The 72,089-nt window shown below is 36.2% G+C and overlaps 1 protein-coding gene across 1 annotated transcript; it reads left to right on the top strand.

Moving 5' to 3' along the window:
• The first annotated feature begins 18,354 nt into the window (after window positions 1-18,354).
• LOC114892567 (glutamate decarboxylase 1-like) lies at window positions 18,355-59,130 on the top strand. The gene is given in 18 exon segments (XM_029217667.1): window positions 18,355-18,539; window positions 22,683-22,807; window positions 36,975-37,091; window positions 37,506-37,621; window positions 37,623-37,673; window positions 37,675-37,750; window positions 39,820-39,910; window positions 42,728-42,840; window positions 43,159-43,274; window positions 44,873-44,952; window positions 46,962-47,016; window positions 47,752-47,790; window positions 47,792-47,872; window positions 48,870-48,934; window positions 49,037-49,115; window positions 55,071-55,178; window positions 57,949-58,074; window positions 58,957-59,130. Coding segments are annotated over 18 exon segments (1,797 nt in total).
• The last annotated feature ends 12,959 nt before the right edge of the window (window positions 59,131-72,089 follow it).

Here is a 72,089-nt window from a genome sequence, read left to right as displayed (position 1 = left end):
ATATGTGTGACTGTTCACTGTATTAGTCAGGGATCTCCAGATAAACAAAAGCAATAGGGTGTGTGTGTTATTTTTACATACATGTATATATATAATATACTGAATATATAATACATATAAAATGATGAGTAGACACATAAGATGATATGGAAGCTGTGAAATCCCATGATCTGCCGTCTGTAATCTGAAGACCCAGAAAAGCCAGTGGTGTAATTCAGCTCAAGTCCAAAGTCCTGAGAACCAGGGGAGCCTATAGCATAAATCCCAGACCAAGGGCAAGAAGAGAAGAGATATGTTCTCGCTCATGCACTGAGGCATGAATAAAGTCCAAATTCCTCCTTCCTCTGTCTTTTTTCCAGGCCTTCAACAGATTAGATGATACCCACCCACACAGGGCAGGGCAATCGACTTTACAGAGTGCACCAATTCAAATGCTGATCTCATCCATAAACACCCTCGCAGACGCCTAGAAATAATGTTTAATCTGGGCACCACTTGCCCAGTCAAGTTAACTCATAAAATTAATAATCACATTTACCCAATGGAAAAGTCATGAAATTGAAAAGTCAAAAATATCTGATTGAAATTTTGATACATGTGTGGCATGAAGTTAAGGAGGTTTACAGCCTGCCTTAATATATAGATGATACATATAAAATTTTCTTCTTCAAAATATCTTAAAGCTAATATGTAGGACATAAGAAAAAAGCACAAAAGAGAAAACACAAATGCAAAGAAATTTATGAAAACATATTTAACTGATCTCGGATGGCCTTGGCCTGCAGTGGCTTGAAGTAGGAATTCAGTTCCTGGCCAGAGATTGAAGTCAGCCCACGGCAGTGAGAGCGCTGAATCCTAGCCACTAGACCAGTGGCCAGTGACAAGGCCCTGGCCCATCAGCTGGGTAGAAATGAATTTCCACAGAGAGACGGAAAGCAGTGAAACAATTATAGTGTTTATCAGGAGGGAAAAGAGTACGTGTGGATAGACATATGGGTGGGCTCAGAGGGAGAGTCGCGCCCCCATTGTAGTTTGAATCACTTTAATGGGGCATTTCTTCTGGGTTTCCTTTGGCCGTCATCTTGCTTTGCCTAGTTCTGAGTTCATATTTGATGTATCTCAGGGTCCTCCAGTGTGTGCACGAATCTCTCAGCCAAGCTGGATTCTAGCAAAGAGGCCTATGGGTAGGTTGACTTCACCTACTGTGTGGTGGCGTCCCATCCCTTTTTGACATTCAAGGAGCCTTTCTGCACATGTGTAGTCAGGAAGGTCTCCTTGACCTCGAGAATGAGAAATGTGTGGTCTCTTATTTGGGCAGGGCTCAGCTTCCCTTCCCTCCTGCTATTTTGGAGTATCTGTCCACAGGGGACGAACTCCAGCTGCTCGGCCTGGGGCCCATCTATCTCCTGCCCCATAACCACTCTAAAAATCAATGAAATGTACTTTCAACCAGTGTTTTGCTGACTGTTTTGTTTATCAAAATGGCAAATATGACTGATATGGTTTCAATCAATACCATCAAGGGTATTGATTAAAACCATCGGCCCCCTCATGTTCCTCCCATGGAAATGTAAATTGGTCCAATCTTTCTGGAAAGCAATTTGCAAGATTACCAAGACACTTTAAAGTGTCTTTAGACTTTGTTTTCCTCTTTTGTACATTTTGTCTGAGGAGATGAGTTTATGATAAATCATAATTTATGTGTAAAAATGTTCACAGCAGTGTGATTTGGAACACCCCTAAACTTGATAAACTGCTAATTGAGAAAATAGCTTAGTGCGTTACTGTATGTTCACATGATAGGATATTGTGAAGCTACTGAATCTGATTTACTCAAATAAAATTTGCACAAGAGGGTAATGAATTAAGTGAGGAAAAAACAGGATAAATTTATGACAGCATCTGCTAAGCGTTAACCAAAACCCACTTTATCCTCTTCTCTGGTAACACAGCTAGAATATATTTGTAGTTAGGAAGGTTCAGGTAACTAAGTTCTAATGGAATATTTGCAAAAATTATTTTCTTATCCCAAAAGACCCCCCAAGAAGGATGATCTGTGCTTTTTCCCCTTCCACTGAGTAGACAGAGGTGACCATGGTGACTTTAGAATGGACTAGCTGATGATGGAGAAATGTGCCCCTGAATGACCACTCTTCCTACACCCAAAACACACATGCAGTCACTCAGGACTCTGAGCAAAAAAATATATTTTACAGCTGTTGTTACAGACTTATGTTTTGCTTTTTTAGGTGGCACGGGTTTTTCTAAAACTTACCAAGGGTACAGATGGGGAGATAACATTAAGAGCAATAACACAATTCTCCTGTATTCTTTCCATATTTGCTTATGGAAAGGAGAATGCTGCTCATGGATTTTTTGAAGTCCCCTGGAGTTGTCTTCACCAGTGTCCTGTATGTAAGCTGTTGCTTCAGCTATAGTGGCATCATCCGTTTAGGCCCTTTTTGGAGCTCTGGGCATCTCCAAAGTGCATTGCCATGGCTACCAGGTACCCTCATCTCTCTTAGAGCATCTTTGAGGTTCAAGAGAGTGAGGAAAACTGAAGTGATATTCAGGTACAATCTTTTTATTTTATTCTTTCAGCCATAGCACTGCAAATAAACCAAAACATTGTTTACTGTTTCAAAGATGGTATCTTCTTTGGTATACTGAGATGTTTCTTTATTAAGGATTTAATTTTGCCAGACAATTATTTTAATCAAATTAGCTGCTCAGTTAATATAGTGTGGTGATTTTATTGAAACATATCCAAGCTTTCATTATTTCTACTTGGAATTAAAATGATTATTTAAAAAAATAGCAGTACTAAACGTCTTTTTAATGAAGTGGAGTGAGAAAATTTTATTGTGCCCATTTTATTCTTCACATAATTAACATCTATGTTTTATTATGTTTTATCACATTTGATCTTTATAATCAAATTTGGCTATATTGCAATATGAATTTCACACTATTCCTAATGATAATCTGTATAATACTTTTTAGAATTTATCATTTTTATTATAACCTGAATAATCGTATTCTTAGGCAGCACAATTATTCTTAGGGTGCACATTTTATAGAGAACTGAGGTCAAATAATTTTTTCTCAACCAAGCCTATGTAATTTTGGTAAAGTCAAGCTATGATCTGTATTAAGCTGGCTCCCAAGAGGAAGCAGTCAGCATACTTGGAATAGGGTAATTCACAGAGAGGTTAATTATTAAAGAGGCTTTTTACAAAGACACGGGCATAGATAGTGCAGGAACTGGAACTGTTACTTCCTCTAGACCTGGAGGGGTAAGAAGAGGGTTCCAGTTACTGGAGCCCGGAAGGAGAGATTCCTGAGGAGTGAGCTGCCTTGAGAGAATCAGTAACCTTCAGAGAAGGGAACCTGTCTGCTCTCAGAGGGAAGGTGATGGGAAATAAATACACGAACCTCATCTTCTCCCTCCGTCTGATCTCCTGCCAAGTTCGTCTTTGACCAAACCCAACCAAAAGCCAAGGGAAACTTTCATATGGTTCATATAATTCAGCCCACTGAGGTGGGAGGGGCAGGGCATCTGCTACCAGACCTCAGGCTCCATCTGACCAGAAGCTGGTCCTCCTCCCTTCACAGCAGAGAAGATCTTGTCCTGTTGGCTATCGAGGCTTAAGTGATGATTCAGAAAGTCTCTGTTTCGGTCCTTCCCCCCTCAGGTCTTATTGCATAGCCATTGGTAGAAGAGGAGATGAAGACTAAACTACTGGTTCCTGAGGATTCTGCTGGATCCAGTGTTACAAGTAATACTAAGTAACCAGAGACTGAAAAGAACTTTGTACTGTGTATTTGTTATTTTTTGGCAGCTCAGCTTCTAAATATCCTTGCTATACACACGGTCTAAGTCAAATATATGCTTCCACCAGACTTCACATCTGGAGAAGGATACACACACACACACACACACACACACACACAGTCATAGGAGAAATTACTTGAAGCCACAGCAGTGGAGTCAAGAGTCCTACCGCAGTTGCCGTGGCTATGAAATGATGTTCACTGCCGGTGGATGACCGGTGGGGACAGCACAGCAGCTGTACCTTAACCAGACAGTTGCAATGGCATGACCTTGACTTTCCTCTCTGCTACCCAGAGGACTCCCTTAATTTCTGTTACTTCTTTGCTGATTCCGTGTGATATCTGGTATCCTGTTCATAAATTCATTTTCTACTTAAATTAGCAAAATTATCTTTCTGTTATTTTCAACAAAAACTCCAGTGGGAAAAAACCCTCTCAATGCAAGCATTATTCTTCAAACTGCAGGTCGAAACCAGTCGTGAAATAATAGGTAGGCAGCAACAGTTAAAAAAAGAATTAGAATGTAATAGATGAGAAAATATAATGCATCACTTCTATTAAATTTAAGTATTTTTTCATTAGAACTTTGGGGGTTTTGTATGTGTTTGTTACTGTCTGTATATATGTGCTGAACTAAATGTAATATCAATTTTTTAACATGGGAAATGGTCAAAGAAGTTTGAAAATCATTATTCTAGAGTATATTACAAGATTCTGGCTGTCCTTTTTTTTTCAGCCATGGTAGGTGAAGGAATTCATGGCCTCACTACAATGTAAACAGAACATTAATCGTTTTTGAATTAGTGTTCACCACGAGCCAAATTGAAGTCTTAGATTGTGTGCTTTAAAAAAAAATTGTATCCTATGCTTTTATATGGCATGGTAAATTTGTCTCCAGCATCAAAAGCTTTGAAAGTAGGGCTTCACTGGTGGCACAGTGGTTGAGAGTCCGCCTGCCGATGCAGGGGACGCGGGTTCGTGCCCCGGTCCGGGACGATCCCACATGCCGCGGAGCGGCTGAGCCCGTGAGCCATGGCCACTGACCTTGCGCGTCCGGAGCCTGTGCTCCGCAACGGGAGAGGCCACAGCAGTGAGAGGCCCACGTACCGCAAAAAAAAAAAAAAAACAACAAAACAAAAAACCAAAAAAAGAGTGGATGGTGGTAAAGAGCAGGAGTTTTTCTTTTTTTCGTAAAAAGATCATAGAGAATTATCTGCTTTATAAGAGAGTTGTAGTGATTTATCTTGCAATTCAAAGAAAAGAAAAAACATAGATCCTGTCTTCTGATCTTGAGACCCAAGTGTATGACTTCACCAAATTTCAGGGGATACTGTGCTCTCAGGTGCAATTAAGACAAGCCAGTACAGTAAGTACTCTCTGAAAGATGAGGATGTTTGTGGAGTTTGCTGATAATGGATCTATATTGGCCAAGGCACAGTAAAAAACTTTCCGAAGGGGTGGTTGAGTCAGAGGCAAGAATATACAGAACTTATTGGGAACAGAGGTGTGGATAAGATCTAATGACCAGGGATTATGATGTAGGTGTTAATGGATAAAATTAGTGAGGCTGCTGTGGAGTAGTTTCAACAGCTCACTTGAAAGAGTGAGCCCCAGGCCTTGACCAGGGTTAAGTAAAAATAGGTATAAAATTTAAGGAGTATCTTTCTGTCAGGTTCATGCACATATGGAGTTGGCACTTGCACTGCCCTGAGAGTGAGTGCTTCCTTAAATTTTATGCTCTAGATTCCAACTCTTTCTTCACCCTAGTCTTTGTCAAGGTGACTTCAGAAGAATTATCGCACTTGACCTGCAACTGGGGCACTGTTTGTCACAGTGGTTACAGTCTTTGCACACAAATGTTAGCTACATTATGAACAAGTACAACAATCTGTGTATTTATTGTCTGTTTTGTGCCACTGATCTTTTTGTGTGTGCTAGTATTCCACTCTTTTGGCTTCTATAGATTCATGGGGTGGTGCAAGTGATTTCCTGTCATTATTCTTCAAAACTGTTTGTGGCTAGGCTGATTCTTCTCAATCCCAATTATCTTTCAAATGGTTTTGCCGAGTCCTAAGTGCCATACCACTGAGGGTATTGACTGGGATCACAATGAATTTGTAAACAATTTCATAGAAAATGTTTACCTTGCCAAGCCTGCCCATCAAACATGACTTCCCAAAAACATGGAAAATGGTTTTCCATTTATTTAGGTGGGTGTTTTTTGCCTTTAGTAAAGTTTGGTAATATGCTTCATATGGGTCCTGAACATTTCTAGTTGAATTGATTTATAGACATTTTATGTATTTTATTGCTCCTAAGATGGAATAATTTTTTGATCATATTTTGAACATTTTTGGCTTCTATATAATAATAAGCATTATTCCTGCTTAATTTTACCACTTCCCATTACTGAACCGCGTTATCCATATTAATAATGCGTCAATAGATTTTCTTGTAATTTCTCCACAGACAATAACATATATATATATATATAGGATAATAATTATTGTCTCTTTCCAATATTTGTACCAATGATTCAATTTCATTTTCTTTGTGCCCTGGACAAAATATCTAGTAAGATGCTACATAGTAATGGCAATATAATGCATTCTGCCTTTCTCTTGATTTTATGTGAATACTTCTATTTATCTAAGTTATGTATCTCTGTGTCTTAATTTCCTCATCTGTAAAATGAAGGTAATAGTACCAATACACAAAGTTAAAGGAAGATTAAGTGAGATAATTATAAATTATTATTATTTATACATAAATTGCTAAGAGTGTGTCTTGGCCTCTTTGGAATTCAAATAGTAGAGATATCTAAAAGTGCAGAACAAAGTTTCAAAGAAATGGAAACTATGTTGGAACAGATCATAGCTTTGGAGAATAGATTTAGGAGACCTGGAGGAAAATCCAAGGCAGGTATGGGTGAGTTCTTCTTCTTCTTTTTTTTTTTTTTTTTTAAACTTTACATGTTTCATTAAAAGAAGTTTTAATATGAAACATTTAAAATATATTGAGAAGTAGAGAGAATAGCAATGAACTTCTATGTTCCTATATCACCCAATGCCTACTGTTATTAACATCTTTCCATTCTTAGCACAGTATTGTAAATGAATTGTACTTCAATTTTAAAAAATACATAAAACTGAAAAGCAGAAAAAAACCCAACAAACCAAACAGCTTTCCATTCTTGAGAAACAGTCACATCTTTATCTTCAGAGATATAGAGAATTTGTCATGAAGCAAAAGCTGATTTTTTTTTTCCACCTAGTGAAATTTTAGTTAAATTTGGCTTCTGTGTCTAGGCTCAGAAATCAATTGAGCTGGTTTTCAAGGAGGTTAATTTTAGACAAGTCTAGTGTTTCATTTTCTAGTCACTAACTCACTGACTCAAGCTGAGTTTTCTGCTTTTCCTCCTTGTCTGCACAGGGGCCCGGTGCAGATGTAGCAACTTTTTTCCCTCAGTGTCCTTCTCTATGAAATGGTTGTAGTAGAACTTGGCTCTAAGGCCAGCTAGGTAACATTCTCCTGCCTCAGGACTCCTCAGAGACCGTTATATATAATCACCAAGTGTCACAGGCATGACATGAATGATTATGCAAAGCTCTATGCCCAATTTCCAAGTGGCTCCATGATTTGATAAAATGATGTGGCCATTTGTGAAATGCAAGCAAATGAGAGGAAATGGAGGGTATAGGATTTCAGAAGTGACAGAGTTGTTCTTTACCGAGTATCTAGTGTGTGTTAGATAGTGTTTCTGAACAACAAGACCATATCCCTGTCCTCCTGCAGCTGACAGTCAAACTGGTAAGTAACACTCAAAAACTTTCTGTTCTCTATTTCTATGCTTAACTGTAATACACTACAAGCAGGAATTAATTTCATCACTGGACATATTTGGGCACAGTAAAAGTGAATTCTCAAGACTTATAAGCTATATTAAATAGAGATATAAATACAAAAGTATTTCATTCATAGAAAGATATAATTCTTGTCTCTGTGTTAACACTTTCCTTTTTAATAGTCAAATTCAGGGCAAATGAAAGGAAGTATAACTTTGTATAGCTAGGAGAAATTTGAATACCAAACCTATTAAAAACTGAAAATAATAATAATATGTCTAAAAAGATTTTAATAAATTCACTGATATTTGTTCCTAATAACTTCAGGAATATATTTTAGTATACCTTTTTTTTATTTTAATTTTAGAAAAGCAATTTTTGTTGTACTTTAAATGTTTTTAGGTGATTCTAAATCTAAGATGAAAAATGATGATGAAAGATAAAGGAACTACCAGCCATGTTTACATTCTTAGAATGGTTTTCTTGTACATAGGTGTTTTTAATTTCTGAGAATAATTCCCTTGAAATCATGTAGAAAAGATACATTTAACACTTTTTATTTCATATAGGTCATTATGCAAAAATCTGTTTATCAGAGAGGCCAGTTTTAGTGAGTCAAGAACATGTGAATATATAACCAGCTATTGAAACTTTTAAATTGATGTTTAAATTACTAAAGTATTCTAAATAGTATTTTAAAATAAAACGTATATTATAATATGCAGACATAACTCTTAAAGCTAAAGCTACTCTTTTTTCCCTAGAGATAACTTCTATTTTAAGTATGGCATTCCAGAATTTTTTCCATGCATTTATACTACATGAATTTACACATAGAAATATTTTGTGTATATATGTTGCATATGCTTTACATAAATGATGGCGTATTTTAGATGTTATTCAGCAACTTCCTTTTGCTTTTTACTGAAATATATCCTAGTGCTCTTTCCCAGTCGGTATCTAGAGAATCAACTCATTTTTAAAATTACAGCATCATACTCTATGATGTGGAAATGCTAAGTCTAGAATCTTTGTTCTTTCTAGATCCTTTAAAGCTTATGTAGCTACTGATGATAATTTAGGGTAGAGCCATCTTAAAAAAGAAAAAAACTTCCCTTAGCACTGCATATTGATTTTTCTCTTCCATGGTTGTACTTGACAAGCTTGTTAGCCATTCTTCATCTTTTAAAGCATTACTTTATTTCTGGTGAAACAAAATCAAAATGTTCCCAATAATTAATGATCTAAGGTAGGAGTAACTTTTCTCTGTAGTAAAAGCAGCAGAGCTTTTAGGATCTTAAAACTATGCTGTTGCCAGTTAAGTAAATGCAGAAATAGTTTTTATATGACCACAGAACTTTTCTCTCTGTCTGTCAAAGTCCAATCTTTCTAGAGTAGAAACAAAGCAGTTCTTTGCAAGGAGGCCAACTAAAATTACACACAAATGCAGAATGATTAGGTTGCCTGGTATTTTCTGTAATTTAATCTGAGCATCAGATCAGGGTGGCCTCCAAAGCTGTTCCAGTACTGGTCATCTATGAAGGGTAATGTCAAAAGTGTCATTTTTCTTATCTCTTTCTCTCACGTGCTATGCATTCTTAGTCTTTTTCTCTTTCTCTTTCCCTCTCCCTTCTGTTACTGACGGAATACATACTTTAAAGAAAAAGATTGCTGTACATTTCCTAGTTTACAACCTACCTTCTGCACTTAACCATCAAATCATATGTTTATTCAGAAATGTGATGGCAATTCCTTAGAAAACCATTTAACCATTTATCTTATCAGCTCAATTCTCTTCGCTTTGGAACTTTTGGGAGTAAGAGTAGCTAACATTAGTTTAGTGTTCTCTGTGTGCCAAGTGATGTCACTGTAACCCCACGAACAGATTGTGACATTATCCATAAATTACAGATTAAACAAATGAAGCACAGATTGGTTAAATAGCTTGTTTAAGGCCACACAGCTAATAAGTGGCAAAGATAGTATTTAAATTCATATTTTGTTTTTCTCGGAGACCACATATGCAAACTTTGCATTTTATGACTCTACGTGGGATAAAACTAATGGATGGAGTTACAGTTTCATAGAGACATTCCTTGGAAACATAGATGCATAAATCTGTATTTTTTTTTCTACATGGAAGGGCAATATAATACACATATAAATTTTTATGAAAATATTCTCCTAGACTCTTGCCAGTTTAACAACCCAGGAATGCCTTTCTCAAAGACCTGGGAGCCTTCTCTAGAACGTGTAATCACCAGGAAAGGTAGAGTCCCCATCTCCCAGTCCCTACAGGGGAGTAGGGGCCGAAGTTCGATAAGTGGCAATTCGCACACACACATGGCCTCCACACTGAATTATGTCCTTCAGTACTTTCCCATTAGCTCACCTCAGCATTTAAAGTTCCTCCTGCCTTTTGTTTCAGCAGAGTTAAGTTCAGCCTCTCTCCCCTGTTGCAATCATCTTGACTCGTTGCAATCTCAACTGTCTTGAATAAAGTCTTCTTGTCTGTTTAATTCGATCTGGTACAATTTTCCTTGACACCTGAAGAAACTTCTTTTTGAGAGGAGATGGAACAAAATGTGGATTAAAGTCTTCTGCTCTCTTCTGTCATCCACTGAGTAATCTATGAAACATCAGCAAATCCACTGGCCCATGCACAGTGCCTCTTGGCCTATACCTCTATTACTCATTTTTCCACCCAAATCTTAAATTCGAGGCTGGTGGATGTTCCAAACAAGTGCCTATAAAAGATAGTCTGGTGTGATTAGCGGTAGAATCAGAGGTTCCAGGTCCATCAAATATTCTAGTCTCTGGATTTCCCTTTTCTCTACAGTTGGCTAGAGTAAAAAAAAAAAAAAAAAATGTAGTCAACTGTCTTCTGTGTAATATTCTTTGCTGTTCATGCTGCCTGTCTTACCATAGGCTTTTTACACCCTTCACCTTCTAAATCCATATAGTTTCCCTGACAGTTGGAGAGAGTATGATAAAATGATCCTGTGGTTACTGCTGTAGATTACAGAGGCTGGTAATAAGAGCTATCATATAATAAAAACGAATTCTGTGCCAGCCAAGTGCTAACCACTTTACACAGATTAACATATTTAATCCTTACAAAACCACGTGAAGTAAATGCTGTCACTTCCCTCATGTAACAGATGATGAAATGGAGGTAATAGAAGGTAAATAACTTGCTTGGAATTATAGTTAGAAAATGGTCCTTTTGTGTCCACCAAGATCTTTCTTTATCCAGCGTTCTTACAAAGAACCACTGCATTTCAAATCCTGGCTTGTCAATTATGAACGTTTTGGGGGAGGTATTTATCCCTCTTAGTCTCAGTTTCTTCATCTTTAAATGTACATAAGAAATGCCATTAGCATTTTGTTAGCTTTAAAGGAGTCATACATATTAAGTTTCTAGTACAGTAATCAACCAAAATAAACATTAATGGTAGCATTTAACTTTTCAGTATTTTGGTTTATTTAACACATTTATTCCAAAATACTATAATATTTTCCCTATGAGATATTAGAGGTCCAAAAACTGTACACTCATATATTATTATTCACCCGACTCTTGTTAACCAGAATGGGCTTTACCATGCCAAATCTATAAAAAACTGTCTTAATATTTGAGTTAACAAGCCATGTAGAAAACTGGAACTAAGAATTTTTAAAAATAAACTTCTTTTTTTGAGAAGGCAGACAGGTGAAGCCTGGGATGCTTCAGAGGGGAGATTGGGACAGAAAGTCAGATACAATCCACCAGGCAACAAAATTCAGTGGACCTGATTCCAATGTTTGTGATTCCTGTCTTCCTGAATGCAAATGGGAAACTTCCCACATTAATTGATGAAGGGATTCCTTCTGGTATGGCTGAATTCCCCATTATTGGGCTTGACGTTAACTCAAACTGGAAGCTTCAGATAGTTTAAGAACTAAGGAAATGTTTGTTCTCTTACCAAATGTCAAGCCTCTTGCTGATATGTGAATTCCAGTTTTTCAAAGCATACTTTTCCTCCTCCTTTCTCAATGTAGTCATTCCAAAGAATGTACTTTTGGTTTTCAGTGCTGCTAAAATACCATCCTGAAGGAAATGGAGACGTTATTTCAAATAGCATGAATATTACATCAGAACAACATCGCACAAAATGGGCTTTTCTCGAAGCTTTCTTTTCATTTGCTTAGGAGCTGAATATATGCTTGATTTTTTTTTTTTTTTTTACATCTGCAAGTGACTTCAATAATTAAATGTCTTTTCTTTGAATCTGTGTTGCGGGATGTAGTTGAAACTCTGCTGCTGTTAAGTAGCACTCTATTTGCCTGTATCTGATCATTGAAAGGAGGAGGTTCAGTGATCCGATGCCGTCTGTTTCCTTGTCTGTTATTCAAAAATATTGTACATAAATGGGTTTGAAAATGTCTTTAAGTACCCTCAAAACACACATACCGCTGTTTAAAATAACCTGCACACACACAGACACACACACACACACACACACACACACACACACACATACAGTAAGGAGAAGTGAGGACAGAATCTATTTTACTATCTTTATATCATATTCTATTGCCCGCATCTACTCTACAAGACCTTTGCTTTCTGAGAACTTTGGTCTCAAGACATTAACTTAATGCTTGTGCACACATATATTCATAATTATGTACATTTGCATACATATATGTAGACATACATTTGTGTATGTATAATGTGTCTATATATGATTTATATATTCATACATGTTTGTACATAGACCTAATTTTTCAAATGTGTGAACAAACGTGTTTCCTTTTATTCATAAAAGTAACACATGTTCGAATGTACAATTAGGAAAACTATGTTATTTGTTAGTAAACAAAATACTCTGGAATCTGGTTGACTACATCTAGAGTGACCTTCACTAGCTGTGTGACTTTGAGAAAGTCACTTCACCTCTCTCAGCCTTAATTTCCTCATTAAAATGCAAATAATAACAGGACCTATCAAATATGGTTGTTGGGAAGAGACATTGTAATTAGATTACCAATAAAAGCATACTATTCAATGAATGTTAGCTGTTTAAAAAAATTACCCTTAATCCCACATTCATAGACAGCTACTGTTAATATCTGGGTAGAGATATAGTTATAGCTGTCAATACAAACATAGATATAGTGATAGATTATTTCAACTGTATGTCCTTAGATTTTGCATTTGTCTGTTTGGCATCCATTCATCACAGGCTCAGTTATGTTAACTATATTTTCTTATTTTCTGTATTCTTGAGATTCTAGCATTTGTGGTCTCCCTGACTGGGGAGAGTCTACCCCTCCCGGTGCTAGCCAATTCTTAGAGATAGCAAAGGGCTAAACCCAGAGTATGCCTTTTATATGCAAACTAACCAATAATTTGATGCTCAGCTCCACTTTTATAATAATTTCTGTACCTCTGTTTGTGCAAGTTCAAGCTGAGTGACCTGGAAATTGTTTCAGAGGTTGAGCATCAGAGGACTTTTTCCATCAGGTGTGTGTATGTATGAGTGTGCACTTTTTAATAAAACTCCCTTAATAACTTAGGCTGCTTCAGAACTATTGCCATCTAGATAATTTTAAGAGGGTAACAAAACCAGGGTTGTTGTATGTATAGGCTGTGAAGATAGTAACAGGCCTTAGAAGTATAAAATTCCATTTTTAATACAAATTTATTATTAGTATTTTGGATAGGTTACAGCAGGAGACATTTAACCTAGTGCTGTTGCAGAAAGGAGGCCATAAAGCATCATTTTACTTTGGAGAAGGTCTCCCATAACATACTGTATGTATGCTGATCTGGGTAGGAAATTTATTTGGGAATTTTGACACTTGTCACCCCAGTGACTGTAGTCAGCCTGGGCCTGCAGTGGCCATCTTGTCCGGGTCCTGCACTGGGGACCCATCATTGGTGCCTGGAAGCTGATGAAGGGATCATTCCCCAAAGAACCATGAGATCATGTCTTTTTTGCAGGCATGATTACCTGGAAACGGTGAAGCGGGAAGTACACACACAGTTTTATTTTGCCACTAGAATTTAAATTTGCTAAATGTTTGTGTGCTTTTTTAAATCATAAAAGAAAGTCTATTTTTTTCTTAGTTTGGAATTCCTTTGCTTACTTTATACTTTGTTTCAAGATGGGTAACAGGATCAACTCATACAGTTAGGAAGTAATTTTGCAGCATTTTAATGATTCATACTTTGGTTTCTCTTATCTCTGTTTTTATCATCTACTTCTCCTCCATTCATTGAACCTTTGGTTAAAGCATAGATCACAGGTTCTGCCAAGACTGGGAAAAAGGTGTAATTCAAAACACCTTGCAGAGAGATTTGCAACAATGATCATACATAGATTCAGTTTATTCCCACGGGTAACAAGGGGTGCTTTAGCAAAGTACAAAAAGAAATTTATTTCGTATTATTTATTAATAACTTCCTTCTTCCACAAAGTATTTAAGGGAGCATATACATGAACACATATACTAAAACATAGCTAAGAATACAGAATCAGACTGAGAGTAGAAATAAAGATCTGGGAAAGAAGCACATACCTGGCAGCCTTAAATTTCACATGACTGCTGCAGGCAACTTCAGATTTATTTTTGAGGAAATGGAAACACTACTGTCTAAGTCCCATTAACACAGAAGAAGGAACATACCAGTGCATCAGATGCTGTAAATTTTAAAATCAGTCTGACTCACTGAAGAAAAAATTCCTCAAAACAATTAGCCCTCTGGCTGAAGCTGGATTGACAAGATAGCATGCACGGTGCAGGGACGTTTTGGAATTAGCAACTTGGTTTTGTCATTAGGCTGGCAAATTTTTCACACACATCACTGATGCATTTTGGTATTGTTCTTAAAGAACGTAATAATAGCATAACAATACCGTCACCACTAACAATAGCCCTTTCATAACAATTACTGTACCAATACATTATTCTAAGCACTTTACATTTTTGAAATTTGTCAAACTCTGTCACTGACCCTATGATATAAGTATGATTTAGAATCCCTGTTTTATGGATAAGAAAACTGAGACACAAAAAGGTCAAGTATGTTGCAGGAGCAATCACTCAGTGAGTGACAGACCTGAGATCTCAGTTATTATTTATCATGTCCATAATTTACAGAACCACTCTCTGGAACATGCTTGACTTTTACAGAATGGAGATGAAAGAGAAGATGAAAATGTACGTTATTGTTTACATTATTATAGTCACTACCTTGTAGAAAACAAATTGAGGGAAGAAAAGTGAAGGTAAAGCCATTGTCACTCAGCTTGGGCACCACAGAGCACAGGTTGTAGGGTCTATAATTGTTTGGACCAGTTAGCATTGTTTTGTTTTCTAAACTGCCTGGAAGGGGATTGTATAGAGTGAACAAACCAGTGTGTATAGAGCATCCCCAGGGAAGGAAAAATTCAAATTGCATTCCTGGCTGTGAGTAAGCAGCATCTTCCTCATGGATACAGTAACATGTACCATCTATGACTTTGTGTCCTAAGTGTAGTGTTGCCCAATCTTTTGTCCACAGGTGAGCATTAGATCTGTTACAGCAGTGGTGAGACAGTGGGAAATTATAATATGGGACAAGAAAATGTGTTTGTAACAGAATACTGAGGATTATTTTATTAACTAGCTGCAGGTAGCTCTTTAAAATGAAACTAGATCCATAATAAAGAGCATTGGGCTTTCTGCGTAATTAAGGCAATAGATTTGCCCCTCTTAGAGAAATGAGGTTGTGGGTTACTTCCCTTATTACTCTACCACTGAACAGATTATATAAATTATACATAATGCCTCACATTTAGTTTTCAACTTTCATTTTTTTCCTATCTTTTAATACTCTCCTATTTAGAATATACATGAGTTTCTGGAATGTAATATCACCACTAAATACTCATGATTTTGTCTTTTTATCCTGTAATTGTAAGAGAAGTTTAAAAAAGCAGGAAATATCTGGTAAGAAATTTTATAAGTCGTATATTTTTAATGCAATGCTTTAATTTTGATTTTACAGAAAAAAGGTATATGACAGTATGAATTAAAAAGTATAAAACAGGTAAAGTAAGACTGGGGGGAAAAGAACACGCAAGTATGCCTCTGGTAAATGTTAATGTTGCTATAATTGAGCACAATTAGCTCTTACCTCCTGTAGCTAAGGCAAAAATGGAAATGTAATTACTTATAGAACTTATGTTCTTGTTTCCATAGCAACTTATGTATATCTCTTGCATTTAATTTATTGCATTGCTTTAGAATTAGCTTTCTGAGACTCTGGTTCCCACTAGACAGAGTTCCTTGAGGTCAGACACTCTGCTTACCCAAAATAGTGGCTCCAAAAAAATCCCTACGTTTTTACCCTCACAAACTGAAACTCATTGTCTGGAAAGAGAGAAATAATCCAAGTTTTCACAGCAATACAGATTTTTCATTTACTAAATCTGAAGGGGAATTTCTCGCTTGGGATATTATGAGAGGTCCATTGGGTAGTACATCAGAGAGTGTCCTCAACAAGTTTTATAGCAAATATTTCCTGTGGTGAAGTCTGGTTAATTTGAGAGCCTAATATTGAAGCACCCATCAGTGTAGTGACCTTACCAGGAGCACGCTTAGGAGTTGCACACACGTAGACTTCTGGCAGTTTTAGTTAATTCAAAGGTGAAACTGTATATCTAGAGAGTTGTGGGTTTTGTATTTACACATGTGTTCCATGGACCCTGAGGGACTGCAGGACTTCAGAATTCACTAAGGAGTAAGGAAGAGATGGGAGCTTTTGATGTTCTGGATCACAAATTATTTTTTAACCAGAAGACGTCCTCTTCAATCTGACTAGCATATTGTTTCTGTATAAACATAACTACAAAAAAGTGCATTGCTGAACAAACATACAAACAAATAAGGTTTGAAGATAATGGGCCTAGATAATTAGATGGATGCTGTGCACCTTGCGTGAGTCTCAAACCTGTCTGGTCAATCTGTTCACCTGGGGTTCTTTCCATAACCACAAGTATGAAGGTCCTGGCCTTTAGAAATTCTGATCTATTAAGTACAGGGTAGAGCACAGAAATCTGTCCTAAAAAAAAAAAAAAAAAGATTCTGTGATCACTCAGCTTAGAACCCACTGCTTCTACCGTTTCCTAATACATAGTCTTTCTGTAAAACTATGGAAATAGTTGTAAATACAATGTCAAAACTATGGAAATAGTTGCTGGTACACAGCAAATTTAAATTTTGCTTTTTAGAATTTTATGGAATGTTTTTTAGAATATTTTTGATTTATGGTTGGTTGAATCCAAGGATGCAGAACCCCAGTGATAGAGGGCTGACTGCATATTCTATCTTTAATACCTGATGACATAGATATATTATAATTCCACTAACTTAATGATAAGGAAGTTGACCTTTACAGAAGCTAACAAATAAATAGCAGGCTGGGACTTGAACCCTTGCAGTGACTTAAAAACTCTTTTATCAACTCATAGGGCAAAAATAAACACCTGAATCGAACCCTTTCATTACTGCTGTCTTTGGAAAATGTAAATGAAAATGCCTAAGCTGTTGTAGATGCCCCTAGAATAATGCTCTGAACAATAGCAATAATGGGTTGAGAAGGATCTGCTGTGTTTTTTAAAACGGTAATTCTGCAATGTCTATGTGATACTGAGCAGGCCAGTCCTTCACTGAATGATGTTTATTGTTTGACTTTTTTTTTTTTTTTAGCACTTTGGAGAAATAGAATTTCTATTCCTGAAAACCATCTGATGTCAAGTTTCTTTAAAATAAACAAAATTAATCTTCTTTTGGCTTTTGATCGTAAGTTTTAAAATGCCCTTGGAATGAAAATAGGACAACTTTGAGTACATGAGACACATAATCAATTGAATCTAACCTGGTTTTTTAATTGTCCTTCTCAAAAGGGAGAACCAATTTAATCATTCAAAGTGGGCCAATTTTGTGTTGAGACAACCTTTAATCTTTAAAGAATTAAAAATAGGGCACTGATGAACAAATAACACAGTGTATTAGTATAAGACCAGCTATAAAGTAGGTGCATATGTAGAGGATCTCTCTGATCAAGTGAATCAACGGGGAAACATAAATAAACATAAATGTCTGTAGAAGACGTTTAATAAATATTTGTTGGATGATGAATTATTTATCTTATAAGCATGACTCAGCTATGTGGTTTCAAAATTTTCTGTACAAAGTCATACTATTAACATAGTACTATTACTCCCTTGGCCCTTCATGATATAGCGGAGATGGGAAAAACTGGACATAGTTAGGGTAAAACAATTGAAAAAAAATAAAGGAATACAAACAGAGATTTTAAAGGAAGCAGATATGTTTGGGAAGTTAAGTCAAACATCATATTCGCTAAATATGAAAAGCTGTTACCTGTCTGGGCGGTGGTCAGTTTCCCCAAAGTGTGCAGTACAGGGGTGAGTTAGTAGCATAGGAAGGATTGAGTAGTGGAAGCGTCCTCTCCATCAGTGCTCATGAGAGCCTTGCAAATGATGAACTTACTGGATTTTCTGACTAGAAGGAGATCGACCAAAGTGATTTGGGATGTTTGGAGAGTTGGTAAACATATGATGTTTTAATCACCGCGTATTTATCCCGTCAGTGAGGGAGGGATTCCTCCACTAGGGTTATGGGGATGGCTGAACACGTGACACCAGACACTGGATGGATGAGATCACAGCAGTTTATTAATCACAAACACTCACAGCCTGGGGGAGGAGGACACCCCAGCCGGGCAGGACCACATTGGGCTGCACTTGGGAATAGAGCAATCAACAAGGGGCTGGAGGAGATGGGCTCTGGACCATCAAAAAGGTGAGGTGACCCCTGGTTCCCACTCGAGGATGTGATTGGCTTGTTTGAATAATTCCCAGCTAGCAGCAAACTGAAACCCACTACAGTACTCTTGGATTAAGCAGGAACTGCTCTAGGTCCCTCTGATAAGGAGGGTTGTTTAGCTAGGGGACCTTATCCTCAGGAGCAAGTAAGGAGCAGTTGGGCCATTCAGTGCCCTCTCAATTTCACCAGATATCAAGGTAGCACTCGATATTGAGCCTTAATTTTAGGCCTTATGCCACGTGATGATGCAAGACATTATCAAGGAATGAACATTTTATTCCATATTCCACCTAATACAGGTGAATTGCAAAGTGGCCTCAGTTGGATAGGAAACATTCCTTTTTCCCTTTGAACAGAGGTGAGGTGAAGGGAAATAAAAATAGTTTTTGGCATCCTGCACCCAAAAGACACAACTGACAAACATGGGCCTGGACAAAACAGGCAACATGTTTCTTCTGATATTTTCCTTGTCTGCTGTGTCATCCCTTTATTCTCATAGACAAGTGATCCTAACTACAAGAGTGACAAGAACTCAGCATTATTTTTGCTGTGGAGTTTAGACGATAGCTAAACTATTGGAGATAGGTCCAATCTCGACAAAGCAGAGGAAGAAGTAACCTTTAGCTTTCCTCTGTGTCCCATCTCTGGGCCCCTTTGACCCGTTCATCTTCTTCAACTGTTTTCCCTGTGTTTTCACGCTATTTCTCTGGTTTACTTTGGCCCCCTAGAAGGGCTAGCTTTAATCAGATGTTTGTCTTTCATCCAAATGTCATTCCATTCTTCATGCTCATCAGAACTTGAATTTTCTTGGGTCAGCATCTTCCATTTATGTGCTATGGTGTACGGAGAGTGAGATCTTGAACATCTACATCTGGACTCGCGTACTAAGTCCGCTATTCACTGTGTCAACTTAAGCGACTTCATTCGTTTCTCTGGCCATGAGTGCTTTCATTTGTCAAACTCATTAGTTAAACTGTGATCTCTAAGGTACCTTGTAGTTTTTTCATCTCAGGCTTCCGAATCTATGTGTCAGAAGTCTGGCTCTCAGGCGTGGTTTAAAATAAACGAAAAGCCTGGTTCCTGTGGTTCCTGTTCTGTAAGAGTGAATATAAGAGGTTTCCTTCCTGAATTGAGGCTTACTCCAGTTTTGAAGTCTATGTGCTTGAGGTGTATATCTGCTTCTGCTGACTACCTGGCCCTCATCTTCGAATTCGTTCCTTGGATCTTCCACTCTGCCTTTAATGAACACCTGGCTTTGGTTTTTCTTCTGGAATTCTTCTTCCCCCTGCCCCCAATGCCCACTCATTTAAAAAAAATTATCTTTCCTCCTGGCTCACGTTTCTCATTCAGGAATTTAATTGGAGCCCATGTTAGGAAGGGCAACTGTATTAACTGGTTGCTTGGAGGAAAGGCTCTAATTAAACCTTGTAGGCATGAATAGATCTTGAATTGGATGTCATTTGAAGTAACGTCACATAGGTGATTGCCTGCTTTGCTTCCTAATAAATTCATTGGTACTGGCAGTCATTGTGGGGAACCAATTTTCTTTCTTTTTCTGCATAATTACCATTACTGAAAGATTTCACTAAATGGTCCTGGTTGGATGTAGTAATAACCTTCGTATCTTCTATCCCTGGTGGCTGAATTCTACTCAGCCTTGACTTCAGAGTAGATGGTTTTAAAGGGGCTTGTATGAGGAACTAGTCTTGTTTAATATTCTTTTTATCTTTTATTGATCTAGAGAGGAAGCCCAACAAGGGAAAAAACTAGATGTGATTAAATAAATTCTCATAAGAAGCAGTTTTAAAAACTGGCCATTCTTGATAAAATGTTGAGATTTAATTGTATGTGTTTCCTTAATATTAGCTCATTATTATTGGTGCATTGGGATTCTTAACTGGATGTAATTGATTTAAGATTTATCACCATGATTTATCATTATTGAATAATTTAATAATGTTTTAATGCTATTAATGCAATAATATAATGAGTCAATAATAATTTTCCTCATTATTTAAGCTCTAGAAAAAGTAATCCTCGACCTCAAGTGTTTTACAGAATTCTTTCTATAAAATTTAAAGCTAAGGAAAAGAGCTAAGTTTTAATTTTCAAGGGCAATGAAAAGTTTTGGAAATACAGACCATTATTCTGATCAATACGACTCGCAACTTCCTGCTCTGAGAGGAAGGCGGAAGCAGCGTTCAGTGAGCAGTTTGAGTATTTATTAAGACTTTCCAGGTGAACAACAGTCAGGTGGTATTATAAGTATTAAGGTCATTCAGAGTGTTTCACATTAGATTCTAATCGGCCTATCCGACTTCGGACTGACTAGTGAAAAATGTACACATATTTTGCTTTCAGAACAATTCAAAAGAACAAAACTCGTGCTTTTCAAGGGAAGGACTTGACTCTCTCCGAGGCACGTTAGAATTCCATTGCTGCTCTGTATTCCTGCTGAGCTTGCCTCAGGAAGTCAAGGCAGGACTAGGAATAGACACCTTTGTTCCAAGGCACCAGCACAGGAACAGAGTATGAGCTTTGCAGTTGAACGGACGCATGTGAATTCCGCCTTCTCTATTTACTCTGTGCCTTTACAAGTTCTACTTGATCTCTCTGAGTTCTAGGTATCTCATGATACATATCTAAATATATCATAAGGTTACCCTGTGAGATAAATAAGATAAAATGCAGGCTTTTTTTAAGGCTTTTACAAATGGTACTTAATATTATTTTATATTATATAATTTTTATATAATTATTTTATATTATATAATTATATATTTTTATATATAATAAATAAAAATATTTATTTTCATAGAAATTCTAACTGTGATACTCCTCTCCATGAAAAACTTAGTCTGATTATCTTGTATTATGAGGATGATCTTAGCCTGCTGTGAAGCAATAACCTAGCATGAAACCCAGCAGGGCTGATCATCATTGCTAGATGGTTTTCTCCCTTATTAGAATTTCAATCCCCAAGATCACCTGGGAGGCATCTGAAACAAAATCTGAGGTTAGAGACTCTTTAAGTTAGTTTGATTTTGAAAATGGTCAGGTTATAAGTTATAACTTTATAAAGACCAAGAAAATAAACATTTTTCTAATACAACTATTGTTTACTTCCTTGGGCTTTTAACATTTTTTTGTGATAATTCAACAGATTTTACTGTCACAATGAAACAAACTATGCTTTGCATATAGGGTGCTTGCTAAGTTACTATTTTTTTTCAAACAGATTAATGCAGTATTAGGAGGTAAAGAAAGTCATAAACATTCATATCCGTTCAAGGACACCATAATAAAAGCCATCATCACTTTTTAAATTACTATTTTATAGAATAAATTCATTTCTGAAAAGTTGACTTAATTAATGCTTAAATAATATAAAATGGAATAATTCAAGGAAATATTGGGCATTTAAAGTATGACATAAGTGTATATTGTTGACATAAAAATGCTCATTGTATATTTTTAAGTTAAAAAAAGCAAGTTTCAAGACAGTTTGCATATAATTCCATTTAGAAATTCTTATCATAAAATTATTGTAATACACGGAGTGGTAATTTATCTCTTTGTGGTGGAGTTGGCTATACAGGGTGGTAAAAGTTAAGTATAATGAGAAACACTCTAAGTCCTGTATTGGACAAAATACATCTCTATTAATTATGATTGTTCTCACTTTAAATTCAGAATCTCTCCCTCAAATAAGTCCTGCAATCCTACTTGAGTTTCCCAGTCAATTCACTCGCCCACTTTCCTATAAACTATTCATACCCTCTCTCTCTCTCATCAAACTTTCAATAGCTCCTCTTTCCTTTCCCCTCATTCTTTGCTGATAACCTTCTTTGTTCCCTAGAAATTGAAAGCATTTGGAAAATAACTTCTACCTGCTCCCTCCTCCAAATCCGCCCTCCTTACAAGCATCTGTATCTATACACTCCACCTTGCCTCATGTTTCAAGGGATAAACCATGTGTGCTGTTGTCCAAGGCCAACTCCTCTCGAATCTATTTTGTAGCTGTTTTCTTTTTCTATCAGGATTTCAAAATGCCGTAATCGCTCATTGATTGTAAATCACTTTACAGCTACCATTCCACTTCTCTGCCACTCTTTATAGCAAAACTTTTTCAAATTGTCACCTCATTATTGCCTCTTCTCTATTCTCTGGGACCCTCTTTAATCAGGCTTTTGTCACCATAGCCGTTCTGGCCAAGGTCACCATTGATCGCCCCCTACCCCATGGTCAGTTCTCAGTCCTCACCGCATTTTCTCAGCAGTATTTGATACCTGAATCATTCCCTTTTATTTGAAACACTTTCTTCATTTGACCTACTGTACACCACTCTTTTGGGGGGTTTCCTACTGTTGCACTGACTGCGTGCCCCTCTCAGTCGCTATTACTGGATTCTCCTCATCTTCCTGTGTTTTTTTTTTTTTTTTCCGGTACACGGGCCTCTCACCGTTGTGGCCTCTCCCGTTGCGGAGCACAGGCTCCGGATGCGCAGGCTCAGCGGCCATGGCTCACGGGCCCAGCCGCTCCACGGCATGTGGGATCCTCCTGGACCGGGCCACGAACTCGTGTCCCCTGCATCGGCAGGCGGACTCTCAACCACTGCGCCACCAGGGAAGCCCTTCCTGTGTTTTAAACTGTGTAATTCTACAAGGATTAGTACACATTTCTCTTCTCTTCTCTGACCACAATTACTCTTAGGTGATCTCACCCATATATTTAATTATATATATGACACATGTATACATAAAATTAAATATCATATGAGACTATATATATTTCATTTTGTATGAATATATATATATATATATATATATTCAAAGTAGCCCCTTCCTCCTCAACTTCTCACTTAACTCCAGACTAATATGTCTCCCTTCCTATTTGGGTATCTATAGATAAGTCAAATTCAACATTTCTAAAACTGAACCCTTGATTTGAACTTTCATCATCCCACTCACCCCCATGTGCACATATCCCACACCTTGTTCTCATGCAATCTTTCCCACCTCAATTAGTGGAAACTCCAATTCATCTGTAGTTCCAGCTTTAAAAAAAAAAGGAATTCTGACTCCCCACTTTCTCTTACATCTTGTATTGAATCCAGGAGGAACTCCTATTGGTTCTCCCTTGAAAATGTTTCCCTAATCTGACACCTTCTCATACCATCCTCTCTGACCATTTGAGTCTGAGCACATCATCTCTCTTGGATTACTGCAACAGAATCCCAACTTCTGTTTTTGCTTCTGCCCTTGCCATCTTATGCTCTTTTCTTAACGCAGCAATCGGTATGATCCTTTTAAAACCTAAGTCAGTTCATCTAACTTCTCTACTCTGATGCCTCCCCCCATGGCTCCATCTATCTTGATGAAGGTAGAGGACAAATCCTTACAATGGCCTGTAAGCTTCTATGCAATCTAGCCTCCTGTTGACCTCATCTCCTACTGTCCCCGTGGCTCCACCCTCCCCACTCACCCTGGTCTCCTTTGAGGATCCTTGAACACCTTAAGGAAGCCCGGACATCAGGACTTTTGCTATTTGCTCTCCTAGGATTCCTTCACCCCACCCCTTCCAAGTAGTCATATCACTCACTTTCTCACTTCATTCTGCTGTACTGTCATCTCATTAGAAAAGGCTGTCTTGACACCCTGTGTAAAAGAGCACCACCCTCCCTCCACCACAATCCTCCTTATCTCACCAAAACTTTCTAACTTGCCATCACCTGACATAGTTCGTTATTTATTTATTGTCTGTCTTCCTCAGCTAGAATAAAAGCTACATGACAGCAGGAACTTGGCATGTTTCGGTCATTGCTGTATGCCCCATTTTGAAGTTGTAATCTACTCTTCATTCCAGGGCCAGACCACCTGGAGTTTGGCCCGTGCCCCAAACCAACAACTCCATGCAGATAGGCTCTGCCCAAGCCCAGCAGCAGGATCTGTGACTCAAAGGTGACCCTGAGACCTGTCCCTGGAAGGCTGGGCCACCAGCTTCCCTTCTCTGACTCTCAGGGGTCCACTCCAGGGGGATATCCGCTCGTTTAGGCGGTGCTCTGAATCCCCTCTCCTCGCGCACCCTGATACAATGGTCTCTTGCCTCTTCGCTTTTTCCCGGACTCCCTCCCGGCCAGCTGTGGTGCACTAACCCCTTCAGGCTGTGTTCACGCCGACAACCCCAGTCCTCTCCCTGTGCTCCGACCGAAGCCCGAGCCTCAGCTCCCACCCCGCCCGCCCCGGCGGGTGAGCAGACAAGCCTCTCGGCCTGGTGAGTGCCTGTCGGCCCCGATCCTCTGTGCAGGAATCTCTCCGCTTTGCCCCCTGCATCCCTGTTGCTGTGCTCTCCTCCGTGGCTCCGAAGCTTTCCCCCCTCCACCGCCCGCGGTCTCCGCCCGCGAAGGGGCTTCTAGTGTGTGGAAACCTTTCCTCCTTCACAGCTCCCTCCCACTGGTGCATGTCCAGTCCCTATTCTTTTGTCTCTGTTTTTTCTTTTTTCGTTTGCCCTACCCAGGTACGTGGGGAGTTTCTTGCTTTTCGGGAGGTCTGAGGTTTTCTGCCAGCGTTCAGTAGGTGTTCTGTAGGAGCCGTTCCACATGTAGATGTATTTCTGATGTATTTGTGGGGAGGAAGGTGATCTCCGCGTCCTACTCCACCATCTTGAAGGTCCCTCACCATGTCCTTTTTGTGTGTGATTCAAGACTTAACAGTTACCCTCTTAGCAAATTTCAACTATGCAATATAGTATCATTAACGATAGTCACCAGGCTGTACATTAGATCGCAAGAACTTATCTTCCATAACTGAAACTTTGTGCCCTTTGACCAGCGTCACCCTATTTCCCCTTCCTCCAAGTCCCTTGCAACCACTATTCTAGTCTCTGTTTGTATGAGTTTGACTACACCAGTCCCCCCTTATCTGAGGTCTCTCTATCCGCAGTTTCAATTACTCTCAATGAACTGTGATCTGAAAATATTAAATGGAAGATTCCAGGAATAAGTTTTATAATGCATGCCATTCTGAGTAGTGTGGTGAAATCTCGCACCAACCTGCTTTGTCCTGTGCTGTGAATCTCCCCTTTGTCCAGTGTCTCCAGGCTGTGCATGCCACCACCCGATAGTCACTTGGTAGCCGTCTCGTTATCAGATTGACTGTTGCAGTATCACAGTTCTTTTGTTCAAGTAAACCTTATTTTACTTAGTATTGGCCCCCAAAAGCAAGAGTAGTGATGCTGGCAATATGGATATTCTCTTATTGTGCCTAATTTGTAAATTAAATTTTATCATAGGTATGTATGTATAGGGAAAAACATAATATATATAGGGTTCGATACTATTCATGGTTTCAGGCATCCACTGGGGGTCTTGGAAAGTATCCTCTGTGGGTAAGGGAGACTACTGTATTTTAGATTCCATATCTAAAGTGAGACCATGCAGTATTTGTCTTTTTAAAGTTAGATACAAAAATAGAACATAAATTATCACGAAATATATTTTGAACTAATTAACTCTTGAAGTTTACTCTCTACTACCCTTCAAATTTCAATCAGCTTCCATTTCTTATTATTTCAGTTGGCATAATATTTCATATTATTTCAATTTTAACCTCCCAATATTTCCAACCCCAAATATATTCAAGGTCCCTGGCAGAAGGGTGGGGCTGTATAGTGGATGATCTTATAGGGGTAGGGCTTCTACTATTATTTCAGTATTTTCATAACCCGTATGATATTTCAGAACTGGTTGAATATGAGCCCTGATTATCACCAATATTTCATAGAGAAATGTATGAATTTGAAACAAGCAGCAGGAAAGACACTGAAGTTTAAATTTGTTCAAATAAACCTCAAATGTATATAAGAAATCCTAATGAGCAGTAAATGGAGGAAAATAAAATATCTGTCCAGATGAACAAAATCTTTTCTCATTCCTATTTTGAAATTATCAGCCATATTTATACTTTCTAAACTTTAGTCTATACATTTTCTGAGAAGCCAACACGTTTTTCAGTCACAAGATTTTTAGTTCTCTCACAAGAACAGAGAAAATCTTGACGTATACAAACATGCTTTTATATTTATCCTTCTGGAATCCAAAGCCATCAAGTGTTAGTGTGTAGAATTCAGGTAACTAAAAGAAGGAAAACCTGTAGTAGGAAAAAATTAGTGCTTATAAGAGAAAAGTGGTTGGTGACTTGCCATCATGAATTCGGAAGTTTCTTTGTCCAAAGTCAGAAAGTAGAAAATAATTACATCATCAAGAATAAGATTCACAATTGCCCATTTTTCTATTTTCAGATCAGATTACTGCGAGTCAGAAAGCTGATTCATAGGATGAAACGCATCAATGACACAAATGTCTCTAACAAAGGAAAACATCAATTTCCCTTTTTTCAATATTCAGATATTGCCCTTTGATTGAACTGAAGATTCTTGTAAGTTAATAGAACATAAGCAAACTGATTGTATTCATGAGGTTTCCACTATGTCCTTCAACTGAAACAAACTAAAGGCCAGTCTGTCACTGACGTAAAGCAACCAATAACTCACGCACCCAGAAATAAAGAATACAGTTCAAATAATGTTATCTAGCATACGTTGTTTCAGAAATCAAGATTATTAGCTATAGATGGAAATGTCAGCAGGCAGTCAGCAATGGGCATGTTTTCGGGATAGAACATCACCCTCATGCTCTGTGCTATTAACTCATACACCCCGTTTCCTGGAATCGTGTAAATGCTATATATTTATTGCCTTTGAATTTGTTTTTGTGAGCTGTCATCACTTGTGTTCTCTGAAATTCAATCTTAGTACCATCAGTTTCACCACATTAGGGTGATGAAATAGTTTCTGCTACTTCTCATCCTACTGCTTTACCCAAGTGCATTACCGAAGGGTGATATGCCCCATTTATGAATATATATACTCATATAAGCCATTAGCCATAGAGATAAAATGATTAGAATCTTAGCATAGTCCCATTCACTCACTTCATGGGTTTGTAGGTTCTGTAAATATCAAACTGTTTTCCTTGTAAAAATAATTGTAAAGTTTAGAGAGGCAAAGCATTTTTGTTATTAATGACACTCCCACAGAGTTGTCAGTTTCTTTAAACTTGAGCAGGGTGCACCTCCCTTAAAGGTAAACAGTCCAGGCATTCACAATGGCTTAAAAGAATGAATGGGTCATAAATGTCAGAACCCTGGCCACTCATCTTTATGCATACAACCATTTCTTTCCCGTGACATCACTGCTGGACAAGGACATTAGAAATATGTTCCCCTTTAATAATATGTTCCCCTTTAATATAGTGCTTTGGAGTTAAGCAAACTAGGATTTTAATCCAAGCTCCACCCCTTACTTATGAGAATATCCCCATCTTCTTTGAGCCTCATCTTTAAAGAGGAGGAAAACTGGCACCACTCTTACAAGACTGTTTTGAAGGCTAATTGAAAGCCTAGGGCATGTGAAAGATATGCTCCTCCAAGTAGTGATGGGAAATGAGACACAGTGCATGTGCATCCGTAATATCATGAAAAAAATGTATCCACATTATCCCTGTGGCAATGAACCTTAGCCAGTCGCCACAGGGCATGTCTCCTTTCTACACTGATTGATGCACAAGTTCTTAGCATATTATGATAATTACTACGATATAACTAGGAAGAATAAAGATAGGAAATTGAGTTCCTACTGTGTGCCAGGCATTGTTCAACGCTTCTTCTATTAAAAGTGCACTTATAATGAACTTCCATGACTTTACTGTAGAAAGAGCAGTGTCAACAGTTAATGTAATTTACTGTCAAGAGAACTCCAACTATTCATGAGGAAGAGCTACCTTTTATTTCTCTGTGGTCTTTAGCTGGCCTACACCTGGTAAATGCCCAGGGAAGATCCTGAAAGAGTCCCAGGAGGTGGCAAGATTTCATGCTTTGCTTTCCTTTCCTCTAGAGAACCTTACAAACAGAGAAGGCCAAGATGTGATGTAAACAAGCATGACAATGTCTGGGGTGTGTGTAACTACCAGGTAAACTTCGGTAGCGCTCCGGTGACATTTCTATCAATATTCGGGGAATCTTTTCATTGTTCCTCTACCTTCTTGCCCTTGAATATCATACTTATATCATAGGCATATATTCAAATATAATGATTATTTTGTATCAATTTAGTGGAATAGTTTATTTTTGGATGAAAAAATAAATCCTCACACATTGTCCATTTTAGTCATAGAAAAGTATTCAAATTTGCATTTTTCTCTACTGAATTGTGTTTCTTGGCTTCTAATAAAAAAGAGAATTCTAAAATATAAGGTGGAGATCATATACATTACATTGTATGATTTTTACTATTAACTAATAGTTATTTGCTAATAACTAATTGTTATTTATTAATAATACTGTTATTTAAAGAATCAATGATTTAGTTTTTATTACTGTTGCATATATTCACTAGAATGTGAAAGAATAAATATCAATGTCTCCAGCAAAACATAGGACAGAACCAAATGGATCCTGTCCATTACAAATAATAAAATGATGAATAAAATATAAAAACACTTAAAATATACAGCTGAGTTATAAAGAAAAAACATTTTTGAGTGCTGGAAATAGATAAGACCCTCAATGCCAGGTCAAGAGACTAGAGGTGATGATTTTGCAAACCCTGAAAGTGGGAAGAAGAGGCAACGGGACGAGATGTAAAGCCTAGAAAATTTGGAGCAGAGGTTCTGACTCCACATGGGGCTTTGGACTTACTAAGTCTTAGTTCCGAAAATCCTAAATAAAACCATAAGGCCAGGACTTTGTGGTGCTTCCTCTTCTGTGAAAATGAAACTGGAAAAAAACCTTCTCACCAGCCTAGGAAAGTTGAAAGAAGCTTGTAATTTGCCCCAGGTACAGGCTGACACTGGGGAGGGGAATGGCTTTTAAAATTGAAAACTCAAAAAAATGTGACTCCTGAGTCACTTACAAATTCACACAATCAATGTCATACATTTTGTTAACAGAATAAAAGGGAAAAAATACATGATTATCTCAAAAGCTACAGAAAATCATCTGAAAAAAATCCAACACCTTTCATAATAAAAACACCCAGCAAACTAGGCATAGAAGAGACCTTTCTCAAACTGATGAATGTCATAGATGAAAAAACAAACAAACAAACCCACAGAAACCACGGCTAATATCATACTTAACGGTGAAAGACTGGATGTTTTCCCACCTATATTAGGAATAAGACGAGGAGTTTCACTGTCCTACTTCTGCTCAACAATATACTGGAAGGGTCTAGTCAGGGCAAGAAAAAAACAAACAAAAGGCGTACAGATTGGAAAGAAGAAAGACTATCTCTACCTGTAGATGACATGACATGATCTTGTGTATAGAAAATACCAATGAATCTACCCTCAAAAGTCTGTTAGAATAAAAGAGTTCAGCAAAGTGGCATGATACAAGATCAATATTAAAAAAAATCAACTGTATTTCTATAAAACAGCAATGAACAATCCAAAAATAAAGTTGAGAAAATGATTAAATTTACAATGGTATCAAAAGGAATAAAATACCTGGAAATAAATTTAACAGTAAGTGCAAAATTTCGCATTGAAAACTACAAAACCCTGTTGAAAGAAATTGAAATAGACCTAAATAAATGAAAAGTTATTGCATGTTCATGGATTGGAAGACCTAATATTGTTAATAAAGCAATACTCCCAAATTTACCAACACATTTAATGAAATCCCTATAAAAATGCCAGTTGGATTTTTTTGTTGCTGTGGAAATTAATATTCAGATCCTAAAATTCACATGAAAAGACAGGCAACCTAAAAGAGCCAAAACAATCTTGACAAAGAACAAGCAGTAAACTTCACATTAACAAGAATAAAGGCTAAAAACTACCTATGAATATATAAAGGAAGTTTTAATATAATAGAGATAGCACTACAAAAAATAATGGACTAGTAAAAGGATGGATGTTTTTAAAAAGCGGTGTTCACTACTCAGCTATATATATGATTAAAAACTTAAATCAGATCCCTGCTCACAGCATGGAGAACACTTAAAGTCTGAAATGTAAAAAGCAGAAGTTTAAAACTCAGAGAAGTATAGATAAACTAACAAGAGAAAGGCAAGTCAATTATGAAATGGATAAAAATCAGGCAGTTCACTGCAAGGGAACCCCAAGAGCCAATAGACATACGAAAAGTCTCATTATTTATCAGGAGAACGTAAATTATAACAACAGTGAAATACCGTTTTACATGATTGGCAGAACTTAAAACTCTGATAATACCAAGTCTTAGCTAGAATATGGGGAAACAAATTCTCTCATGCAAGGCTTGTAGGAATCTAAGTGTTTGCACTGTTTGCGGGGAGCAACAGGCAATTTCTAATAAAGCTGAGCTGTGCCTGTGTTTTGATCCTGCCATTCTACTTACAGAATTAAAACCTATTTAAAAGACCTGAACGTATGTGTAGGTGAGCATCCTAGTATAGTCATTATAGCCTTGTCTGAAAAAGCAAAAACAAATGAACAAACTAACAAATAAATGTATATCAATAGGTACAAGGAACACCTTACTATGGTGCACTTATACAATAGAAATGAATTTAATTTGTTTCAATCAGAATTGATAAATCTTAAAACCTAATGTTGAGTTTACAAAGAAAGTAAATAATAATTATATTATGGTGTGAATTTTACAAATACATTGAGGAATTGTATTTGTTGTTTACAGGTAGGGAAATATGTTATAAATTTATAAATTATAGAGAGAAGGATGTACATGGCTTCCTCATGAGGAGAAGGGTGTGGGGAGAGATGGAGGAGAGACTTTTAATCTTTTCTGTAACACTTTATATAAACTTTATTTTTATATATTTAAAAATCTGCATATAATAAAATACAATATTATTTATGTATATACATTTTATAGCAAATGTATATATATAAAATCCTGAGGTAAACATGGCAAAACAATTTTAAAATCTGGATAGTGAGTACATTGTTTTATTGTTCTCTGTACTTTCTCTTTGAAATCTTTCATAATTAAAAATAAATATATGAAAGGCTTCTTTTGAAAGTAAAAAATATCACATGGTTTTGGAACTATCAAGAAGTGTGTAAGCATAGGGCATATTTTGGTTAGTTTAGCATATATACGTAATTCAAGGAAGGGCTTTTTTTTTTTTTAGCTCTGAGGAAGCAGTTGAAAACTAAATGAATTGATTAATAATATGTTCTTATCGTCTTAAGATGCTCCTAAAATACTGGAAAACCAAGTATCTTTAAAATGGCCATATCCAGAATAATATTTATCTTCTCTTTCATATATATAAGATTTAATTTCAAATTTACCCCTTTACTAAATCTCTGGCCCTGAGTTTATGAAATCAAGATTATCAGTTTATACTTTGTACATCCTAGAAAAAGTGTTTGTCTTTAGGATGCATATGTAAGCACTATAGGGAAGTAAATTTGCAGTTATAAATAGTTATCACTGCTATTTACAGAATGAATACTCTTCATTAGTAACTCAACAGCTGATATACTAATACCAAGGGATTAAAAAAACAAAAACAAAAACGACAATATCCCTAGCACTTAGAATGGTGAATAGCACTTAGTAATTACTCATTAGTTTTTTATTGAATGAATGGGACAATGAGTGTGGAAATATTATTTCATTTGATCTTCAGAATGATCTTTAAAGAAGGTATTAATCTCTACGAGGTTAACAAGGTTTTCTAACTTACCCAAATTCACACCATAAACTACTGTTTTTTTTTTTTTAAGGAATTTTGCCTTTTTTTAAAGAAATTTAATTTATTTATTTATTTTTGCTGTGTTGGGTCTTCGTCTCCGTGCGAGGGCTTTCTCTAGTTGCGGCAAGTGGGGGCCACTCTTCATCGCGGTGCGCGGGCCTCTCACTGTTGCGGCCTCTGTTGCGGAGCACAGGCTCCAGACGTGCAGGCTCAGTAGTTGTGGCTCACGGGCCTAGTTGTTCCGCAGCATGTGGGATCTTCCCAGACCAGGTCTCGAACCCATGTCCCCTGCATCAGCAGGCAGATTCTCAACCACTGCGCCACCAGGGAAGCCCAAACCACTGTTTCTTGAACCATCCTCCAAGTTGGGAACAAGAGTTCCTGTCGTCACAGAACAGGGTTGCTGTGGATGTGTTGGCAGTAAAATCTCTGATTGCACTGTTTTTCTAGCAGGTAGAGACACTGTACCTCCAAGGTTACAGGAAGTGGGTTCTCCTACCTCCTTCCTATGAATTAGTGGTGAGAGGATTTGAAGACTTTTTCTTTGGAGAGAGTGTCTGCACTCATTTCTGTATTGTTTTTCTTCTCAATTAACAGAAAACTAAACACAAAGCTCATTTGCTTCTATCTGCTATCATATCATGGAAATATATCTCCCTCAGGAAGTCAGTATGTATGTGCATGGGGCGTAATTGAGGCCCTGTGATATGGGCCAATAACTTCTCTTTAGCTCATGTGTGAATCTCAGGTTAAGTGTTACTCTGTTAAATGACATTTAAATTATTAACGTAACTTTCAGACATTTGTATTTTAGTAGTGCCCTCTCTATTCTCAAAGGCTTTAGGTAGAAAATCATATATTTACCTTACCTAGTGAGGACCAGCCCAGGTGAAATACCAGAGTGAGATAGAGGCCTCTCGCCTGGTGGGAGAGGCATGAGGACGTGATCACAGGTGGAGGGTAAAGGATGCTGAAAATGGAAGTTGTACAAATTCTGTTCCATTTCCCCAAGTAGGGCCTTGCCTGGGCCTTTTGTTGGGAGGCCTCTCACCTAAGTCTGTGAAGCACAGCTTGCTGACCTTGGTTCTGGGTTCTCTAGACTATGGCTTCATGACTGTGGCTCTCAGGAGTCTAGTAAGAGGGTGACACATGCTCACAAATAACTGTGATAGGTGATAGAATGTCCCTGTGAGAGAAAGAAAGAAAATGAGTAGATTTCCTTTCAGGAGAGAATTTGTAGGTCATAGGTACCAAAAGACTTGGGGATTAGGGTGGAATTTTTCATGACTGTTAATGACTTGGCAGCATTTTTGATGTAAGGAGAAGAAATGGGATAAAAAATACACTCATCTCAATCAAAAGAGGCAATTAGATTTCTAACACCTGCATCAAAAAATGAGTGTTAAAAACAAGCTGAGGATTACTGAGTGTGGATAAAGAAATAATTTCTCTTATTGTGGGAGTCCTGGATTAATCACATCTAAAGCATATTGCTTTTCCTTAAATTTGACCTCTCCAAGACAATACATATCTTCCCCAGAGCTGAAAAATATGTACCACCTGACATTATAAAGCTCCCTACCTGATTTTTAAAATAATTTTATTAATGATTTTGTTGTAAGAAAATTCCTGTATGAACAATACAACAATCTGATTTTCTTAATACACTGTAAGAGGAAAAAGTAGCATTTTGGACTATCAAATATTTAAAAAAAAACTTTTGTTTTCTAGTCTGGTAAACAAAGTGAGAGAAATGGATCCTGCTGAGTTAATTCCTTGAATTTCATCCTGCACAGGCTCTCTACCTCTGTTTTTAAGTCCAACAGTGCCCTCTACATCCCATTCTCTGTACAGAATTCCAGTGTTTGAAAAACACAGAATGATCAAGAAGACGAAACTGCCCTCAAATTTGTGAGTGTATCCTCAAAATAAAATAAGTATAACAAGAAAAGTTTACTCATATACTCTTTAATCTAAAGTACATAATTCTCAATATTTTCTACTTCTAAATCAGCAATATCTTCTGATCTTCTAAGAAGATAGATGTCAGGCATAGGTTGCTGCAAAAATATTAAATCATATATTATATTCACATTATTTATGATATTTTCAAAGCCATATTTGAATTATCAGTAATTTTAGAATTTCTTTTTTAAAAAATGTGATCTCTAAAGGTTGTCACTGCTTGAAACTAGATTTCCAGAAAACTGGCTCCTATTCTAAAATGTTTGTCTTTGAGATCAAACAACTCTCAAGTTGCCAGCTGTTAAACTGTCATTAGTAATCTTGACTTAATAACTTGATATATTTAGAAACAGCATGCTTTTCTAACTGATTTCTCCTAATAAAAGTAACAGCAGTTTCATTTGAGGGACTCCATTTTTATTAACAAATGTTCTTATTCAATTTGATTTTTAAGGATTTTGATGTGTGATGAAGAGGTTTGTTAAGCAGGACCAATTCAGTTACTTCCGAACTTGGTGCACTGTCACTGTGGCCTAGTTTATATGTATCAACAGAGTTTCCATTAGATGTAGAATTTTACTTTGTGATTAAAGGTGCTATTTCATAGGTAAACATTTTGAGTCCTGAAGAAGAATTTCAGGAATGTAAATGTTTTTAAGAAAAAATAAAAAAATAATTGATTTATTCCAGATCATTATTAGCTACTTAATATATACCACCACATCTTGGGAACCAGAGATAAAGAGGTGAATAAATTGAGAACATCACTCTCATGGGGAAATTAGAGGAGGGTGTCCAGACAATAACACAGTCAAGAATCAAATTAATTTTATACTTGCAGATTGTTTTTTTGTTTGTTTGTTTTTGTTTTTTGCGTTACGCGGGCCTCTCACCGCTGCGGCCCCTCCCGCTGCGGAGCACAGGCACCGGACGCGCAGGCTCAGCGGCCATGGCTCACAGGCCCAGCCGCTCCACGGCATGTGGGATCTTCCCGGACCGGGGCACGAACCCGTGTCCCCTGCATTGGCAGGCGGACTCTCAACCACTGTGCCACCAGGGAAGCCCTATTAACATATTTTGACAGAAGCATATTAGCAATCATTATCTTACTTATGCATTTAAAACAAGCATTTTGTTATTAAAGGTTAATTTAATTTAGTTTTAGGTTGTAGATCCAATGTGTAGTTGAGCTATTAGTGGAATATAATTCTTATGCCAATAATATCAAATTTTTTGGTTTCTACATAATTTCCTTATAAACGTTCTGTAATACTGTTTCATGTACAGAAGCTTTTTACTTTTCCTTGTGATTTTTGTTTCCACTAATTATTTTTAAAAAGTAATGCTTTTAAAGCTTTAGTACTTTAAAATTTACTTATTATCAATTATTTCTCATTGTCTATAGCAGTGAAACTCGAAGAAAGCAATTTTCCTCTAGAAAAAAAATTGTACAAAGCATTAACCTAATATATGTTTACTGGGTCAACATGTAATATGGAAATTTGTTTTTAAGTACACTGCATTCTTTGCAAATCATCTCACATTTCTGTAATTTCTGCTCTCTTATGCACAGTTTTTTTGATGTATCAGGTTTTTATTTATGGAAAAAGCTATTATAGAACACTTTTATCTGTCATACATAAACATTTAAAATGCTTATGTTTTATCAATTGATAATTGTTGTAGCAATGCTTAAAAATTAAACCAAATTAACCTTGCTACAGTTTTAACAAATGTAGTCTGGATTATATAGGGAAATAGCTTATTTTACTTTAAGAAAGATCCATTAGAGCTGGAAACAATACTACTAAGCTTACAAAATCCAAACTACAAAATTTAGCCATACATCATTTTCTGATTACTTTGTGTTTTTTCTATATAGCTATAGGTAAACAAGTTGATTTTATACATTATAGTTTGTACTTTCTTTTTTCCCATACATTGCCCAGAACATAAAATGATGCTTAACAACGAATTACTTACTTGATTGGATATCTGGTTAAATACTTTTATTGAAGAAGACCTCAAGACTTACTATTTTCAAATATTAATTTTTAAAGAGGATAGATAACTTAATGGCGTTTCGATTCAAATACCTGTCTATAAATTCTAGTTCCACCATATATAAAGCTATCTTTGTTAATAATAATAGTTACGTACATCATAAGCCTATGCTATAAGGATTGAATAATACATGTGAGATACTTAGAACAGTTCCTGGGCCATAGTATGTGCTCAACAAGTGTTAATTATTATTATTTAACTTCTTTAAATGTTTATGTGCATACTGGGAAAAATGTCTTTATAAGGATTAAAATGTGTGTACAGCACTTAGGACTCTTAGTATGTAGTAGAATTTATAGTTAAATGCTAATATGTATGCAAGGCACTTCAGGATCTTATATAGTAGGCATTGTTATTTATAGTTAAACATGATAGGTCTTAATTACTAAATTACTAATCCTCTACACTAAACTGTTATGAAACTAAAGAGCCTTACAAAACTTCAGTAGAACTAATGCTTCTCTCCAGTTTACACCTATCTGGATACCAGAGATCATGTGTAAATAAAAATTTCAAATGTTATGAATTTTTTGGAGGCATACATTTGATTACAGATAAAAGCAGTAAATACCTATTATCAGCATGTTTTAATAATCACAAATAACTTTCTCAACGTAGATAGGAAACAGATGAGAAAAAAATCTGTTCATCCATTTCAATCAGCTGACAAAGATGCAAAAAAAGAAGCTCACACTGAGAATTTAATGACTAATTTATCAAATGCTTATGCTTCAGGTATGGATGCCATTAACAAATGTTATTTGTTTTCTTTTTACCAAATTCTATGTCATCTATATATTTATTGAAGCAATTATGATTTCCTTAAGATCTGATTCTTCAACTTACTTTTAAAAGTACACTTACCAGCTCAGTTTTTGACAATAAGGTCCATCTAGGAGAACTTGAAGGGACAATTCTTCTGTCCAATGATGTTAATCTAAAATCGTCTGTTTTTTGGTGAAAACTGTTATCCAGTGGGACTTTGAATGAAGATTATTTGTTGGATTTGGACAAATGCTGCTTCATTTGCTATTTGACATGGCCTTTTAATATCTTTAATATTTAATGATCAAAACTCAGTCTCATGGTGATTTTCTTTGGCTCTTTAGTTACTGACCCTGCTGTTTATCTCTCTTTTTTTTCCTCTAGATTTGTTGCCATCCAAGGATGGCAAAGATTTAACAAAATGTTTTCTGCTACAAGTGGTAAATATTCTTCTGCACTACATCGAGAAAACTTTTGATGTTAAGAGTAAAATATTGGACTTTTCATCATCCTCATCAACTTCTTGAAGGCTTGGATCGGTTTGACTTAATAGCTGTCTGACCATCCTGAGTCTCTGGAGCAGTTGCTTGGTTATTGCACAGATACCTTAAAATATGGTGTTAAAACAGGTGATTTTCAAATTTGTGTGCCTGAACTGAACTGAATGAATAGCTTTGAGTTTACATTTGTGTTGAAAAATACTCCAATTTTATTCATTTTTATTTAAAACATTTGTCTGGTTTATTTTAAATTGGTATTGTCATATATGAATTGCTTATTAATTAACAGAGAAAAGTAAAAAAAAATGATTTTGATTTGGAGAGTTATATCTCAATGGCAAATAACATAAAATTTTTATTTACCTTTTTCATTTTTTTGTTTTATTTGATAATATTCATTATTGATGCTTAATTTAGTCTCCATACATCAATAAAACATAGAGTGCTAAAATTAGATATATGTATAATTTATATATACAGCCTACATTTTAGAAAGTGTTTTCTGAATAAATTAATATCGTTGTAACTTGATTCTTAATCTCTTAAAGCAATGATACTTCCAGGAGCAAACGATATTTGAACAGGCTCTAGAGGCAAAAAAGAGATTCAAAAAGAGCTATCATGCACATCATCTTTAAGATATAGTGTAAAACCAGTGCAAAGAACAATCCATTTTGGAGTTAAGGAGGGGAAGATTAATTTAAACTGAGCTGAATATAGATTGTTCAGTTTGACAAGTAATGTTTGGTGATCCTTTCTTAATACAAAATTTCAAAACATCATTATAAGAGGGACCTGGTTTTTTTCATAGTTGAAATTATCTATTTTTGGTGTTTTTTTATTTTTTCACATCTTTATTGGAGTATAATTGCTTTACAATGGTGTGTTAGTTTCTGCTGTACAACAAAGTGAATAACTATACATATACATTTATCCCCATTTCTCCTCCCTCTTGCGTCTCCCTCCCACCCTCCCTATCCCACCCTCCCTATCCCACCCCTCTAAGTGGTCACAAAGCACCGAGCTGATCTCCCTGTGCTATGTGGTTGCTTCCCACTAGCTATCTATTTTGCATTTGGTAGTGTATATATGTCCATGCCACTCTCTCACTTCGTCCCAGCTTACCCTACCCCCTCCCCGTGTCCTCAAGTCCATTCTCTACATCTGCGTCTTTATTCCTGTCCTGCCCCTAGGTTCTTCAGAACCTAGTTGAAATTATTTATCTTTTTTTGGTGCTTTTAAAAAATTATTTTCCATTATGGTTTATTACAGGATATTGGATATAGTTTTCGGTGCTATACAATAGGTCCTTGTTGTTCATCCATTCTATATATAATAGTTTGCACCTGCTAAGCCCAAACTCCCACTCCATCCCTCCCCCCACCCCCCTCCCCCTTGGCAACCACAAGTCTGTTCTCCGTGTCTGTGAGCCTGTTTCTGTTTCATAGATAGGTTCATTTGTGTCATATTTTAGATTCCATGTATAGGTGATAGCATTTGGTATTTGCCTTTCTTTGAGTTACTTTGCTTAGTATGATAATCTCTAGGGACTTGATGTTTTAATCAAAAAATGGATAAGGAACTTCAGAGGGAAAATTGTTTTATCTTTTAGGTGGTTGATCCCCCATTCACTGAGGTAGCTTTACACACCACATCCTTGGTCTGCTTTAGGTGGGCTCCTCACTCTGGCATTGGCATTCAAGCCCCTTCTCAATTCAGTGCCTTCTCATAGCTGTTCCTTGTGCTCATAATAATCCTCCTCCACTGTTTGGAAACCAACCAAATTGTCCCTGAAAGATCACCTCCTCCAAGAAGTCTTCTCTGGAGATTGCCTCTTCTGCTCCCCTGACTGCTGTGGATGCCCTAGGAATGGTCTTATAACATCCTGATCCTTTCCTTTGTAGTGATTTTTACTGTAATTAAACACATTTGTGTCATTACTTGATTATTGTCTTTTTCTTCCACCAGTCAGTGAGATCTCCATGGTAGCAGCTATGTCCACCTTGTATGCCCACTGGATCCCAATACCCAGCATTGTCCCTGCATATGATAATTGCTCAGGAATATTTACTGAATGAAATAAGTAAAGTGTGCTTGATCCATAATACCTGTTCACTGAGAAACTGCTATAAAATTTAACTACTTTTTAGCCTTGTGTTTTTACTTTGACCCATTTGCAATTTTGTCTTTTTTTCTAGGACATCCATGCTATTTTAACCAGCTCTCCAGTGGGCTAGATGTGATTGGACTTGCAGGGGAATGGTTGACAGCCACTGCAAATACCAACATGTCAGTATCCTTCTGGGTCTAAGGAATGTGAGACTATTAGACACATAAGCAAGAGTGAAGATGTCAGTTGCGGAAGTTACATTTTGCTGGATAGGATGTTTGCTGTATCAGAAACAAATAGTTGATACCCCGAGAGAAATGCAAAGAAGATGGTTCCTGTTCCCTGAGTGACATTTTGACTGGTCCTCTGGACAGTCTCTCTCTAGAAAATCTCAGGATATGAATTTCCTGGTAAGTAGAGTTCAGTTTTTTAGTCTGAGTTATTAGTGTGCAGATGGGGAGCCCAGCTCCAGGACTGGAATCGTTTCAACACTACCCAAAACAGCCCAGAGCACGTAGTCGAAAAAAGACACAGACAAGTATGTGAAAAGTTTCCTGCATATAAATTAGAACTTCAATCTGCTTGAAGGTGAAGAAAGTAAACTATTAAGGGAAAGTTAAATTGAACTCCAATGTGATTCCTTACAAATTCTGAACTTTGCCACAGCAAAACTTACAGTTATAAGAAAATTAGATACACTGCTGCAACGTTTTGAAGTAAAATTAATTTTAGGGCAATATATTTCAAGGTTAAAGGGATAGGGAAATGATTAGATATGAAATTGAAAGGATCAGTCTGTGTCAGATGTTAATATAATTTAACTAGCTATCAAAAGAGATAGGTGGTAGAAATTTAAACTTTAAAACCAAGAACTAAACATTTATGAGAAGTGACTGCTTTGCTATGTGGGAAAACTGTGGTTTATTTTAACTGTTTAGTTGTCATTGGGATTTTAATGATGCACAGGGATTTATAGATGTGAAATGCATGTAAAAGTAACCTGCACAGTTTACTGCTAGTTTTAATTTTTATTGCTTGATTATGGCCCTTTATTTAAACATGCATAGAGTAATACTTTAAAAAACCTATATCTTTTGAGACTATATGGTGCACTTCATATGTTATAAAATGATTACACAAAAATCATTTTATAAATCTTGCTTCATTATTTGGAATCCCATTATTACGAAACAATCATTTTTTGTGTGAAGAAAATATAGATTCTTGGTTTAAACAGAGAAATAGTGGAAAGAATACATGGAAGATGCAAAGACAAAGGATTTAAGAGAGGGTTCTTTACCTTTGAATTTTTCTCATTTTAATGAATGGATATCTCCATTGGATATCTCCATGGATATCTCCTACCATAATCTGAGATAATGGAAAAGCATGCGAGATGGAATTAACAAGAACCAAATTTAAGTCCTAATTCTACCATTTAATGGGTCTCCGTTGTCTGAAAATAATAATGTCTACTCCATGGAATTGAAATAGGATCAAAAATGTAATGTGCGTAGAAGCTGAAATTGACAGAACACTGGCAGAAATGAGCCTCATTGAAATGGACATCCCGTAGGCTTGCTATGTAAACTTTGTTCTTCTTGGAACTAGAAGCCTAATTCTAATAGGTAATGGATTTTCTTAATCTGTGTTTTTGTGCAGAGCCTGGGGCCAGTTTATAGATTAACACTTTATTAGGGCATGCCCTGCAGAGGAGCAGGATTGGGGGAAATGAAGGGAGTCAGGACAGGGCAGAGGGTAACAGGAGGGGCATTTTAGACCTGGCTACCACTTAGTATAAGCAGAAGTGAGTGCATGATCTCCTGGGATATATGGCCCCCTGTAAGTGACTGCTTCTAAGATCAGTCCCTCTGGAGGGAGCAAGGGGAACAAATTTATTCTCAACCAGGTCTCTTAACAGCCAAAGGACTGCACAATGGGATGTTAAGTTCTCCACACATAATAACTGGGCATTCTTGGGATTACCAGCTGATTCCATGACTTGTGATACTAAGGGCAAAAGGAAGACCCTGGGGCTGAAGGTCAGAGACTGCAAGTGTGGGTGGGAGGCGACTCTCCATTGGGTTGTGGGTGAGTCTGAGTGAAAGTGGTCACAGTGGTGGCTGGGCCTGAATAACATCCAAAGGCCTTAGAGACAGAGAAAGCTGAGGACATCTGAAGTGGCACATACGTGGTCCCTGATACCGGCATCATATATAATTACACTTAGAGAGGTCTTTACAATTTTTTTAAGAACAAATAAAAGGATTTCTTGAGAATAACTGAACCCATTTTTTGATTTCAGAGCTCATTGCACATACATCACTGTTTATTGCATAGGATACATATAGAGAAAAGCTTAGAGCCTTCTTTTAAGTCCCAGCTTCTTTCTCTGGAGCTAATTTCACAGGGAGACTCAGAGGAGAGTCCCCGTAACAGTGCTCTCTGAATTCTTTTCCATGGGGCCCATGTGGTTCCTGTAACGTCTGCTTGCTTCAAGCTGTTATTGAAAACATAACCGTATTTAGCCTTTTTTTGGGGTGTGTTTGCTCACAGTACAGTCTTTAGGTGAAAAACGTTTATCAATCAGTTTTTAGAAAAGGCTCTTTCAGGTTCTGCGAGATATTGTCTGTAGCTCTAGATATCTGTCTTTCTAACTTGTCCCCTAGGAAATGTGTAAATATTTTCTTGATAACTGGACATTTTCTGTCCCAAACAGTGTTGTGTGTGTGCTGAGGGGATGGAGCTACTTTCAAATTCCTTTTGGTGGAAAATGAAATTCCCAGCTACCTCACAAAACCATGGAAACCTTGATACTTCCTTTGTAGAACTAACGCACTCTAGATCTGGAAGGGACCATTCAGAACATATAAAACTTAACCATTTCTTGCACAGTCTATTATAGCATACAGAAATGTGTAGACTCTTATCTAGCACATGATTTTATTTATCCTCTTCCATGTAATATAATTCACAGTAGAATTTCTATATTATAGGTTTACCTATGAAATAGCTCCAGTATTTACTGTCATGGAGACAATTCTTCTTAAGAAAACGTGTGAAATTATTGGCTGGAGAGAAACAGAAGCAGATGGGATATTCTCACCTGGTAAGAAAAATGTTTATGAGCGAAAAGAAATATCAGGAGACACTCAAAATGTATTTCAGCTAATATGACCGTTTTCCAGAGATAAATGTTCATAAGCCATTGTGTTGGTTATAATTATAAAGAAAGTTTTTAGAAATCTTAAAGTTGTGAATTGTGTTGTTTGAGCTTTCGCTTAACACTTTCAAGGAAGGCTATTTTAAAAATGACATCAGTGATTTGGCACAATTTTAGTTTCAGAAAACTCTCAAACTGTCATGATTTCAATCAACATTTCTGATTTTGGAAACTAGATTAACAGTCACAATTTCTCTTCCATAGGTGGGAGTATATCAAACCTCTATGGTATATTAGTAGCTCGTTATAGGCAATATCCAGAGATAAAAACAAAAGGCATGACAGCACTTCCATGCATTGTATTGTTTGTTTCTGAACAAGTAAGTATAAAGTTTAGATTTTTCCAACTTTTAAGAGTCTTCTAAGATACACTGATAAAGTAATTGAAAGACTGAGAATATTAGCTTCATTTTTCCATTAAATATATTCAGTAATCTGTCTGGATCTATGGATTAATATTGGAAAGGGGAAAAACAACTTTCCAGTTGGTATAGGCTCTATAGATTAGCAATACAGGTAAGTCAGTATTAAAATTTTATTTCAACATAGGAGAAACTAACAGAAAAAATGTGATTATAAATATAAAACATTTTGCTACCTATACCATAAAAAAAGCAAGACAGAAAATTCAAAGATATAATGGTTCACTTTAAAGTTGAATTAAAAGAACGCGAATGTGTTTAATGTTTTCTTTTTCCAGTTAGGACTGTAAGAGTCGGTTGACAAGAAAGCTTTATTTTATAGGTCCTCAGCCAAATGTTTCTGATACTGACAATATATCCACTGAGGTCTCCTTTAGTTTTAATGTTCCAACCCTGTGCCTAGTAACAATACATATTTTTAAAAAATCAATTCATCCCTCTAATAAATCCGATCACTTTTTTCTTTTCTACCACGGTAACATTTATAATCTTAAAGTGTAATTGTAGTCCCAGCTTGAGAATTCTATCTAAAAGTACTTGGAAACACAGGGTTTTCTTTAAAATGTCCCCATGTTTGCAATGTCTTTCCTTTGCCAAACTCAAACTGGCATTATTATAAATGTATATTATCAAATTAGAGACCACTGCTGTATATTTAATGTAGTTTACTATAAAACTTAATACAATTGAAGATGCTTGTTTACAAATGTCATTTTCATCATTTCACATATACTTTTTAAATATAATGAGCAAATAAGCTGAAATTCCACAATACAGATTAAAAAAGAACATTTCCTATTTCATCTATGCATTCTCCATTGAAATGAAAATATGGTTAGGGTTTTAAATTTCTCTACTTGTTTCTCTCATATATCTGGTCTTTTCCGGGCAGCTAAAAATAACCCAGGCCAAGTTTATCTTTGAGCTGTCACCTCCATCTTACTGATACTGTTTACAGTATGCAAATGATACAAGGAGATAGTAGTCACCTAGAAGGCAAGAAATCAAAGTTGATGTCAAAGTCAAAATTAAAAACTGCAAGCAGAATAAGAATTGATTCATTTCTTCAGGCCTCACTCTTTAAAAAAAATGGGAAATTCAAGATTTAAACCTGTCCATAACATGTAAGGATTTACCTGGAGGATACTGTCACTAAATTTATAAATGACACGATTCATGTGTATACAGAGAATATTCAAACTCCTGCATTTAAAGAGTCGTGTTCTGTGATAGTGCCTCCTAGAAAGAGGTACTACAACCTTCTTCATCTCAACAAATGTAATGATAAGGGTCTGGAACTATGCCTTGAGAACTCTACTTGCATATGTGTGTGTGTGTGTATATATATATATATATATATATATATATATATATATATCCATGCACAAACCCATGCAAAGCTATGCATGTAAGCCCTAGTGTGAGTGATGCACTAGTGTAAGTGATGATTTAAGGCGGGAGAATTAATACCTTTCTTGTTTTCATTTTTGCCCAAGGGTCAATATTCAGTAAAAAAATCTGCAGCAATCCTTGGTATGGGAACTGATAATGTAATTGAAGCAAAATGTGATGAAAGGTATGTCCTTAATACATTCTCAGAATTTTTTATCATCATGCTTGGTATGAAGATTAAAATCCCATTTTTCTATTATCCCAATTTTTAGCAAGAATACTCTCCCATATTAGTTTCAATAATTTTAACTAGAAGTAATTATGAAACAAGCACCAAGGTATCCTATCCTACTGTTAAGACTTCTTTACTAAGTATAGTCCTAAATCAGTGAGACTGTCACATATCCGTTCCTTGTTTTAAGTAGATCCAGTTAGCAATATAATGATGTTTAGAGCTGAAAAATTCGACTGCATTAGAAATCTACAGAGTGAAAATATATTTCCATTTGTCTTGAATCCTACTTTTCATAAATAAACTACATTACAAATACATATATTCTGGGAGATCATTTTGATGCATATCAAATGTATTTATACATTTATGCATATCAAATTCTGTGTTATAATCTGCAACTTATTCTTTTATTTTTTTTGGCTTTAGAATATATCTTAGGAATCTTAGCCCATGAATTTATACAGACCTTCCTTATTCTTTTTTAATTACTTCGGAGTTTTCCATTTTATAACTGTAACATAATTTCACATATCTTATTTAAAAGGGTTTTCACCTAGATTTTAGTATTTAAGAACAATGCTTAAATGAATATAATTATATAAATATATTTGAGTGTCTGTGTTTTAATATTTCTCATGTGAATCTCTAGAAGTTGAATTATTGGTTCAAAGAATGTCTGCACTTACAATTTCATAAAGATTTTTATTTGCCCTTCAAACATTTTTCAGTTAATTGATACTCTTATCTACCTTGTGAAGCCTGAATATTATCAATACTTCTGTACTTGAAAATTCTGATAGACAAAGATGACGTTTAGTAATATTTGGGACAATGTATAGCCAATATATGGACCAGCCAATTGTGTATTACCATGATCTGTCTGTTCATGTTTTTTGCCCATATTTTATTGGTGGTTTATTATTTATTGGCTTGTAAAAAAATATTTATATATTGAAAAGTTTTGAAATATAAAATATATGAATATAAAATATTTTGCAAATATGTTTTATGTTTATAATTCAATACTTATCTCAAGTCGTTTGGTTTTCTTTATATAAATCCTGAGAATCCCTCCCCCAGATACTTTATATCTTTTTTACTGCTATTAATAGGATATGTTCTATGTTTATTCAGAACAATTAGTTTTAAAAAATAGGAACCTAATTGTTGTAACCACCCATTTGCTCAACATTCTTATCATTTTCAAGAGTTTTTCAATAAACAATGTTAGGAATTCCAGGTATACAACCATATGTACTCAAATTAGGGTTTTTTTCTCCTCTTCTTTTTATCTATCTATCATCATCATTATAATCATCTAGCTAGCTAATAGGTATTTCTTCAGAAAAAAATACTATAATATTGATGGTAGTGAGCATCTTTATCTTGTTCCTGACTTTAAGAGAAATGTTTCTTCTGAATCATCAATAGACAGGATTTTAGTCTGAAAACTGGATGGAGTAGGAAAATATTGGCTTTTGGGTTTTTTTTTCCCAGAAATTCTCTGTGAAGAAATGTGAGGCCACCTGAATTTGTGTCATGTTCTTCCCCCGCTCCCCCAATTTGGATACTTGATTTTTCTACCTTGATACTAAGAAGTCTTTATAATTAAAGGTTAATAATTAGGTAGATGAAAGAAAGAAAGAAGAAAGAAAGAAAGAAAGAAAAGAATCATCTGTATCTTTCTTAGAAAAATCAGAATCTTCTGATTTGTAAGTAATGCTGATTTTAAGATGATTGAATAGTAAACTAAGCATTCTTTAACTCAAATAACATGATATTTAACATTGGTTTTAGAGAATTAAACATTTACTTAATAGTTGTTTTTACACCTATAAATACCTTTGGGAGACAATAAAAACTAATTTTTTAATCTTGAATATTACGTATTCTTCTAATTGGTAGAATTGGTTTGTTTATTCACTGATAAGAAATCAATGTGTATTTGCATTTTTAAGGGGAAAGATGATTCCAGCTGAGTTAGAGAAAAATATATTACAAACTAAAAGGAAGGTATGTTCTGAAGTTCCATATTTAACACACAAATGCATCTTAATTTTCTTCACCTATTTTTTTTTTTTTTTTTTTTTTTTGCGGTTTGCGGGCCTCTCACTGTTGTGGCCTCTCCCATTGCGGAGCACAGGCTCTGGACGTGCAGGCTCAGCGGCCATGGCTCACGGGCCCAGCCGCTCCGCGGCATGTGGGATCTTCCCAGACCGGGGCACGAACCCATGTCCCCTGCATCGGCAGGCGGACTCCCAACCACTGCGCCACCAGGGAAGCCCTCTTCACCTGTTTTTGTTAGTGGAAAACAATTGATAAGATAATTGCTAAAGGAAATAAAATAATCCCTAAATGTAGGAAATTTCTTCTAAAACTGAAGTGAAATAATTAACATTGTAGTATTTCCTGATAATTTTGTTTCTGTTAACTATCAAAAGAAAAGTTACCAGGATATTTACTAAGAAAGGGGTTTGGTCAGCTCTATTGTTGTGGTATGATTTTCTGAAAATAAATTCAGAGAGAAATAACAATAAATGAGACTCAGAGGTAGTGGTATTAGTTCATCTTACGGTTAAGCTACTTTTTCCATTACTGTAGGTACCTTTGAGTATTTGAAATTTTTAAGTACTTAGTCAAAGTTATCCAGCTTCCTGATGTCCAGAAGTGTAACGGTTAAGTAACAATATTAGCATAGGAGTGGACTTCATGGGATTGTAAGAATGATGCAGCTTTTGTCATCACCAGGGCCAAACTCCTTTTTGTGTCACTGCCACAGCTGGCAGCAAGCACAGTGTTCGGGGCCTGCGACCCACTCCACGACATCACAGGTATTTGTGAGATGCACAAACTCTGGATGCGTGTGGATGTAAGTCACATCCTTGAGTCTGGATCATGATTCACCTTTTTAAAAAGATGTATCCTATGAATAGTCCTTAAAATTTCTTAATTGACATGGCAGGCAAGACAAAAATTTCTATAACCCTAATTTTTATAAAGAATAAATATCAAGAAAGAATAGTCTTATTTGCATAAATTATCTTAAATTAGACTTAATACACTATCATGGAATGAGCTACAAATGTATCTAGTGTTTAAAAAAAGTCTAAACCTCTATTAATATTCAACCAACAATTTAGAAAATCAGTTTAAAGAAATAGTTAAAACAATTTTAAATCAAAAGGACTTAGCCCATTACTCTAATATACGTTTCTTAATTAATAGCTATTATGGAAATCAAAAGTTTTGATGCTATTAGTTTGGTACAGTGACTTTGGGCAAAAATGTCTTTGGCTTTGACTAGAGTTGGACAAATTTAAAGTTATATAATATGGTAGATATTTTAATTTTTCTGTAGTATTGCCAAATCTGATTCCAACTTTTAAAAATTTCTGTCTCTGGAAATTACACAGAAGGTATCTCTTTGAATTAATTAGAAAAAAAACTTTACTATGTCATGAATAGACAATGAAAACTCATAGGAGGAAATTTTTAAATGCATTGTTCTTCGAAGTAGGATAATTATAGCCAAGTTTATAATTATCTTGAATAACAATTAAATCTTCATCAACTTTTGAAATAAAATGAACATAGGAAAAAGCATTCAGTGCTATGTAAAAAGAAATAGAGGGCTTCCCTGGTGGCGCAGTGGTTGAGAGTCCGCCTGCCGATGCAGGGGACACGGGTTCGTGCCCCAGTCCGGGAGGATCCCACGTGCCGCGGAGCGGCTGGGCCCGTGGGCCATGGCCACTGAGCCTGCGCGTCCGGAGCCTGTGCTCCGCAACGGGAGAGGCCACAACAGTGAGAGGCCCGCGTAGCGCAAAAAAAAAAGAAATAGGAACACAAATCCTTTGTATCTGTTACAGGCAGCTTGCGGAGGTGGATTGTTGCTGTCCAGAAACCACTCCTATAAACTCAGTGGCATTGAAAGGTGAGACCCGGGCCATTGCTTGTGCAAGAGAAAGAACCTATTTAGGCTTCTGTTTTCTTTCATTAGACGGTGAGCACTAACTGGGGCTGTTTTGTCACCTAGGGCCAACTCTGTGACCTGGAATCCACATAAACTCATGGGTATCCCCCTTCAGTGCTCTGCTATCCTGACTGGGGAAAAAGTAAATAATTTCTATTTTCAAGTAGGGACATAATGACGTCTTGGTAATGATTAGCTTCATTGTGAATGTTCAAAACCAAAATAATTGTGGCCTCATTGAATTAACGTAGTGCAGCACCATTTGCCCTGTTGAAGAAAACTGATCCTTCCCCTTTGATCTTTTTATTTTTTATTTTATGATATAGTCCTTTTATTTAAGTTAAAATATTGCAATTATTTTTTCCCATTCAAATACTAACTGCTTTCTTAGGGCAAGTTTGAATTGCTCTTTAAAAAATCTAATTAAGATATTCAACTCTTCTTATTTCTTTGAACCTGCCTTCTCTGTCATAGTGCAAGTTTTCATCATCTCTGATTGGAATTGTTTCCCCTAAATATCTTTCAGCTTTTAGGTAGTACTTCATATATGACCAGTGTCATTTAGCAGGGAAGATGGACCTGAGTGTTAATCTTATTCATTTTCAAATCTTTGCTCTAACATGTATGAGCTTTATGATCTCTAACCTCTGCTATACTCTCCAACTTATCTGTTACAATTCCTTCTTTATTCCCTTATAAATTATCACCAATTAAGCAAGAATTGAAGAATTATAGGTTTACAGTCCCTTATTTACAATTTTAAAATTTAAAGATGTTCTGAACAATTAATTTTTTTGTAGTTCATCAGGTGACAAAACCAATCCTGACCTGTTGTGAGGCTCATATTGACTCTATGTACCCACTTAATGTAGATATTCATACTTCACTATAGAAATGTTAATGTATTTGATTATGACATACAGCCCCAGACCCCAATGAAATGTTGCATTATCTTCTATATATGGACTAAACTACTTATTATTTAAAAATCTGTATTTTGACACCCACCTGTTGGCAAGGTTTTCAGAGAAAGGATGTGAATTTATTTATTTATTTAACATCTTTATTGGACTATAATTGCTTTACAATGGTGTGTTAGTTTCTGCTTTATAACAAAGTGAATCAGCTATACATATACATATGTTCCCATATCTCTTCCCCCTTGCGTCTCCCTCCCTCCCACCCTCCCTATCCCACCCCTCTAGGTGGTCACAAAGCACCGAGCTGATCTCCCTGTGCTATGCGGCTGCTTCCCACTAGCTATCTATTTTACGTTTGGTAGTGTATATACGTCCATGCCACTCTCTCACTTTGTCACCGCTTACCCTTCCCCCTCCCCACATCCTCAAGTCCATGCTCTAGTCTAGTAGGTCTGTGTCTTTATTCCTATCTTACCCCTAGGTACTTCATGACCTTTTTTTTTTTTCTTAGATTCCATATAGATGTGTTAGCATACGGTATTTGTTTTTCTCTTTCTGACTTACTTCACTGTGTATGATAGACTCTAGGTCCACCCACCTCACTACAAATAACTCAATTTCGTTTCTTTTTATTTTTGCGGTACGCGGGCCTCTCACTGTTGTGGCCTCTCCCGTTGCGGAGCACAGGCTCCGGACGCACAGGCTCAGTGGCCATGGCTCACGGGCCCAGCCGCTCTGTGGCATGTGGGATCCTCCCAGACCGGGGCACGACCCCGTGTCCCCTGCATCGGCAGGTGGACTCTCAACCACTGCGCCACCAGGTAAGCCCAAGAGCAGCATATATTGTCTCTCCAAACACTATGACAACAGCAGGACATGTCTACACCCTCATTCTGCCCCTTATTTATAATTTTTAACTGCCCCTTATTTAAAATTTAATTTAAATAATTGACATGCTTTTAGGAAGCTATTCCTATCACCTTCTTCCCAGTACTCTATAGGAAGATGGGCATTAGGTTCTGTTCAGATGAAAGCTTTGCCATGAACTAACAACATCTTTAATATATTGGGGACCTGGTCCTCTACCTTACATTACCCACCCTGTGGACCCTAAGGGACTCTCTCAGATGTCAGTATCAGAGGCAGTTAGAGCTGGTTAGATTTTTATTTGGTAGATATGGAATCCCTAATACAAAACACTAATAGAAAAATATGTTCTTTAACATGAATCACAGGCAAATTCATGATCCTACTTTGGTTAGTCTATAATATATTGGCAATAATATATTGGTTAGTATATAATATATTGGCAGCATTTTCTCTTCTAAATTTATCTCTTTCATCAACTGCTTTTTCCTAACCTTATAATCACCTAGTTCAAAACAAGCATTAAAAAAACCACTTTGAATAGTGTATCGACATTGGTAACTCACCTTAAATTCTTTTGATAATGAGGCATTGAAATAATGAATACATTCATTCAATAGTAATGGATCTACCATTCATTGAACATGTATTAGGCTAGAAAGCTTTACGTATGTTATTTAGCTTATGTTTCCCAACAGTTGTGCTGGTTATATCTGTTAAATAGGTAAAGAAATTAACTTGCTAGTGGATGAAGAGAACTACATCTAAGGAGCAAAGGTGACAACTCACCTAAATCCAAAATATATTTTTTTCCACAAATTCATATTGTCTTTCTTAATACAATTCATAGCACCATGGGAATGCCAAAACTCACACTGGGTAGTGATGAAAAGCAGGCTCATCATCTTTTGCATACGGAGACTACTTCATAAAAATGGTGCATAAACAGACGCTATATAAGTAGGGCCATTCCTGGGAACAGGAAAAAAATTTCAGCATACCGTGAAATGGGAATTCTTTTATATTATAGAACGTTTTTATATACAAGAAATCAGGTTCAGGTAAACACCCATGATGGGCTTGAATGGGAGGAGTTGACTTGCAAGTTTGTAGCATGATTTATAACTAGTAAATATTTAAACATCTGCTATGTGAATCTCCATCAGTACTCTTGACAAAATAATGGGCATTAAGAATGAAGTCCAGAGATATAAATGAAAAATTTAATAGTTTTTCTCATTTGCTATAATTACAGAATGAATATTCATTGATAGTAGAAAGAGGAGCCATCTTTAATGAAATTCATATTTCTTAAAAATAAAATTAGTTACATAAAATACTGTGATAGGTTACAAAAGTAAGAAGAAAATCATATAGTAATGTAAGATTCTACAAACATCGATTATTATGCAGAAGCAAATCGAATGCAAAAGCTTCTTTTTGGTTGGATTTTCTACATGGGTTGGACTGGTTTTATATTCATAAAATGACTGTGTTTGGCCAGGAAAGTGCTATAGGGAACTTAATTGTCCAAGAGCCCATCTGCTTCTCTCAAATTCATAATTGCATTTGCCCTGAGGCTGTGCTTTCCAGAGTTTTCTCCCAGTCAGTCACTCATTGAGCACGGCAGGGATTCTAAGGCATTCCCATTCCTGAGAGACACGAGACTCTCTTGATAGCTGAGTTGGTGTGAAGAGTTCCCAAGGGCCTTTCTGAATTTTACTTAGATTTCATCATACTCCAGGATGCTTCTTCCCCACCTTTCCCCACCTGTTTCCTTCACTTAGGGTCAGACTTATGCACAGTCTGAAAGCTCTCCCAGTCTGACTGGCTCCTTCCCACTATCTTTCACACAGGTACTTCACTAATGAAGTCCTTGCACCTTTAATCTCATCTTGGTGTCTGCTATTTGGAGGACCTGGGCTAACAGAGTCCAATTAAGTTCAGAATAGAAGTGCCATTGTCTTTACTATTCAATCTTTGTAGATTTTTTTCAAGAAACTTAAAGATACATTCACAAGGAGGATGCATATCCTGATTTTTTCATTGCCAATTTAGTATGCATTGAATGCCACCAAAAGCTCTATGTGGAAAATTGCTGAAGAGTAATAAACTCTATGCCAAGTATTTCAATGATATTTAGCCCCATTTCTTCAGAATTCAGAGTAGGAATATTCTTCATCAATAATTTCTATTAACTTTTCTGCATTTTTTTCTTCCTCTAATTACTTACAGCTTCTCCCTGAACCAGACTGCCCTCAAAGAAAAATATCAAATGATAAAGTGGTTAGCTCAAAATATCAGTCCACTGCTATTTAATCATGTCCATTCTTAAGCATTTCAAAGACTAGTAATGCCTTCTCCAAACCAATATTTGTTCAAAACTGTGAAAGTTGGGAGCATCTGACCAAATGTTCATCAATCAAAGCTTTTTACACATTTTGATTCATATATATTTCTTGTGGAGAAAAATAAGGCTTTGAAAAAGGATAAAAAGTTGCGTGCTAGGGTTATTTTTAATTTTAAATAGTATGGTAATTGTCAATAAGGTTACACTTGTGCAAAAATCTGAAGAAAGTGAAGAGGAGATCACGCTAATATTTAGCTGTGTAGCAAGAGGGAATCTCAATTTAAAATCTTTGAGACTGAAGCACACCTGTTGCATCTAAGACACAACAAGGAGATCAATGTGGCTAACATGGAATGAGCTGGTCATATGAAGAAATAATGTAAGAAAGAAAATGAAAGGGTTCCTCCGTCATTACTCTTTCTTAGAACTCCATTGCCTTCGGTCTCTGTTGAAAACAAGTTCTGATTTAAACAGAAAGTGTAGCCTCTTGGGGGCTCCGAGCATCCCTGCTTACTTAGTTGTAGGTGTAGCATCCTTACCTCGTGCTATTTGCATTGTCACTGAGTTGCCACATATGGTAGGACCAGTGGAATTCCATGCTCATTGTGCAATGCAAAGGCTATGTGTGCCTGGGGAGGCAAGGAGTGGCAGACATATATGTTGCCTGTATCTCCTTAGCTCATAGGCATAATCCATTGTCCCACTGGACTTCACTTTCAAAACACAAGTCCAAAATAAAATTTTAAAGAATTTCAGGACAGCGACAGCAGAGCATTAAGCCTGAAGCCCTTCTGAATATGGGCCCTGTGTGACTGCACAGGTTGTATGCTCATGAAGCCAGCTCTGATCACAAAGGCTTAAGTATTGAGAAGACACTGAAGTACCACCTCATATGGTTGTCAAGGCCCTACACTACACAAGCCTAGAGTAACTATGAACACATACCCTCAGCATGGACATACATGGAACACATGGACAGAAGCAAAGAGACCAGTTAGGAAGCAATTTCAGTAATGCAGTGGACAGTGATTGGGCCAGCATAGTGGCAGTGAATAGGTTAAGATATATTAGATTCTAATTACGTTTTAAAGGTAAATCCTGTGGAATTTTCCAAAATATTAGATGTGGGGAGTGAGAAAAAGAAGAGGGTCAAGGATAAGAAAACTTTGATGTTTTGGGCCTTAGCAACTAAAGGATAAAATTGATGTATTACTGAGATTGGGAAGACTGGGAGAAACAAGTTGGTGCAGACAGGTCAGGAGTTCACTTTTGGACATTGATTTTGAGATGTTTATTAGTTATGTGAAGCAGGAGACTGAGGTTCAGAGATGAGGTCTCAGACGGAAATGAAAGTGGGAGAGTCATCAACCTGTATATACTGCTTAGAGCCATGAGACAAGTGGAAATCACCAAGGGAAAGACAGTGAGTGGAGACAGATTGGTCGATTTTTCTGTGCCTCCATTATCCACTTTATAGGATTCTTCTAAGAGTAAATTAAACTAAGAGTACAAAGCACTAAACTACATACCTGATATACTGCTGAAGCTCAACAATTGTCAGTTTTAAGATGCACTATGCCAGCCAGTATGCCAAGGGCTTTATTTGTCATATTTCTTATTCCTCACTACATTATATATAATTTTTAAAAATTTGCTCTGCATACTAGACAGATAAAAAATTCATGTCAAAATATTTATCAAACATTTGTAGATCTAGGCAACCAAACTTAGAAAGGCTGAGTAACTTGCCTCAAGTTCCACAGACAGTAGGGAGTAAAAGCAGGTTGAGGGGATAGAAATAAGAATGCAGTAAGAATATATAATACCTACTGTTAGTAAGATAATAATCACATTTATTTAAATAAGTACATTTAAATAAATTTAATACATTTCAGGAACTTCTCCAGTGTAATTTAAAGGTACTTACTTGAATGAAGCTTTTGATTTTTTTTAACTACAGGGAACCTATGGCTTTGAGGCACAGATCAACAGATATATGGAACTTGCAAAATACTTTTATAAAGTTTTAAAGAGAAAAGATAACTTTAAGCTAGTATTTGATGCAAAGGTAAGGACTCTACTAGTGGGCTTTATTTGTGAGAGAGAGTTTAAAGTATCTATACTTTCTTTTCTGAGTTTTTTTTTTTTTTTTTTTTTTTTTTCGGTACACGGGCCTCTCACTGTTGTGGCCTCTCCCGTTGCAGAGCACAGGCTCCGGACGCGCAGGCTCAGCGGCCATGGCTCACGGGCCTAGCCGCTCCGCGGCATGTGGGATCTTCCCGGACCGGGGCACGAACCTGTGTCCCCTGCATCAGCAGGCGGACTCTCAACCACTGCGCCACCAGGGAAGCCCTTTGCTGAGTATTTTTTTACTTGAATATGTTACCTATCCAATACTTTGAGATAATTTAAAAGTTGTATGTAAAAATTATTTTAAATATTTTATCTAAATGCAAAACATTTCGGTTTTAAAAACTTTTCCATTTGAGTTCTCTTTCTTACAGGCCGAGGGTCCAAAAGATTAATTTGATGATTATACTAAATTTTTAAGATGAAACTCTGGTTATAATTGCTTTTCTGATTTTGATGGCACTGAATTAAGAGTAATTTAATTGTTCCTAGTTTTTTTCTTGTATGTTAGAGAATGCAGTTGGGTTTCTGGATAGTAGATGACATAAGAAAAAGTGGGCTTTAAATTATATGATAATCCTTGGTTAATCATTATTAAAGTACTAAGTAGATATTAATGAAAAAATGGAGAGTTTTGCTAGTATTCTATCCATCTTCCTCTGCAAGGCCCAGTCAGCCAACCCAATGGCATGCTTTAAGTCATGCTAGCAAGAGTAACTATTAGGAAACAAAGGTGCTTGGTCTTTTTTCTACATTGTCTCCCTCTGATTGTATTATTTCTATTTTTGGTTAGTCTCACTCAGTCTTAAGTGGAAACTAGAAGTAAAGAAATTTGTTTGTTTTTAATACTGTACATTCTCTGATCATTTATCTGCCTCTCTGAAATGAGCTTTCATAAATTGATTTAAGTAAAGTTCTCTTATACCCCTTTATCTACATAAAAGACATCTAGTCACTGAAGCCAGAACCTTGAATTCATCTTGAAAACCTAGCAAAGATCAATTCTATCTTTTGAAGATTAGGGAAATTTAAACTCTTCTATCTGTACCCGTGGCCACTGCTTCAGTGAAGTCCTCTCCATTCTCTCCTGAATTACTATAACATTCTATTAACTAATATTCTCCTTCCCTCAATTGTTCTCTCCCCTAACTGATTGTCCTGAATGACCTTACTCAAATATAAAATTGGCACTGTCATTAAAATATTTAATATATTTTGAGGAATGGGCATGGGATGGATGGCTGAAGACTGGGCACTCTGTGAGGACACCATTTTCTTTATCTCTGTATTTGGTGCCTGATACATGTATTAGATCCTCAAAAACTATTTTAAAATATATTAAAAGTTAAATACTTCTGGGATAATTAAGGAATTAGGTAGGGCTTTAATGATACTTATAAAATTACTAAAGAATTAGGTAAAACTTTAAGAATACTTGTAAAATTTTAATTTTTTTTTTTTTTGCAGTACACAGGCCTCTCACTGTTGTGGCCTCTCCCGTTGCGGAGCACAGGCTCCAGACGCGCAGGCTCAGCGGCCATGGCTCACGGGCCTAGCTGCTCCGCGGCACGTGGGATCTTCCCGGACTGGGGCATGAACCCGTGTCCCCTGCATCGGCAGGTGGACTCTCAACCACTGCGCCACCAGGGAAGCCCTAAAATTTTAATTTTTGATTTAGCCTGAGTTCACCAATGTCTGCTTCTGGACTTAAACATATCCCAAAAGGTTTGGAAGAGATCAAGAACTGCAAAAGGTAAGTTTGTGTGTATGGTGTGGTATTTATCATTTTAATATTGCCTTTTAAATAATGTGTCTGGGTTAGTTTGATTGGTTCGTGGAAGGCGGTAATGTGGTCTTAAGACATTTTTAAAAAATATTTGTATGGAACCAAGTGAAATCTCAACCCACCAGTCATTTTGCAAATTAATCTAGTCATCCTTTATATAATTGAAAAATATTTTTTGAATGCTAATATTCAATTTACTGAGTTTTTTACCCTTTGGTTAATTCATTCATCAGTTAATGCTTGCCATATGTTCCAGAGGATTTAGAGGTATAAAATGAATAAGACAGAATCTGAGTTCTAAGCTAGAAGGCTTAGTGGGGAGAAGATAAGAATAGAAATAATTACAATTTTTATGAGCAATAGAAGATGTACTTGGAGAAGAATTATCACATTTGAAATATTTATCATAAGGTCATCTGAGCAAGAATCTAGGAGAGATTTTATTACAGATCAGTGATCAATACTGAAAAAAATCCAAATAAATGTCATAGCAATGAGAAGATTTAATCTTTACCCTAAGAATGTATATTAAAATAAAGAGAATTGCCACTATTGTGCGTTATTTAGCTATACATTTACTGTAAGTTTTTAACCTATCTTAAGCATGCATTATATACATACATTTTATAATAGTATCACCACCACTTTTGAGTTGACCAACATCACAACTACTTAGGCAATGTGATCCGCCCTAGGAGAAGCTGAACACAAACTATCTGATATCAGTGTTTAAGGGCATCAACTTTTTATGTCATCAGAAAATTTCACTGGGCTTATAAGTCTTAAGAGAAAATAGAGAATTTTTTTGGTTTTGTTTTGCTTTTTAATAATACCCCTCGTTTAAATATTTTGTGGTTTGAGGCAAGTACTGAGCGAAGCTCTTAATTTTTTTTCTTAACATGTAAGTGTTACCTTTTACTAGGGTAATTACTACCAGCTGAGAGTGGAGTACACGTTTACAGAGAGCGAGCTATTTCCTGGAGATACACACACTCACTCACCAGAGAGCCGTCCCTCTCAGAGATCTGCGCATGCTCCTGGATGGAGGGCAAAGGGGAAATATAAAGCAGTTTTTAACAATATTGCAGGCAATAACTAATACCTTTTATTTTATGGTCATGTTGATTAATTAAAATATTAAAGAAGGACATTAAATGAAATGTCTGACCATATAATGACTATATAAGCAAATATATATATATATATATGTATGTATATGCCCTGCCATATATAAAAACTTATGGGAAAGTTAAGTAATGGAGAGCATCTGTAGCATTTTAAAGGTAAACTGTGCAGGAGTAGAAGTTTCGGGAAGAGGAACACATTGAATAGTTATAGAATGCCCTCCTCGTCCTTTCCCAGTCTCAGTACCACTTTGTCTTATAATAATAACCCAAGGGCGTAATGTGATCTAATGTCACGTGCATGGTATTGTTTTAGGAGCTGTGCAAGACAATTAAACAGATAGAATTTGTCTCTGTAAAATTTACAAAGAAACTTATGTTTTGTTGTAAAACAGTGACCTTGTAGAAAAACTCAAGATGTATTGTAATGATTCAAAGAGCGGAAGTTAGAATACCAAAAGATACTACTGCTTTTCCATTTTCTATTTCATTTTACCTCTCCCAGATACTTCTACTTGAATTGCCACATAAATAAAATGTCACACAACCTTCTTTAATGTATTCTAGCACACTTGCATTATTTCGTGAGTTTGGTAATCGTGAATCATGGAGTAACAAGAGCTACAGTATGAATATAGAACGTGCTGCCTTTTCTCTGTACTAAGCTGCTTCTTAAAAATTATCCCTGACAGTTTTAAATTGCCTGCAATTTACTTCAAGCTAATGATAGTTATGTAGCCATCTAGGATGTGGAACAGTATTTACTTGTAAAATTTCCTTTTAATGATATTTGCATTTATACACAGATTGCTCCAAAGATTAAAGCACAAATGATAGAGGAAGGCACAGCCATGCTAAACTACCAGCCTTATGGGGACAAAGTAAATTTTTTTCGAATGGTCTTTTCTAATCCTGCCACAAGACAAACTGATGTTGACTATGTTATTGATGAAATTGAAAGACTTGGGAAAGATTTATGATACTGCAATGTGATTTTGAATACCAAAACTAAACACCGACTTTAAAGATTTACTGCTGAAGATAATAAGAAAGGAATATTATAAATGATATTCTTTCTTGAGAACGTTTGATTCTCTTTTATCCTATGTTATACAAGATGAATAAAGAACAGTGGGTCATTGAAGATTGATAGATAGATAATAGATTCAATTTTGTTCATCTATTTGTTGTTTTCATTAATTCAATGAAAGATTACTGAAAATCCATTAACTGTCAGGGACTTTTCTTGGTGTGTTAGAATACGTCAGTAAATAAGAAAGACAAAATTCCTACCTCTTGTAAAGAAAGAAGTTCCATTGTGAACATTTGGTAAGTTAACATATATTTACATGCTTGAATTAGTTGCATAAAGCCTTCCCGAGGTGAAATCATTTTCAGTAACATATGGCAGTGTTCTGTTTCTGTAAAAAATAAAATACTTGTGATGTTTCTCTATTTCAATAAATCAGATGAACAAAACGTTCTGTATTTTGGAGCAGAGAGTCAGGGAAGAGAATGACAAGGGCTGACATATTTGCCTTTTGGTCCCTGCATTTTTATTTAGAAGGAACTGTGGCTTCTACCAAGCTTCTGTGCAATGATTTAATTCATTTTTTTCTGCAATGCCATTTTTAATGTCTCTGAAGGTCAACAACAGTGGCAACCTTTTAATAATCCCCCAAAGTATATTGGCCACAGTTCACAAAATGGAATCAGGTAGCTCCACAGTGATGATAAAATTAGTATTTTTCAGCTCCTTTTTTGAGATAATAGAGTTAACATTGAGCACTTACGGTATGCTAAGAATCTTAACTTGCATGGTTTCGTTTATTTCTCTCAATATTACGATTTAAAGTGATTTATTATCCCCATTTCATGAATGAGAAGATGAAGATTTAAAGAATTTAAATAATGTGTCTAACAGCATGCTGCTGATAAGTAATAAAACCCAAATTTGACGCTAGCCAGGATTTTTCTCAAGTGTGTATGACAAAGAACCTGCTAAATGCCTTGATGCAATTCACATACACTACTACCAGTCGAGCCATTTGTCAAATCACTTGAGTTATGCAGATCTCTTTCCTCTTCTCTGAAATAGGAATAATAATTGTGCCTATACTGCAGGGATGTTGTTAGAATAAAGTAATTGTGTTAAATATTTTTTAAAACTTTGAATCACTCTGTATGTGTTAGTTTTATTCTTTCACAATGTGTACATATATCAAATCATCATTATGCACGCTTTAAATATCTTACAATTTTAATTGTCAATTATAATACAATAAAGCTGAAAAAAATTAAAAGATATTTTCTCAATATAGGAAAAAATCAAATAATTTTGTAACTTCAAAGAGAGCTGAGACCTTAAAAATTATTACATGATGAGAAAAATAAATGGAAATATAGAATTGAATTTAGAGAAAAATACAGAGAGGAATAGGATTTAATATAGTATATATATAACCCCTTCTTTGTAGCCCATTAACAATTATTTCCCACCAATAGACAAACAGGAAGGCAGACCCAATAAGAGCTCTGTAGTCTTGGCTGTGTATAGGCTCAGTGCATAATCGTTAGTTTTGCATAATTAATTTTTTATTATGTCAAATAAAGCCAGAGATTTAAAATATTAAAATATTAAAATCTCCAGCACGAAAATTCACAAACCACTTTTGACACATTTGATCCGTCACAGCACCTTCTCCATACACTAAACAAATCTTTTGTGTTTCGGTTGCGTTTTTACCTTTCTTGAAATAATAAAGCATAATATGCTGAAAATGTTGCTTTTTTTCTTCTATATTCAATATTAAAATGGCTACACAAAAATTCACCAATTTTGATGTTTTTTTAAAAATGCACACTGATACGACACCTGTCACAGTACAATCTAACAAAATTGTTTTGAATGAAGTTAAAGACAACTAAGCACTACTAGAGCCATTTTATGGAAAAAAACTCAACGAACTTCTTGGCCAACCCAGTAGCTAGACTAGGTAAAAATAAAGTTCCATAACATTGGTTTTATCTTTATTAATCATTCAGGGTGCAATCAAATATTGTCATGGTTCTTCATTACAGAGGAGATGGTACCCTTCTGTTTTTCAAGCTTTGTTGCATCCATTCAAGTTAAATGTCCGAAAACTTTTATATTTTAGAAATAAAGACACATGAATTGGGATAGAGATTCTTTTCAATTGTTCTTCTACCATATAAATAAGACATTTCATGTCCAAAGTTTTTCTCAGAGGAAACATAAAATTGATTATGCTACAGACTTTGATAGTTTGTGTCTTTGTGAAATACAGGGAAGAGCAGTTTAATTATCTTAGTGCAACGTATCCTTTAATAAGAATTACTGCTCTATACGGGAGGGTTTGTTCCGAATGCGATCTGGTTTGTCAGGCTTAGAAACATAAATCTGTTTCTTCCCTATGCATTATTCATAACTGCTTATCATTACATAAAGTTTATCACGCACAGATTAAACATTTCCTTTTCAAAAAATATGCCTCAAGTTTCTTTGTCCCTATAGCCACAATTTTAGGTATTGGTTTTATTTCTTAATGAACACTTTGAAATAAGAATATACTATATCATAAGAATACTTTAATATATATTGCATAGGTTATATAAATTAGTTAAAACAGTGCTTTCTTCCAATATCAGTTCTGTGAATTAAGCAAGTATATGTTGTAGAGTTTTGAGAAATCTACAGTCTGCTTTATTCAGTAGTGTCTTGTTAACAACAAGGAACCTAATAAGAATTGTTCTATTTTGAGGTATACAGCATTTTCAATTATTTGGATACCTATTTTACACATTGTTGAAAAACTGTGACATTTAAATTAAAGAAAGGATAATACTCATTAACCTGTGTCATCCCCCCACCCTTGAACTTGGATTATTTTTTATTTCATGGCCAGTCAAAATTATTTTAGCCACAGAACACTGTTCCCTTTGCTGTGTTCTCTCAACCAAGGTTCTAACACAAACCTTGTATTACATGAAATAATGTGTGAGTTTTCTTTCCATAACTTACAGGAATTCTATAAAATGGGCTCCTTTCTTGCTGTTAAGAGACTTAGTTTAACATAAAATTCTTAAAGGGATATTACTAACTTTATCTTTTTCTTTTGAACTTTTTCCAAATATATGACATAGAATAAATAGCACTGGTTTAACCAACAGAGATGACTTCCAGAGAGACTGTGTCTCCTGAACTTAGGGTAGAACAGGGTAGACCAAAAAGTGAAAATAATGTGTTTTTAAATTTTATTTTCAATTCAACGTGCTAGTATAGAATTGTGCATAACATATAGAGGACACTTGAAACATATAACAACATCCAAAAGGGGTTCTGAAATAGTTAGATTCTTACCAGGCAGATAACGTGGAGCAATGATAATCAGAGTTACGTGGAGAATCAAAAATACTTTAAATAAACAGTTTGATATTGCTGGAGTAGAGTATAAAATTACGGAGTCTGCTTCAAGTAGCTAGAGAATTATAGGTCCTTAAATTTAGCATTTTGACATTGTGAAAACAACGAAAGTGAATGCAGTGGGGGTAATGAAATAAAACTTGTATTGATGAGGGGGGAAAAGACATTGATTTTGATGGCAGTTTCAAGGACTGATTGGAGGAAGAGCAGGCCTTAGAGGCCATTGCAATAATCCAAGAAGAGATAAGAATTTAGCAGTGCAAGCTAATAGGGAATTAAGTTTCGGCAGTAAATTTGCCAAAGTGCATTGAGAAGATAAAAGTCCACAGAGCCTGAAGTTTCTAGCTTGAGAAACAGCTTAGATCCCAGTAGCTCAAGAATCCAAAAGGGAGACCCATATTAGCACAATGTCATTGTTTTATTTAACGTGCATATAGAAAACAAGATGAAATGTATGGATTTACAGGGCTTAGCTCTCTGGAAAATATCACACGAGTTACATAGCTACCTGAATATAAAGTAGAGATGTTTCATGACTGAAAAAGCTCCCCTCCATGTAATTAATGTAGCATCATACATTACCTAGAGACTTCATATGTTAATGTAGTCTGAACCAGCAAGAAAGGACCTGGGCAACTTTGACAATCCCATGCCTCTCTCTACTTTGTGCTTCGCAATTACTTGTATCCTAGAAATTCTTAGTAAATCTTCATACTGAACAAGATCTCTGAGTCTGATTTGACAATTCAGATCCTTTGTATTAGCTCAATGATTATCTGACCCAGGAGAGTGAGAAGAAATGCTTGAAGACCCTGGCCTAAGTTAATTCCTTCACTGTTTCCAGTGCAGCCCTATAGAAGTGGGTCTGGAACGGAGAAAAGTCACAGTGGCACAGGATTGACTCTAAACAATCTCTCTTTTGCTGAATCATAATTGCTTTATATTCTTGGGGTCTTCAGTTTTTTGTTTGGCATTTGAGCTCAGTTGGTCCCTTAATTACTTTTTTTGTGTGTGTGTTACGCGGGCCTCTCACTGCTGTGGCCTCTCCCGCCGCGGAGCACAGGCTCTGGACGCGCAGGCTCAGCGGCCATGGCTCACGGGCCCAGCCGCTCCGCGGCACGTGGGATCTTCCCGGACCGGGGCACGAACCCACGCCCCCTGCATCAGCAGGCGGACTCTCAACCACTGCGCCACCAGGGAAGCCCCCTTAATTACTTTTGAATGAAGAGTCAGGCTTTTTTTTTGCTTGTTTGTTTTGTTTTGTTTTCCCTCTAATGTCTGGCTTTCACATTAGTCCTCCACCTAGGACACAACTTTTAATGTTTATTCTGCCCAATCAGCCCCTTGCTCTTCCCCTGGGCTGCTTGCCCAGCCTTCACCAAGAGATGAGGAATACTGGCTCCACCCAGAGGCTATGCCCCACTGTCACCTTTGTTTGCTATATTTCGAACGGTATCCAACCCTTTCCATCTAAATTGTCCATCTAAATATACCTGTTTTTTCCTAATCTAGACCCCCCATGGAATGTGGGTAAAAATTCAATAAATATTTTTACATGAATATTGGAATTTTTCCCATCTCTTGTGAGATTTCTTATGTCTAGGTCCCCATTATAGTTTTCCTTTCACAAATATAAGAATGAATGGGCATTAAATCTTTCTGATCTTCACTCCTACACAGAATGTCTTTTCACATAGAAAAAATTAAAAAAACAACAACTTTGCAAGACACTTTCTTGATAAAGTGATGATAGTGGCTATGCTGATACATTATTTAAGCTATGTATAGAAATAATAGATATCCCACTAAACCATACCAGTATACTCTCAAACTAATGAGCCATTTATAAAGAACACTGTTGTGGGACTTCCCTGGTGGCGCAGTGGTTAAGAATCTACCTGCCAATGCAGGGGACATGGGTTCGAGCCCTGGTCCGGGAAAATCCCACATGCCACAGAGCCCCTAAGCCCGTGCACCACAACTACTGAGCCTGCGCTCTAGAGGCCGTGAGCCACAACTACTGAGCCCACGTGCCACAACTACTGAAGCCCACACACCTAGAGCCTGTGCTCCGCAACAAGAGAAGCCACCACAATGAGAAGCCCGCGCACCGCAACGAAGGGTAGCCCCCGCTCGCCGCAACTAGAGAAAGCCCGTGTGCAACAATGAAGACCCAACACAGCCATAAATAAAAATGAAAAACAAAAAACAAAACAAAAAAGACACTGTTGTGCCTTCAGTTCTACAGTTCGTTGGATATTCAAACAGTCTTACCGTCTCCAAGATTCCTCTCAATACTCTGAAATATCCTGTTAAGAATAACTTTAAAATTTCTTAAAGAAGCATCTTTGGTACATCTAGTTGCAAACCTTACCATGTTTTAAATTATAAAATAATTAAAATAACTTTGGTTAATAAATTCTAGCAGTACTTTATGAGCCTATGGTCCTTGAAAGGCTATGAATATTTTTGCTATTTTTACTTTGATTACAAATAGTCTAATTGGGTTCTATAACCTCCTAAGTTTAAATCACTGGTAAACTGCACTATGAAAATCCTATGAAAGCATTTGTTGAAAATGAGATACTAGCTAGTAATAATCTAATTTTTGATAGCCATTTTCTAGCTTGAAAGCACTTTGGCATATTTTATTTTAGCTGATTCTGTTTTCTAAAGAAGGCATAGTCATAAACTTTGTGAAAATAAAAAGCATGACAAACTGCTTAAAGAGCACAGATGCTGGAACCAGGCAAACTGCCCCTTACTAGCAAGTTCCCTGGTCTTCCTGTAGTCACTTTCCCCATCTCTATAATAAGTAATAAGAATTCCTCACAGGTAAGTGAATTAGTTCGTTTATATTAAGTTCTTTAAACAGTGCCTGAAGTCTTAAATATAGACCCTAGATACATGTTAATATTATTAATACTACAAACACAAGTTTTAAAATTGCTTTTTTGAGATAAGTTTCTGAACTCAGTGTTCAAAACTCATTTTCCTTCTAGTTTGTCATTCTGCCTTTCCATGTGCAAAGGCTTGTGTCAGAGGCACAATACAGAACAAATAGACAATAGTTGCGCCTAAAGTGTGTGTAGATGTTTATGGGGGCAGTAACAAGAAAGGTATGATCTGAAACTATTTAAAGGAGAATGATATAAAGATTATGAATCTATTATTTAAGTAAAAAGTATTTCAAATAATCTGACATAATGAAAAGAATTGAAACGTTTTTCAGTTATACTCTGGTTTCATAATTTTATTTCCTAAGTACAAAGAACACCACCTTTCTGATAAAATGACCAGACTTTATCAGAAAATGTAACATTAATCTAGAAGGAAGAGTCATACCTTTATCAGGAAAAGAAGTTTTATATAAATTTTATCCATGAATTATCCCTGATCCACGGTCGGTCAGTTTTCCTGTCTGTGTCCTATATATAGCATGCCCCTGGAGCTCAGTGTCTACCAGGCTGAAATACAGCAAGGATAAAGGTTATTTTTGTGGCTCCTACTCTCCATGTTTACCAGTATAAAGAGATATATAGAGAAATTTATGAGTCGGAAATTTTTGAGACAGCAAGCAACACATCTGGATCAAAACGATAAATGTTATGTTTGCTGAGGTTTCCCAGGCAGACCAAATAATCTTGGCTACAGAGACCTCGCATACATTTGGAACTTGTACTTGGAGCTGACCCATGATTTCAGATTTTCTCTCGGCAACTCTGCAGCCCCGTCTGAGAGTATCTTACCACTGTGGTCCCTTGGGAATATTTTATGGCACATTTAATTTTCCACAGGTAGTAAACACAGTATTTCTAAGTATCAGCTCCCCATTTCCATTTGTCAAATCATTTCAACGTAAATAGAAATAGAAGTGAAGCCATACATGTGCAAATTATCTCTAATTTAGCCAAGAGCTAGAGGTATGACATAATTCATAGTTCAAGTTAATTCCCTTTGCCCAGATCACATAGCTCAGGGAATAATTGGCATAATTAAAAGTACAACTTCGTTCAACAATTTAACTTTAGTATATGCACTTCATTTCAGTGATTTATGGATAACTCTGAAAATCAACATTACTCAGCCCCTCTCAAATGCTATGGATCGATCCATGTATAATTACAGCAAATGCATTCGTTAACGGTGTTATAAATTAAAATTTTTCCTTTGAACAGATGATTTATTATGATCATTCAACAGTGCTGCGTTTTTGTTACAATGACTGTATTGAAAAGTTAAATGCCTCCAGGAAGTAAGGTGACAAAAATATGAAAATGCCAACTATATAGAGTGGTTTTACAGCTTTATTAAATTTGGTTTCTACTTTTACCTTGACTTTTAAAGCAAAGAACATTTCTGTGGTGTTTTTCCCCTTAAGTTAGAAGAGCAATTTTGCATCATGTTGCTCTAAATTTTATGCTTACCTTTCACCCCCTAACTCCAAGGCCATTAAAGGCAGAGACTTTCTTAATTGAATATTGTGAGGCAGGGGTCAGTCTAGGACCTGGTATGTGTTAGGGACCAAAAGGAGCTGGATTATTTGGTGATTGATTTATACATTCACAAGTCCTCACAATAATGCACATACCAAATGAGATCACATGCAAGTAATGATAGTTTTGTGAGACCTGGCTAAATGTTACTACTTATTTGTGACATTTAGAACTTGTTATGAAAATCAGAGAAATTTAAGTTGTTTCTGTTTCCTAAGAACAGAAACACACTTTATTGCAGACTTTTGGGTCAATACTGTAAATTCTATACCCTGAGTCTCCCAGGCTTCTCTGAAGTGCATAATTATTTCCAATCAAAAGTATCTTGACTGATCTCATGCAACCCAATTACAAGACCTAGTATAAAACTACAGTAATCAAGACAGTGTGGTATTGGTGAAAGGATATACATAGATTATTGGAACAGAATAGACAGTACAGAAATAAACCCACATAAATATGGGAAATCGATTTTTGACAAAGATCCAAAGATAAATTGATTGAGAAATGATATCTTTTAAGTAAGTGGTGCCACACACACACACAAATCTTGACCCATAGCTCACAACTTATACATAGAAAATATAGAAGAAAAACTTGTTGGGTCAGTCAAAAAGTTTTTAGCAAAATTCATAAAAGAAAAATTGGAGCTTTATCAAAACTAAAAACTTTAGGTCCATGAAAACAGTTAAAAGAAAGAGAAGACAAGCTATAAACTGGGAGAAAATCATGTTTCTGACAAAAGGCTTGTTTGCAGATTACATAAGAACTCTCAAAACTCAGCCATAAGAAAAGAAACAACCTGATATTAAAGAATAAGCAAAAGAACTGAACAGGCACTTCATCAAAGAAGATATGTGGATGGCAAGTAAGTGCATGAAAATATGCTCAACGTAATTATTCATTAGTAAAATGCCCGTTAAAACCACAATGAGATATCACTGCATACTTATTAGAATGAAGAAAAAAAATTGGCAATACCAATTGCTGGCAAGAATGTAGACCAGCTCGAACTCTCCTACCTTGGTGGTGGGAATGCAAAACAGTGCAGCCATAGCAGAAAACAATTTGACCTTTTCTTATAAAGTTAGAGATAGACTTCCTATAAATCTCAGCAAATTCCACTTCTCGTTATTTGTCTAAGAGGAATAGAAACTCATGTTTGTATAAATCCTGCATGCAAATGTTTGTTTATAGTAGCTTTATTTCTTATCACCGAAAGCAAGATACAACCTAAATGTCCTTCAGCCAGTAAATGGATAAACCAACTGTGGCATATATTCCATCGTATACTCTCAGTAAGAAGGATAAAATTTTGACTCCCGTAACAACAGAGATGACTCTCAAATGCATTCTGATAAGTGAAAGAAATTATGCACGGATTGTAGGAAAAGGCAAAATTATTGGAGACAGATCAGATGAGTGATTCCCAGGGGCTGCAAGTCAGGGGGAGGGATTGTCTATAAAAGGGCAAGGGATTTGGGAGGTGATGAAACTATTTTGTGTCATGACTGTAGTGGTGGATATGTTACTCTATGCCTTTGTGAAAACCCACAGAACTGTACACCACAAAAAGTAAGTTTTACTGTTTGTAATTTCTAAAATAAAAAACAACAATTTGGAAAATTAAAGCAAAGTAATGATTACTTTGTTCTCAGTTGCACTTCCTCTGAAGTAATACAATGATTTGATTCAATGGTTAGAGAGTTGATTTGAGACAAGTAGGAGTTACAAAATACCATGCACCAGTAAATATTTCAAAATATTATCCTGTTACTATACTACTAAAATTTGGGGATTCACCATGTTTGTTATAATCGTTTTACCAGATGTGTTAATTATTGTAGCTTATAACGTGGATGGACTTTATTTTTACTTCGTTCCATTGGCAGAAATTTCGTAATGCAAAAAAATGTTAGAATCCAAAGGTTCATGATGGATTCATCCAGGAAGTAATATCGGTTTTAGGTGCCGTTTCCATTGTGTTTGGGGCAAAGATGTCTATAATTGCGTCTATTGCTAAAAAATGAAATTTGCAATGATCTATTGATAGGTATTCCTTCATAGTAGAATCACTAATGATAAGATATATGGAGACAAATAATTGACTTGAATACGTTCATTAGACATAAATCAAGGAGAGAAAGATTTTACAAATATAATTAAAAGAGCCTATATTTTACAACTAGAGCCACATGAAAAAATTCTACTTTGGCAGAAAATCTGAACATCTACTTTGACAGATGATCTGAAGTCTGAAAATAAGAGTGAGTCACAGAAATTTGGGAGAAATCAGTATTTAATAGGATCCCATTTAATGGGCTTCTGTCTGGTTCTTCTCAAGCAAAGGAAAACAGAAGTTCATATCAGACTTTCCTTCATTTCAGGTGACTGATCACTCAGTGGGTCTTCCACATTTGTTGCCATGGCAACAGAGATGTGGAGATAGAGAAACTATTAACTATGGCTCTTTAGAAACTCAATTATATGTTTGATAGGATGATGTGGCTGATAAAAAATGACAGCGCAGCACATTGCTCCATAGATTCAATCTGAGTTTTCTTTTTGTACGAGCTGTCTTCTGAACCATCCCATCAATTTTTATATCAAACCCTGGTAAACTGTTTTCTCTTGATCCAGTGGTCCTCATAGGCTATTGCTTCTTCCACCTACATATATTTCCACAATATTGTCCACTGACAACTCTACTGTTGTGCCCAATATACACTTATTACCAGTTTGCTGGTTTTCCTGTTGCTTGTTCATCTACAGCAGAAGAGAAAGTTCTTGCCCAGCTGGCCTGTGGACACAATCAACTGAGTTATAAATCTTAACTCTGTCTTTACATATATATCCTCACTCATGAGAAATTCTTTCTGAACTAATAATGCCTCCTTCAATAATAGATACTTATATTCAGTTAGACAATTATCTCTACAAGGATAGGGACTACTTATGGGACTACCATTTTGTAACCAGGGCCAGTGACATGAGTGTCAACAATACAATTAACGTGTGTTTACTGACTTGGATAGTACATTAGTTGCAATGACATGCTTGGCAAACTGGCTCTCCTGCTGGACAGTAACCTCTTCTGGGCCAGGGATGATTCTATTCCTGGCAAATAATGGGTGTGCAGTGATGCCTAGTATATCAGTGAGTATCATGCACTTAGCTCTACAGATGTAATGCTTCAAGGTTTTGATAGCTATAGGATGAGGGAATTTAGAACTGTTGTACTCTATGTTATAACAGGTGTCATTTCTCATTCCCTGTTTACAGTAGAGAAATGGTACTGAGAGGGAAATGGTACTGAATAATTTAATACAAAGAGCATATACCACATAAACCACACACATATAAAAATGACATAAAATCAGGAGCAATTATATAAAACAAAAGTTAATTCTTTCGTTATTATATATGTCCCTAAGCAGGTCATTAGTATCCTGAATCCCAAGATTTTAGGTGGGCGTATCATGAGGAAGCAAAAGCAGAATTTTAAAAACACAGTGACATTATTCAATTACTATTCACACATTATCTTGCCAAGGTCTTAATGGCATTCTTCTCAGTCATTAAGCGGTCTTCTACAGTGTTCTACTAGAGAAAGATCACTTGGCTGGAACTCAGTGCTTTGGGTGTTTGAAGCTTGTTTTGTCTAGTAGTTCTTAAACTCTGGGTCATGACCCCATATGTTGGCCCATTTCAGTGGGTCTCCAAAGGATCTTTTGAAAAAAATACAAATGCATGGACCCGCCCAGACAAATTAAATCAGAATTTCTGAGATTGTGATCAGAATATATTTTTTTAAAGTATCCCCAGTGATTCTGAAAAAAGTTACAGTTGAATCAATGGCTTATCAGCCAGTAAAGTTAAAATAGAAAAGTCTGACCTCACTGAGCTCTATCCCCTGAACAGCCATCAATAAATTGGCTAGTTTTTTGAAAGAATGAATGTTCACATTTATTGTACACAATGTTTTGCTCTACCACAACATCTGATGAAAGATCATATATTTACTTTGAGCCGAAATAAAGTATACAATTGACCCAAAGAGCTCATTATCTGAGCACTTAATATATTAATAGTATGATATATGTTATTTGGATAGATATTCTAAGTAGAAAAATATGAGATTGTTGAACAAGGCCTTTTGATATTGAGAGAAGCAATTATTCATTCTGGAATGGAAGTAGCTGAATTTAATCACATCTCTCCCCAAATAAAAAAGAATCATGCAATTTGTAAAACTATAGAATATAAGTAAAAAAATTATTTTAAGGATAGTTAAAGGTCTGATGTAAATGACTTCTAGTTCAGTTACAGGGATTATAGATGACCTATTTTATTTCTTTATAATCTAATGTGTATCAACTAAACTGAGACAACTTAAAACCAACTACTTAAAATAAAAGAGATTGATGTTCTTAAGGGCAGGGAAAGAATAAGAAAGTGGCAACAACTCTTCCTCTTCTCTATAACTTATTCACCAGGTAAGGATGTCTCAGGATTGGTTTTTCTCTCCCTCTGGGTAGACAAGGCATGCAACAAAAGAAGAGTTAATCCAGTCTTTGATTTCAAATAAATACAGTTAGAGGAGCTTGTTGGAAAACATCCTTCTATTTTCAAGGTATAAAGAATAAATCTAAATTGGAGAAGTCTGGAAGGTATGTCATCTGTCTGTATCTAAAGGTCAAACCTCTAATAATATGTCAGGCTTTGATAAAAGAAATGTTTATATAAAAATTTTGACCTCCAAAAATTCTTGACTTCTATGTTGCTGATATAAGCATAATATTAAAAAAAAAAAAGAAATTCTCTCGTCAAATGATGTATCCTCAAGATATTCTAAATAAGTAAAACAAACCTTTGGCAAAATGATCAATAAAAAGATAGAAGTACAAGTTAACACTTAAGAGGAAACAGGGCTTTAAATACAGATTCTATAGAGATTTTTAAAATAATAAAATTCAAAGCAAAAACTAATGCTAGTAGT

This window comes from Monodon monoceros, unplaced genomic scaffold, assembly GCF_005190385.1.
Source record: "Monodon monoceros isolate NGI ecotype Baffin Bay Population unplaced genomic scaffold, NGI_Narwhal_1 Super_Scaffold_1, whole genome shotgun sequence".
Classification (NCBI taxonomy): domain Eukaryota; kingdom Metazoa; phylum Chordata; class Mammalia; order Artiodactyla; family Monodontidae; genus Monodon; species Monodon monoceros.
The sequence above is the reverse complement of the archived record's forward strand: the minus strand, read 5'-3'. Positions and strand labels throughout refer to the sequence as shown.